The sequence below is a fragment of the Eptatretus burgeri genome, chromosome 7, assembly GCF_056783735.1.
Source record: "Eptatretus burgeri isolate ZD-2024b chromosome 7, Ebu_testis_v1, whole genome shotgun sequence".
Classification (NCBI taxonomy): domain Eukaryota; kingdom Metazoa; phylum Chordata; class Myxini; order Myxiniformes; family Myxinidae; genus Eptatretus; species Eptatretus burgeri.
This window is the reverse complement of record NC_140967.1, coordinates 62,102,822-62,174,910: the sequence shown is the minus strand read 5'-3', so window position 1 is coordinate 62,174,910 and position 72,089 is coordinate 62,102,822. Positions and strand designations below refer to the sequence as shown.

General features: G+C 43.7%; 2 protein-coding genes across 8 annotated transcripts; both read right to left on the bottom strand.

Annotated features, from left to right (window-relative positions):
- Window positions 1-30,313: 30,313 nt before the first annotated feature.
- Window positions 30,314-58,201, bottom strand: LOC147023390 (protein Cripto-like). Of its 5 annotated transcripts, none has more exons than XM_085888762.1 (6): window positions 57,379-57,589; window positions 50,904-50,944; window positions 46,135-46,218; window positions 41,148-41,253; window positions 33,113-33,222; window positions 30,314-32,577 (listed from the first exon to the last, which is right to left on the bottom strand). In XM_085888762.1, exons 1-6 carry the CDS (start codon window positions 57,414-57,416, stop codon window positions 32,456-32,458), a joined length of 501 nt encoding a protein of 166 aa, XP_085744888.1. In that variant the 5' UTR covers window positions 57,417-57,589; the 3' UTR covers window positions 30,314-32,455. The 5 variants fall into 5 exon arrangements, with proteins under 5 accessions (XP_085744888.1, XP_085744889.1, XP_085744892.1 ...); XM_085888763.1 differs by lacking the exon at window positions 57,379-57,589 and adding an exon at window positions 56,980-57,183; XM_085888766.1 differs by lacking the exon at window positions 33,113-33,222 and having other exon boundaries at window positions 57,379-58,201.
- A 144-nt stretch (window positions 58,202-58,345) lies between these two features.
- TOE1 (target of EGR1, exonuclease) lies at window positions 58,346-71,617 on the bottom strand. Of its 3 annotated transcripts, XM_085888759.1 has the most exons (8): window positions 71,255-71,615; window positions 70,345-70,385; window positions 68,105-68,201; window positions 67,782-67,943; window positions 64,892-65,029; window positions 64,315-64,430; window positions 63,941-64,142; window positions 58,346-59,629 (listed from the first exon to the last, which is right to left on the bottom strand). In XM_085888759.1, the coding sequence occupies exons 1-8, from the start codon at window positions 71,363-71,365 to the stop codon at window positions 58,808-58,810; spliced, it is 1,689 nt and encodes a 562-aa protein (XP_085744885.1). In that variant the 5' UTR covers window positions 71,366-71,615; the 3' UTR covers window positions 58,346-58,807. The 3 variants fall into 3 exon arrangements, with proteins under 3 accessions (XP_085744885.1, XP_085744886.1, XP_085744887.1); XM_085888760.1 differs by lacking the exon at window positions 71,255-71,615 and having other exon boundaries at window positions 70,345-70,421; XM_085888761.1 differs by lacking the exons at window positions 63,941-64,142; window positions 64,315-64,430 and having other exon boundaries at window positions 71,255-71,617.
- Window positions 71,618-72,089: the final 472 nt, after the last annotated feature.

Genomic DNA, 72,089 nt, shown 5'->3' with positions numbered 1-72,089 from the left:
TTCAACTACCACCAATGATGCCAATGGCTCAATGCTCAAAAAGTCGTCTGTTCTGTCTTCCATCTGCATAATAGCAAGGCAAGGAGACAGCTCTGAAAATCAAGCTTAACAATATCCCACTGCCCTTCATCCATTCACCTTCCTACCTTGGCGTGCAACTTGATCGGCTTCGACATTCAGGCAGTATGCAGAAAAGTAGCGGTAACAGTAGATCCAAAAGTCGACTTGATCCACAGGCTATGATTGGGGAGGTAAACTCTCTACCCTCCTCAACACCCACATTAGAGTATGCTCCTACAAAATACTGTGATTCTGCCTGAAGCAGAAACAATAATTCAACAGATGAGTGGGATTTGAACTCAGGACCCTAGGATCCAAAGCCCACTACCTTAACCATTAAACCAACACCAGGCATAAATATCACAGTATTTAGAAATACATGTGGATCAGCAGAAAAACAAAACAAGTTAATGTCATCTTTTTGATTCAGAAACTTGTTGCACAAGTTTAGAGTTATATGCGAGTATGTTTGCAAAATGTAGAGCATGGTGCTCTTTTGAGGTGTTCTAAATATTGTGGTCATAACCAAGGAGGGTTATTTACATCCACATATCCCCAACAGCTAAATTGTATCAACTTTATTTTTTTTTTTTTTTTTTTTTTTTTTTTTTTTTTGTATACCTTGGTCGAGGCTCGTATGAGAGCTAACACACAACTCACAGCAAGGAGGCATGAGACAAGAGGGGCGGGAGTGGAAGGGACAAAACATTGGGGAACAGAGACAGGTGAACTGTTGAAGGGAGAGGGATGGGGATGGGACGGGGAACATGGCGAGGGGAAGATGGACATTAAAGGGACTTTCAGGAAGGAAAGCAGGAGAATTGAAGGAAGTGGGCTTGGGTGGATTATCGGGGGTAGAAAAGATCGAGGATTTGGATGGGGGAAGATAAGAGGTGGTGGTGAACAGCTGTTTTGAAAGCCTGGAGGGAAGATGTGGTTGGGACAAATTTTTCCAAGGTCATCTTGGAAATGTGGTTGGGACAAATCACAGAGAGAGCAGGGGGGGCAAGGCTGGAGAGGAGTCGGTAGAAGACAGAAAGACCACCGACCAACCTGCGGTGATTGAGTGAGAGGCCCAAAGACTCAGCTTCATTGCGGGAGATGCCAATGATCTTAAAAGCCCTGGTTTCGACAGCGTGAAGTCGAGAAAGGTGGGAGGCAGGAGCACCAGCCCAGAGGGGAGAGCAGTACTCCATCAGGCTACGGACAAAAGCTTTGTAAGTGGTCAGGAGCTCAAGAGGGCCGAGGAAGGACTTTGCACGACGGAGGATTCCCAGTCGGCGACTGGCTTTTGAGGCAAGGTTGGAAATGTGACTTTCCCAGGAAAGGTCATGGCAGATAGTGAGACCCAGAAGCTTGAAAGAAAAGACTTCTTCCAGAGGATTGTTGAGAAAGTGGATGGGGGTTTTGTAAACGGTCCTTTCAAGAAGAGACATAGTGAGAGTGTGAGATTTGTCTGGATTGAAAGACATGTTCCACGTGTTGGACCAGTTTGTGATTTTATCCAGATCTGCAGTGAGCGAAGAAGCTGCTGCTTGCCGGTCTGAGGGATGACAGATGGTACGGCAGAGGGTGGAGTCATCGGCAAAGAGAAATAGAGGATTTTCCAGAGAGTCCGAGAGATCATTGATGAAAACCAGAAAAAGAACAGGGCCCAGAACGCTACCTTGAGGAACTCCAGCCTGCACAGGAAGAGGGGATGAAAGAACTCCATTTAGGGCCACACGTTGACTGCGACAGGAGAGGAAGTCTGCGAGCCATGAGTGGAGATGGCCTTGAATACCATGGGAAGAGAGTTTGGTGAGTAGGGCAGGGTGCCAGACTGTGTCAAAAGCACGTGATATGTCCAGGGATACGGCTCGGATTTCCTGTCTGGCATTGAGGACCTCCATCCATTGATGGGAGAGCAGTAGCAGCATATCTAGGGTAGAGTGACCTGGTCTGAAACCAAATTGATGATTGGAAATCAAGCCATTGGAGAAGAGGAAGGATTTCATGTCTGAAGCGATGATGGATTCCATAACCTTGCTGATGATTGGGAGAAGGCTGATTGGTCTATAGTTACAGGGATCTGTTTTTGCACCTTTTTATGCAGGGCAGTGATGTTAGCAGATTTCCAAGCAGATGGCAGATGACCTTGGGAAAATGAGAGGGTGAATAGAACAGAGAGAGGGTGAGCAAGAGCAGAAGAGCAGGCTTTGAGGACACGTGGGCTGATGCCGTCTGGACCGGTTGCAGAATCTGACTCGAGGTTTGAAAGCAAGCTCTCCACCTTGTCAGGAGAAAAGGATACAGAGTCCAGGGAAAGTTGGGTGCGACTGGGTAAAGTGGGTAGAGATAGTGATGGGTTTGGGACACAAGATTTAGCTGCAAACACCGAGTTTAGACATTCAGCTTTATCACGTGTGGAATCAGCAGTGCGGCCATTTGAGGTAAGGGAGGGGATGGAGGGGGAACATACACCAGAAACAGATTTGATTAAACGCCACCAGGATTTTGAGGAGGGAGAGAGAGGTTTGAGAGTTCAGACTTGAGATGAGAAAGATGTTGTTTTCTGGCTCTCCTGAGGGTAGCTACACACTTGTTCCGAGCTTTGTGGAAAGAACTGAGATTGCCCTCAGTTGGGTTTGCTTTCCATGAGGCAAAGGCAAGTTGTTTCAGGACAACTGCCTCGCCACAAGCTTCAGTAAACCAAGGGCGGGAGGAAGGGTAAGACAACTGAACACGAGAGGGGATAAATCTGTGCATGAGGGAGAGCAAGTTTCTTTGAAAGAATTCCCAGGATGAGTTGATGTTTGAGAAAGTAGTGATAGGAGACCAGTCTGTAAGTTTGATGGCTGCTCGGAGACCCTGCCAGTCGGCTTGAGTGAAATGCCAGACTCGACGGCGGTGAGGTGGTTCTCTGATAACAGCCAGAGAGATGTCCACTTTAACAAGGACGTGGTCAGAAGAACCAATTGGAGCGAAGGAAGAGCAGCAGATATTGTCAGGGAAATTTGTCAAAATCAGATCCAGAAGAGATGGAGTACCATTGGTTGAGATCCGGGTCGGGAAGTTGACTGATTGAGTCAGTCCCAATGAGTCACAGAAAGCTTTTGCTGATGTCCCATGGCAGGTGAGAGAGGTACCCACACCTAGCCAACTGGCGTGATGACAATTGAAGTCGCCACATAAGAGGAAGAGAGAGTTTGGATGAGAAGATAGAAGATGGTCCATGTTTTCGGAGAGTGAGGTGTAGATGGAGTCATCACTGTTCGGTGGACGGTACAGTACACATATAAACATGAGGTGGGAGTGGAGGGGAAGCCGAAGCCAGAGGTATTCCTGGGGGTGTGGGGGAGTGAGAGCAGTGCAGGGAGAGTGAGGAATAGAGTCTTTGATGAAGAGAGCAACACCTCCACCAGGACGAGGCTCAGGTCTGTCATACCGTAAGAGGGAGTAACCAGGGAGAGATACTTGGGAGTCAGACACGCCTTGGGAGAGGAAAGTTTCTGTTAGGCAGATAATGTCTGGTTTGTCAGTGGCAACCTGCATGGAAAGATCTGAAAGGTTTGAGCGAAGGCCCCGGATATTTGAGGTCCACACTTTTAATGAAGAGGTAGGGGAGGAGGCTTTGGGTGCAGGAGGTGGAGGGGCGGGGGAGGGTAGGACGAGGACGAGGGGAGAGGTAAGGAGGGTTGCTGAAGGAGTGTGGGGTATTGCAGAATAGCGAGGGGAGGGGGCCGAATGAGGAGGAGAAAAGGCTCTGTGGTGCTGGGAGAGAGGGGGACAAGAGACAAGGAAGATGGCAGTTGAGTATTTGAGGAGGTGGAGTGAAGAGATGGAGGTGAGAGGGCAGTGGAGGGAGGCAGGTTGGTGGATGAGAGGGGGGCAACTTAGAGAAGGAAGAGAGTGAGGGGGATGAAAGGTGGGAGAAAGGTGAGGGGGAATTTTTGAAAGAGGTGAGAGGGAGGCTTGGAGGGAGAAGAGTGGGATGGTTGCTTTGAGAGTGAGAGTGAGGGGTGAGGGGGTGAGTTGGCACTGAAGTTGGAAAAAAGAATGGTTGATGGAAAGCGAGCATCCATGGCAAACTGTGGTTTTTAAAAGTTTTAGGTCAGAGATGCGATTTAACACAATTCTTGATGGATGCAATGAAGGCGAATTCAGAGCATGGAGAGATGAAGCGCTGTAATAGTTGGATTTTTTTAGGCAAGGAATGAAGGAGAGGTCGAAATGAAAGCAGTCTGTTGAAATAGCAGAAGAGTAGTGCATTGTGAAACAGTAAAGAGTACCACATGTGTGAGAGAGGAAGATGAAGCATCATAAGATCGTTTTTGTTGTTAATATTAATGTATGAGAGAGTTCAACAGATTAGGTCATGGAAATGTAAAAAAAAAAAAAAAAGAAATCGAGGAAGACGAGGAGGAAGTTAAGAGGAAGAAGAAGTAGCAGAATCGGGAGAAGGTGAGCGTGTTGTTGTTGTTGTTGGGTATATTTTTTTTTTTTTTTATTTTTTTTTTTTTTTGAGATAAGAAAGAGATTAGTTGGGAGAATGGGGGATGTTTGGAAAGTGGGGAGGATGAAAATTGAAGGTAATGGGGAGGATAGAAATTGAAGGTAATGGGGAGAAAAAACAAACAAACAAAAAAAAAAAACGATCGAACACCAAGTGGAACCGGTAGGCCTCAAGCCTAGGACTAGGCCTCAAACACCAGGTAAGAACGTCGACATAAATACTCACAAAATAGCACGATTTTTGAAACAAAACCGAACTAGGAACACACATTAACATGTAGGTGAGAAAATTAAACAGTTAAAACGGGACAAATAACAACCGGAACTTAACTTTGAGAATGTCAGCAGGGAGCCCCGAAGGAGACCTCTTGCCGCTCAAAACCGGAACCGGAAGTTTTTGATGTTTAACAATGTTTATTCAATGTTTAACCTCATTCCTCAAGGACCAAACTTTAACAGGACTGCATTCATCTCCATCCCTGCAATTCGCTCTTCCATGTGACCATATCTTGTATAGAAACCGGTTTTATTTTAAAATCGCAGTGACATCATCAGCAAAATGGACTTGTGACCCCTGGATTGCATATCAAAGTTTGCAACTATTTGCAGACACGGGAGGGACTGTGTCCTTTGCACACCCCATTACTTTAATCTCCCAATGTACTCACCTTCTTCTTACGATTAACTCATGTACTGGTACTTAAATTAGCTGTTTGTCAATCTTTGTTAACTGTTAACCTACATACTGACTCCATTTCATCTTGAGGCAGGGAATTGAGCTGGGGCACTGGTATTCTTTTTGAGATGTACAGTACGTGACGTCAAACAACCGAGCTGGAGATGTTCAATGGAATTAGTCCCCATCGGAAGGAAGGCCTGCTCCCTGAACGCAGTACCAAACCATGCAGGCAATGAAGCAGGGTGGCATGTTTTACTTGGAATCGAGTCCACAAAGAAAGACATGCTGGACCAGAGAGCACAGAGGCGAGGACGTTTAACAAGTGCACCATCTTGCAGTTCGTTGTAAGCCATTCTGCACAAGATTCATTTGGCATTAACATGATTCCACCCGATGGTGATTGCTCTTGGGGTGCAGTATTAGATACAGCATTGAATCCAATGAAAGCAAGACCCGGAGTGGGTGAAGGTGACTTTCCGTCGGGCTTTTGCTAACAAATAACATTTGCTGTCACAGCTTTTCTTTCCACATTTTGTTGGCAAGCTTGCACCTGGAAAAACATGAGTACACCTTGCTGAGGATTGGAAGTAACTGATTTTACTGAGATATCACCCCCAACCCGTTCCCTCCTCTGCCTTCCTCCTATCTCCTGCCCACCCTTCTCTCTCACTGCACCCACACCCTACTACCTACCTATCTTTCTGCCAACATCCTCCCCTCTCTCAATGTAGTCCCAACCCACAGTGCAAACTGTAAATAATCATTGATGGGCCCTTAGTGAAGGCAAATTTATTTTTCCTTTCACAGTTACAAAAGGCTGTGGCCAAGGGACAAGAAAGGCCTGGAATGATTTAAAATGTCAATGCAATGAACACATTTTTGGAAGATATGTCGAAGGTATTCATCGATGAACAACTTACTACATCAAAAGAGGTATTGCTGTCCTTTAAGATCAAGAAAGTTTTGACAACTGATTTGCTTATCATCCGCCTCGTAATGTACTTGGTTTGTGTAAAAGAACACTGGTGTCAAAGAATGACTTTGGTCCGACACGCATCACGTGTATGTATAAACTTCTCTCTGAGCCCTAGCTCGTGGAGAAGGGACAAACGAACTGAAACAGAGTAAGCCTGAAGTGGTTTTCAAAGATCTTCATCAAAATGAAAGTTGGAAGAGAGTTCTTTGCCTGCTATGATAAGGACACAAACATAACCTGCACCCTCGCAAATGCGGTAGTGGGTCACATCAGGAGTCACACCACAACCTTTGGAGCGAATAAAGGTTTACAGATTACTCTGTAAACAGTGAGCAAACCCCTAACATTACCTGTTTTGTTTGTAAAGTTATGGAAAAGTTAGGGTAACTATTCTAAGCCTAACTTCACCCTAACCTTGAAGCCTAACCCTAACTTACATCCTCCTTGTTATGCACATAGTTTCTTTGCTAACAAGTAATTTTGACATCCAAACGAAGAAACATGTGATGTACAGATTATTTTCTGATGAAAAAAATATTAACAGTAGTTTCATTTGATGTATGTGTGGTCCCTTCTACTTTCTACTTGACGTGTGGTTTCCTTAATCGTGATTTTTTTTTTTAACCTTTCCCTTTTGTCATATTGAAATTGATGGACCTCTTCCACTCCTATCCAGAATTACTACGACATTTTCTTTTTAAAGTCCCCAATTACCCACCTTCATGTGTGATCAGTCCAGGAAACTTTTTGAAAGTCTTTCACGAACCGGCGAGCAAGGCCTCACGTTCGACCGAGTGTGGCAGAAATTTGCCATTTCTTTCAACCTGCCAGCATTTTGTCGCTTACTCTTCGCTAAAGGATACCGTGGACTATTTAGCATCAACCAACTCATGCTAGCAAATGGAAAACTGAGCTTCACGTGATGTCCACCCGACGGTTGGTGCTCTTCGTGCCTGTGAAGTACCAGTCTGACAGTTTACAGTTGGGTCAGAAATTAAAACCAAAACAGACACCTCAAAGGTAAGTAGGCTGGCTACCGAGGCACCGTCCTCAGCATTTTTCTACATCACCAGAAACATGACCCAATTAACACATGGGCCACACCTGTGTGGAAGCCATCATTTTCATTATACTTGGTGTGCCTCATTTACCCAGGTGTTTCCAGTTTTTTTGTCAACTACCTGCATGTATGCATGCATAAAACCATCGAAAACAAATGTAAAATGTTGAAACATCCCACAATGAACAATCAGTCTTATTGTGGTTCAAAACTTCAGAGAAAACAATGACGTGAAAACTTAAGTTGTGATTAAAACTTTCTCGAAGTATATCAACCTTGTTTGACACAACCAAAGAAAACTGCCTTCCTCACAGATAATTAAAGATCACAAAGTTTCATCTGAAAGTGACATCACAAAGCAGAGAAAAGCAAAGTCACGACAACAACAAATACCTGTTAAACCAGAAGCGGTTGTGAATGACAAGCTACAGTCGTATGAGTAAGATCAAATCAGCTTAAACTGTAATGATTTTTTTTTTGTGGCCCATGTCACTTTTAGCATTTATCTTATTACTACAGAAAGTACATGTCACTTTGCTGATGGATTTAATCAAAAGAAAAATGTATTACACAAACATTCTACTCTTTTCCCACTATAACTTGCCTGAGTTCATCTTCCATCTGCTTGGAAGTCAGCTCACATCACCTTCATCAACCATCCTTGCTGCTTATACTGTATATGGCAGGAGCAAAAATCACTTCTACTTCATTGCGAAGCTCGGTGTTGGGTGCTTTGGTTTGAACCTCCGCTTAAAATGAGTGAAATGAAACATTTTGAAAATTTCGAATTATTCTCACTCAGATTTCAACATCACCATAATGCATATTGTTTTAAGTTGTTTAAACTATCTTTATACAAGAAGATGATTTGAAATACCAGATACTACTGGGTGGCACAAAACATTAGACATTTACATAGAGAGAATTGGGGTCTTCCCCCCACCCTGAACCACCTTCTCCAGATATACTACCCTGACAGAAACCATATTTGGGGTACGATTAGGCAACATGCAAAATTTACTTGGATTTGGTTCAGTGGTTTTATTTAGTTTTTGAAGCATACATAAACGAACAAACACGAATTGAGCTTTCTGTGTTAGATATTTCAACACAACCACTACATAGCAGAAACTGAACGATTTGCTGCAACAAAGCACAAAATAATAATAATAAGTTCCCTTCCAAGGAACTATGAAGCAGGAGGCCATTTGGTCCATCAAAGCCTGCACTCTTATTACCAAGCCGTGGTTGTTTGTCCATGCTCTATCTTTTTTTTTAAATGCTAAGCGTCAAGGAAGGAAACAGCACGCACGTTTTAAAAGTCTTTGATGAGACTCAGCTAGGGTTATAACCATCCACCTCCCAGACTCAGAATGGGCATTCTAACTGTTATTTGTGTGAAGCTTTGAAAATGTCAAAATATAGACGTTATTTGTGGGATATTTGTTTGAGGAGTTAAAGATTCGATTCCCATGGCTGCTTACCCTCACCCATTTGCACTTCATGAGGAGAGAGAGAAATAGAGGGAGAGAATTCCTTACACTTATGACGACATGATCCAAAGCCATCCAGATCATCAGCTGCATTTGACCCCTCAATCACAGAACCTCTTTGAACAATGGGTCTCAACATTAGTTTTGTCTGAAGATTATCTAAAGAGAGAGAGAGAGAGTGCAAGAGAGAAAAGAGAGATAAATAGCAGAGAAAACATTAGATACTTCTAACTCGAATCATGATCTACAAAACGATTTTCAAAGGGCACGTGACCCTGTGATGCGTGTGCTGTCCCTCGGATGGACCTGTTGAACGCAAAATCGAATTGGTTCATCTTTGTATTGCAGTCCAAATTGGTGCCAAGTTTGGTTGAAATCCCTTCTGTGGTTCACAATTAAGGTATTGTGGTAACAAAGATTTTTAAATTCAAGGTCACATGACAAGAGACATTTTGTGCAAAAAAAAAAAAATCGAATCAGTTCATCTTTGCATCATGGTACATACCTGTGCCAAGTTTGGTCAAAATACCTTCAGCAGTTCACAAATTATCACGAATATCTGCTAAACATGCATGCACGAACGCACGCACAGCTAAACAAGCCAAAAACATGATGCCACTGGCACTTTTGGCTGTAGAGGCATAAAAAATAAAACGGAAATTCTTATAAGTATCCCATCTTTTACCAAACGAAGAACACTTTTGACATTTGTCAATAAAGTCGTGTAATCTCCCATATCTGTTATAGAAAAGATATTAAAGTTGAATACGAGAGATAAGGTTAATAAAACATTGCAAAAAGATCCACCCCCAACTCTCTCCCTTCTTTCTCTTTGTTTTATAAACTAAATACACCCACTTCCTTCGGGAGCAGCCTGCAGGAGTGGGGTGGCGGTTGGGGGGGGGGATTAGGGGAGGTGAAGCAAATATATTTTGTGCCGTGGCTAATAATCCCCCCTGTCTGCAGCAGGGGTCTGAAAACCACTTGCACTGAGGCACATGTGCAGGCGAAAATGGTAAGTCATCTTTGATGTTTTTTTGTGCCCATGACCTGGCTCCAACTAACACATATGCAAAATTTGGTGGAGGTCAGCCCAGCCCTGTTTTTTTTTTTTCTAGGATTTTCAGATGTACACACATCAAGAGAATTACCTTATTTGTAATCGTACGTTGCCAATAAAGCATCGGTGAGCAAACGGTTGGCAAGGGCAAACAGTTTATAGTTCAGAGGCTCGAGGAAAACCGTCATCATGAAATTTGGAAATTATCTGTATTTATTTTGTTATGTCTGAACCTAAAAGAACCGACAACGGTTTGGCCAATCCCCACCAAATTTTCCATACATCCTCAGTATACTCAATGTCAGATCTGAGGCCACAATAATTTCCACTCACCCTCCCTTCCCTTTTGATTTTCACCTGTACACATGTAATCGTGGCCCTGCTGGAAGGAAAGGGTATAGACACAATATTTCACTCCAGGAGGGCAAAAGGTACAGATCTCCAAGTAAGATTCCAAAATACTTCAGGAAAAATATCCTGGATGGTCAAAACTGCAATATTTAAAATGTTTCTGCAACTAAAGACATCACCTTTTAATACCTCCAGAATGCTGGAAAGAAGTTGACTAATAATGTAAATCGACCTAAAATCATGAGTCGTCCAGATCTCTTGATCTGGCTTTACCTCCTTCCCTGGAATGTCAAGCAAATGACGTACTAATCGCATGCCTGACCCCACCAAAAAACTAAACAAAGACCCTAGAGGAAGTTTGAAGAAAAGGAATAGTAAAAGAGGCATTCAGCCAGCACCTTGACCAAATTCCTGCCCCAACTGACTGCTGGGAAGGCAATGGCAAACCACACGGTATAATACTTGCCAAGGGACTGCTTCAGCAGCACTAATGCTTTGCATTGTATGAAGGTATTGCCAGGGTAGAAGCATTCCACTGACCCAAGGAAAGATGTAAGGTCGGAACATGGGATGTTAGAACAATAAGAAAAGCAGGAAGAATTGCGCAGACTCTCAAAGAGATGGGAACCTCTGATTTGAATATATTTGGAGTGAGTGAAATCCGATGGCAAAACTTTGGGCAAATGAAGATTGGAGATGGGGAAGACAATTTTATATTAATGCAGAGAACATGTTTTGCACAGCGAAAACCAGTAAGGCTGTTGCTAAAAAAAGGAGTGCAGAAGTCATTGATGGAGTGGCAACCAATAAGGGAACGGATTATAAAAGTAAGGTTCTACTGAAAAACACTATATGCTAGCAGGATGGACTTGGCTGGAGAGGTATGCACACATGTCTCTAAGCTGTATAGCTCATGTTTGAATCCTGGCCCAGCTATAAACTGTCATCCCGGTGTTTCACATGCAGGGTGATTCATCAATGTGTGTGCTGTCCCTCAGATGGATGTTAAATTGGGCATCCATTCTGCCTGCATGAGTTGGCAGATGTTAAATATTCCACGTTGTCCTTCGTGAAGAGTAGGCGAGCTCTCGCCAGCACCATGGCCAACTTCTAAATGCCTGCCCTAACCTACAGAATGCATTGCATCAGTGGCACAGCCACGCCATCAGCCAATGATGCTACCCTACAGCCTTGTACTGCATACGAAAGAACAAGAAGAAGACTCAAAACACTCCAAATTGACAATCATCCAATGCTACATGCCAACAAACGATACCAGCAAAGAAGACAAAGACACTTTCTAAGATATTACACAATGCTGCAGAGGAAACATCGCACCATGATGTACTCTATGCAATGGTAGATTTTAATGCAAAAGCAGGAGAGAACAATACTGAACGTGAATGCACAATAGGACAACATGGAATTGGTCGACAAAATTAAAATGGAAGAAGGTTCGTGGAATTCTGCAAAACGAATGGGCTTTGTAAAGGAAGAAGGCGGTTTCCACAAAAAAAAAATCCACAAAACAACATGGACATCACAAGATGGAAGAACTAAGAACAGACAGGACATTTCATGATAAGAGGAGAGTGAATAATGTGTCCAATTGACGTGAGGGTTGAGCGACCACCATTTTCTCGTTGCATATCTGGAACTCAAACGAAAGAAGGCAGGAGCACCTGCAGAAAGGGGAAGGAGATTTGATCTTGATATATTCAAGGATATATAAATATGGGACCAACACAATGTTTGCATGCAAAACAAATTTGCAGTTCTAGAGAAAAGCAATGGGATCGACTTTGAAGTCTTTGAAGAATGAAGCTCGTCAGAAAATAAATAAATGATCTATCCTGAAACTGCTCAAAAAGTTATTGTAAACACAGAATGTAAGAATGAAAAAAGGATCTCAACTCAAACGTGGAAACATATAGAGGAACAGAAGACTGAAAACTAGAAATATGCAAAGCACAGGTCCAGAAAGAGGAATTGCAAAAAAGAAAAAGGACACTGATAACTCAGCCAAGCTGAACGGTTCACGATTTGTATCCCCCTGACAGGCCGGATATGTATCCAGGTCTGACCCAAAATCGAATTGAGCAGAGCAAAATCGAATTACTCAACAGACAAACAGACAGAGACAAACAAATAGACAGACAGGGGTGAAAACATAACCTCCATCCACCTTTGGTGGTGGAGGTAACAAAGCGGTAAAGAGGCCTGTGAGGAAGGACAAGCGAAATTACACTGAGGAATTAGCAGAAAAGGCACAAACAACATCTAGGTGAATAGATATGGCAACGGTTTATGAAAGAACCAGACAATGGAGGAAAGATTGAAAAATGGGAGAGAAAACACTAAAATATTTAAACAATGGTCGAGGCCCTCAATATCAGACATGAGATCAGGGCCGTCTCTCTGGACATATCTTGAGCTTTCGATACAGTCTGGCATCCTGCCTTGCTCTCCAAAATGTCTGCCTATAGAAACCAAGGCCAACTCCGCTCTTGGATCACTGACTTCCTCCACTCTCATAGCCAACATCATGTGGCTCTCAGCAGAACTCTTTCATATTCTCTCCCTGTCAAAGCTGGAGTACCCCAAGACAATGTTCTCAGCCCCATCTTATTCCTAATCTTCATCAATGATCTCACTGTCTCTGGAAAATACTTTTTATCTCTTTGCTGATGACTCCACTCTCTGCCGTGATGTCCCTCCTCCTTCTGACAGACAGGCAGCAACCTCTTCCCTCTCGTCAGACCTTCACAAAATCACAAACTGGTCAAACACTCGGAATATGTTTTTCAATCCTGAGAAATCCCGACACAATCTCTCGCTCTCTCTCCGAAAGGACCACACTGCAAATCCTTCACTCAAGTTTCTCAACAACCCACTCGAAGAGGTTCAGTCACTCAAACTCTTGGGTCTCACTCTCAGCTGTGATCTCTCTTGGGCAAGCCACCTCAAAATTGTATTCCAAAGAGAGATGCCAACTGGGCATCCTCTGTCATGCAAAGCCCTTCCTTGGCACAACTGAGCTCTTGTCCACCTATGAGTCTTTCATCCGCAGCTCGATGGAGTACTGCTCTTCCCTCTGGGATGGCTTGTCCCCCCGCCCCCTCACATCTTGCTCAGCTTGACGCTGTGGAAACAAAGGCTTTCAATATCATTGAAAGAAGCTGAGTCCATTGGCCGATCACTTTGCCATCGCCGACAGGTCAAGTCAGGTATGGGAGCATGCACTGGAGCAGGGCATCACGACATCCACTTTCCGCCGGTCCTCCAGGGCCCCCATCTGGCCATCCCCCAGCAGATGCCTGGCCCATCCCCATCTCCTTAAGATGCTGATCAATCTGCTGCAACCACGAGGTGCATGGTCGGCCCATTGGCCTCCTCCACTCACGAGGCTCCCTCGCTGAGGGAATCTAGTGAGCAAGATCAGCATCAATAAAATGAGACACATGTCCATACAGCCACAGCTGATGCTCTCAGACTATGCAGGTAACAAATCTCATTTCAGTCTCTCTCAGCAACCATTCGTTGGACGCAAACTCCGACCAGTGATAGCCAATAATTCTCCAAAGAGACCTGGTACCAAAGGAATTAAGTCTTCACCTCAGATCCCTGGTCAGAGTCCAGTCTCATGTCCATAGAGCAAGACTGAAAACACCAATGACCTGAAGACTCAGACTTTCGTCCTCCTGCACAGGAACTGACAGCGCCACACCCCATGATCTAGTGAATCCATGACTCCCCAGGCCCGACCAAGACATCTATTGACCTCTGGCTCAAAGCCAGTAGAGAAATGGATATCACTGCCAAGGTAAGCGAATCTCTCCATGACCACAACATCCTCACCACAAACAGGTACAGACAAGATAGCAGCATCCAAGATGTCATTGAAAGCCAGGATCTTAGTTTTGACCCAGAAAACCCATAATCCCAGTGGCTCCAACTCCTCATTCAGCACCCCGAGGGCCCCCAAAAGGATATCCAGAGTCTCCGCAAAGATGACTGCATCATCTGCAAAATCAAGGTCAGTGATCTTGACATTCCCAAATGATGCACCATAGATTGATCTCTCCAACATCCTCCCCAGAATCCAGTCCATACAAGTGCTGAAATGTGTGGTGGCCAGTACACACCCCTAACAAATCCAGTAATAACTGCAAATATGTCAGAGATGGTACCACCACATCTCACAGCACTCTCAGTGCCAGAATGTAGTTCAGACATCAGATTTATCAGTTTTGGTGGAACCCCACGAAGACCAAGAATCTTCCAGAGGGCATCCCAATTCACTGACTTGAACGCTTTACAGAGATCAACATCGGCTGCAAGCAGCCCCTGCCGAAACTCTCGTCTGCGTTGGGTGAGGACACGAAGAGCAAGGATACGGTCAATCGTTGACCTCTTTGGTGTAAAGCCTGAGTGCTCTGGATGCTGGTGCTCAAGCAGATGGTGGCGAACCCGCCCAATAATTATCCAAGAAAAGACCTTGCCTGGCACTGAGAGGAGAGTCACCCCTCAGTCGTTGTTGCAGTCCAGGCAATCACCCTTCCCTTTCCTGAAAGGGACAACAAGGCCCCTCTTCCAGTCAGTTGGGATGATGCCTGTGTTCCAGGCAGAGCACAGAACTGCATGCAACGACTCGAGTACAGCATTTCCACCAGCCGTGAGAAGTTTGGCATGGATGCCACAGAACCCAGGAGCTTTACCCCATTTCAACCGGTTCACCGCAGCCCGTGTTTCCACAAAAGAAGGTGGATCACAGTTGATTGGAGGGTCAGCAATCGGAATATTAACACCCCTAACATCCAAATCAACAGTTGGTGGATCTGCCGGGTACAGCCGCTTATAGTAACCAGCCCATCGGGCCTTCACTTCAGACTCCTTTGTCAAGAGCCCACCAAAAATGAGCACGTGGAGATTGATTGGGCATGAACTGAAACATCACAATTACATTCGCCGACAGATCGGTGATCTCTATGTCTTCTGCCGCCTCATTTCTGGACTCGGGCCCTTTGCCCTCTCCGTGCTTTGTCCCCCTCCCCCCTCCCCCCTCCCCAGGTATCTGCAGGACACATGCGGCCCATCAGCAACCACCTCCTCGTGAAACTGCCTACATCCAGAATCACTGCTCACCTCCACTCATTTATTCCTCTTTTTTTCCTGCCTGTGTAACCATGCACCCTAATCTTTTCAATCTCATTCTTTCCTCCAGGTCTTTGTGACAGCTGTTCCCCACCATCTCGTCACCCCCCATCCAAAATCATGATCTTTTCTACACCCGTTAATCCACCCCCCATCCCTCCCAAAAAATTTGCATATGTATCCATATTGTCCACGCTTTGCGTTGCGTTCTCCCTTACCCACCCCCCCCCCCCCGTTGTTTCCTGCATCCCTTATTTGCCCTTTTCCATCTACTTTCTCCATCTACCCTGCCGTTGGTATTTCCCCTTTCTTCTGCTGTTGCCTTTGTTATGTTGTGTCCTGATTTGTTCTGTGTCATAGCTCTTCCATGAGCCTAGCCCTTGACCATGTAAAAAAAATAAAAAAAGGAAGCGTTCACATCAGAGAAAGAATGTATGGCAAGGTCGGTTGAATGCTTTCAGTTTCCTTGGTCATTTTGTGCAAGATAATACTAAATATGATGCAAAAGCTGTGGTTGGAGTATTAAGGAAAGAGCAGGTTTGGATTTCGAAGAAACAGAGGGTGTCGTGAACAACTTGCACTCCATAAGAACAATAGTAGAACAATGCAATGAATGGGATTCACGTCGAGTGATGACTTCCATCGACTTTGACAAAAGCATTTTACAGTGTGAACAGGGATGCAATGTGGAATACATATTATTAGAAGAATATAGAACACCTGGAAAGTTCATCAGAATGATCAAGAATATATCCAGTGGAAGTCGCCAGAATTTGAAGTCACAACAGGAGTCAGACAGGGATGCATGCCTTCTCCACCACTGTTTCTACATGCATTGGACTGGGTATTAAGGAGGACGACAGAATATGCCAGATTTGGAATCTAGACTGGACTCAAGGTGACCATCCAGTGTAGATGCTCTCAACCTCACAGATGACATCTGTATGCTATATGACAGCAATAAAATTGTGCAAGAGAAAGTGAACAAGCTCCAGGAGATAGGATTATGACTGCAAGTACGAATGAAAATCAATGAGACAACATGCATCAGAAAACTAGAGAGTTCATAGAACACCTTACCCCATGCAGTATTGAGAAAAATGTCATGATAAGAGTCTTTAAAGCTCTTGCTTTGCATTTCCAAGCACGATCTATGTTTGTTTTGTTCGTGAACCTTGCATAGCAGGCGTTATGGTGGCTTTCCGAAGCTGATTCAAGCGGAACTATCCATAGCTGATGATGATCCACTGAAATGCGTTTCTCATCGCCATCAAGCTTTATCCATGCATTTGTGCAATTACAAACATTATGCCAACTCTTCTTGGAGAAAATGATGATTTTGGAACAGTCTTTGAGAAAAAGATGCACCAAACAAACAGCACAAGGCACCGCCGTATTTGTCTGGATGCAAACTGTCAAACAGATACTCTGCCCTTTGGGCATAAGATGGAATTAATATCTGGTCCAAGTACTGTGAAATGGAAGGGTTTTGAAAGTGCCAAAAAATGATTTGTGTTCTTCGGTGTTCAAGTATATAATCCAATTGAAATATAATAAAGATTTTAAAGGTTGTATAAAAAACTTTTTTCGGAAGTTTATCGCCATTGATGCCGCGTCTTTTACACCACCTTATCTAACACGTTACATTAGTTATCTGTGCCTGTTGTTTGTGTCCTTTATGACATCCTTAAAAACAGTGAGTTTCCTGTTTAGAATGATTTTCCATTTTGTTTGACTGCCATTTTGTTTGATTTTGTTTGTTTGACATTTTTTGATTTTTTTTTGTTTTTTTCCAAAAGCATTTTTGGTTTTGACATTTTGGCAGACAGACTAAAATAATTAATAGCATTAATCCTCACTGCGCTGCACAATTGGGTCAAATTCAAAGCCAAAGTACTGTTAAACTGCAGCTTTGTGTTCCGGTGTTCCGATTTGTGTTCAAAATATAACATTAAATTTCAATTAAGGTTGTTCCTCGATCATAAACTGATGTTTGCAGACAGACAGACAGACAGACAGGCCGACAAAGTGAACCAATTGCTTTTCACTTCACGTGCATGGGTAACTTTTCCACTATGTGCAGTGACTTGGCCAAACGAGATGTTGACAAGCTTACATATTTAGGTTCTATGGTCACCGAAACAGAAGAGGAGTCTGAAGATGTTCTCCATAGAATATTGAAAGTAAGAATTGCATTTATGAGGACGAGAGAAATTAGGGGTGTTCCATTACCAATCAGCTTGCTCTCGCTTGCCAAGCCTTGTCAACCGTTTATTTGGAGTGCTTGCTTGAGTGCTTAAGCCACTTGGCTAGCTCTCCAAGCTGATTGCTAATGGAATGCACCACTGGAAATCAACCGTGAGATTGAGGTTCCAGATTTTTGACAGTAATGTAAAATCTGTTTTACTACGTATTTGTCTGTGAAGCATGGAAAGTCACCAAAGTCATTGTACAGAAACGATAATCCTTTATTTATAGATGTTACAAAAATATTTTGTTAATTCTTCTGGGCAGATAGAGTGCCCAGGTCGAAAAACCAGTTAAAACCAGTACACATTTTCAACTGGTCTCTATTGGTTCTAATTGGTCTTTAACTGGTCTCTATTGGTTTCAACTGGTACCAGTTAAATTCAGTCAGAATTCCAATTTCCCAGTTGAAAAAACCAGTATCTCATATTTGTACCAGTCTTACTGGTTCCAGTTGATACCAGTTGCAATGTACTGGTCTCCCAGTTGATACCAGTTACAATGTACTGGTCCCAGTTGATACCAGTTAGTTAAATACAATTGTATTTCAACTGGTAATATATCACTCTATTCCAATTTCCATATTAAAACCAGTAAGAAACCAACTGGCTTTACTGGTACCAGTTGGCTACTGGTTTTCAACTGGTACCAGTTGACCAGTAAGCTACTGGTCTTTACTGGTTTTTTGACCTGGGTGAGCAAGAAGGAGGTAGAAAGAAGGACTGTAAAGACAAACATTATGGAGGAAATTAAAATGAGGAAGTGGAGATGGATTGCGCAGGTACTGCAACATCACAAATAGTCGAAATAGAAAGATACACTGGAAATCTGAAGGTCAAAGGAAAGTTTGACGACCTAATGAGACCTCATAGCGTATGGTGGAAATTGAGCTGAAGGAACTGGAAACCACCAGGACAGCGATGAATCAGTAGGCCAAAGACAGACGAAAGGGGTGTGAGTTCCTCAAGAGACTCCATATGCCACCAGGCATAACAGGATCGAAAGCAACGAAGCAAGCAACAATTGATTCAACCCATCTATAGAAATTTGTCAACTGAGAAGATGTGTGTGCATCAAAACACTGGAAGATGAGAAACATGTGTATGGTTTTTTGGGAGAAAATGGATAAGCATTCTTTTTCCCCATCATGAATGTTGATGGAGCAAGACTGAAAGGTGATTGTGATGGATTGATGCAGTTGTGATGGGCCAAGTTACCTTTACCTGCATGATATATTTATTGTGAAACGAAGTAGGTTTTCCTCCTCAGTGACCTTATGTAGAGTTTAATGTAAATGTGGAAATTTTTTTCAAGGATAGTTTTAACTACCAGATTGGTTTGAGAACAAATCATACAATAACTGTGGCAAGTTTTAAAAGTATGGCCTTGGTAATTCCAGACCGATCACAACAAGATCATCTGGGCATCTCGTTTTACGATGTAATTTTAGGTTGGCTGGGATGTCTTCAGTTTCACTTCTGGCTTCAACACTCCAGTATTCAAATACGAATAACGCAGAGAAAACAAAATAGTTTCACATCACCAATGCCATACAATTAACTATCAAACCAATAATAGTATTCCAGGATAGAAATTCTAGAGACATGGCTTTGAAGCAACTTTGAAGTTGTTTTTGGAAGATTTCAGTTGACATGTCAATCTGAAAGTGAGCTTTGAAACTTAAGCTGGTTCCACAAACGTGTTCAATCTGGACAAAAGCAAGTACTGTCCTTGTAAGTTCAATAACATGTTTGTTTGGTTATTTTCCAACATAGGCCACTCTCTGTGTACTTTAGGTGCTGGGAAGGCCGAATACATGGAAGGTCAGGTCATCTGGGTTACTTACCACTCAGGAAAGCAAAGCAAAGACTGACCTTGAGACTTGAACTAGAAGGTAAAACGCTTATAAGGGTCGTAGAAAAAAATGTGACACTTTGGAGGGTGGGTGACTATTTCCCAGAACGTCACAGTCACATGACGTCATCAAGCAATAGTGTCCAATATGGAACTCCCATTTACACTTTGAAAGACCGAGAAGCATTCTGGGAGAATATCTAAGAATGAACTCGATCTTTATCCCAATATTCCATATTGTTTGCAATATTTGCAGTCAAAAATGTCGTTGCATATTTGCAAAAAATTTAAAAAACGACCATATTTGCAGTCGTTCAGAACATATATATGAGGCGCCACGAGGAGGAGTGATGTAAGGGACACATTGGCCATTTTGGAGTTAATGCCATATAGCACTATTTTAACCCTTACCCTATCATCCGAGCCTATCATCATCAGATCATTAAAAAGATCGCGAGGAGGATACATCACTCCTCCTCGCGGGGCCTCATATTGGATTCGCTAGATATCCCTTATTGTCGGGTTTATGTGTGTGTGTGTGTGTGTGTGTGTGTGTGTGTGTGTGTGTGTGTGTGTGTGTGTGTGTGTGTGTGTGTGTGTGTGTGTGTGTGTGTGTGTGTGTGTGTGTGTGTGTGTGTGTGTGTGTGTGTGTGTGTGTGTGTGCGCGTGCAAGGCGAGGCTCCACAGCACAAACCAGCAAACCGATTTCGATGAAACTTGGCGATCAGGTGCCATATGCGCTGGGAGTGTGCGCGTTTGAGTTTTGTTGCTAAGCAACGAGCCGTTGTTGTGCAGCGACCGAAAAACCGCACGTTCACTATTTTCAATACTAGTCCTAAAGTTTTGAATGTGGAGAAACGAGACTTCGGAATTAAACACTTCGAGATATTTAGAAAATTTTACTCGAGCCGATTTTTGATTTAGGTTTTATTTTTCAAATGGTCGTCCTTCAAAAATCGGGTGTATATTTACCGTCATTTAATGTGTGTATACAGTGTTTGTAAGGAGCTACACCGTCGTTCCACCTTCGATCTCCTCGATCCAAACGTTATTGACCAAAGTGAAAAGGATCCAAAATAAATGGAATCACCGGCATTTCTGTCTTTGTGGATTTCTCATAATATGGTATGTACTGTACTGAAATGGGAGATGCTTAGCAGGCAGACACGAAGCGGAGGAACAGTCGAGCCGGGCTGTGTTGCACGAGTGCGAGCGCGAGCGTACTGTGCCCGCGGCTCCCCTTTATTCCGTACTCGGTACACTCACGAGCCGGGCGACTCCAGCATTACTACGACGCCTCAGGCGGCGTGCACACCTCATATCCCTTGCCGACCCCCACGGCCACCTCCCATCATTACGCCCACCATGCAACATCACCATGCCCTTCCCCATAGGCCCGCAGACTCCACCACACTCCTCCCCCCTAAAACTATGATTATTAACTGATTACCATTATAAGAAGCATGCAGAACACGAAGGACTTCGTATAATAATCATGGAAATAAAATGAAAATAGCAAAGTATAATAGCACACCACATCATATAATGTGTCGATGCGAGCGAGTGGGGCAGCAAAGGTCAGGTCTGACCGCGTTACCGATATGAAGCAGCAAAATGAGAAGCACAGCAGCATTACGCAGCAAAAACGCCCCCAGGCGGCCCATGCTGACATGACCCTGGCCAAGGTCGTAACGACCTCTCGAGCCAACCTCCTCCGGCCCCATCAAACGCCTCCGGCCCACTCCCCCCAGGCAGACCCGACGTAGATAAACATCCCGAGGCCGGCAGCCCGCTATCTGGAAGTCGTGGCGCCAGCCTTAGACCTTGGCCGGGGGCACTGAACAGCGCCGCTGGCTGCATGCATTTAATGCGCCAAAACAACTCACGTACCACAACCAGTTGAGACGCCAACGCCCGTCCAAACGGCCTTGAGCGAACACAGCGAGTTGCGCTCGCAATCAGAGGTGGGGGTAACGCCGACCAGGGCACCAGACTTGGTTCCGAGTCGATCTCCGAGACCCACACGGCCGCTAGACGGGAGAAACTCCACCTAAACCACACTGCAATCATAGGCTCGTTATAAATCATTACGAATAATATTCGAAGCATCGCAAATTCATTTTTCCGTACAGCGCGCTTTTTTGATAAAATCCCAGCACACGACAAAGCAATTACCTGCGGCCCGGGACAGTGGACGGCCAACTCAACCTTTTTATTCGCCACCACCGCTCCTGAAACCCCCACATCACATTGATCATAATACAACTCCCATTGACTGATCTCCGCCACATCCACTTTTACCCGAGAACTGCTGGCATTTATTTCAACAACATTAAACTGCATCACTAGAGAAAGGAAAAGCACATATGCCATGAACAACAACCCACAACCCGCATCACAAGTCCGCTTCTTGGTTGTCGACTCGATGTTGTGACTCGCGACTCCCTCCAACGCCACGGGCCCACCATCACCTGTCGAAGCTGCCTGCACCACACCGACGCGCATTGCCTCACGAACCCTGCCACAGCGCGGGAACTCATCGCGAGCGAAGCGCGGGAACTCATCGCGAGAGCTGATACGGCTCTCGCCACCCGCCAGAGCCTCGCCCTCGGTACTCGACGAAGGCCTCGAAGAGAGTACTGGCACATCTGGAGGTACGAACCGGAGACCCAGTCCGAGGTGCGCCAGCCAGTCTCGACCCAACAGGGGGGGCCCCTCCCCTCGTACAACGAACACCGAGAGCTGGGCGCGTCGATCTCGGTAGCGCACTGAGACGTCGGCCCTCGCAAGCGGTGCAATCGCCTCACTGGTGTACGTGTATAACGACAAGGCCGTCTTGACCAGGCGAATACCGCAAAGACCACGAGCCGCCCGCTCATCCATGACCGACACTGCCGCCCCGGTATCCACGCAAAACACAGTCGGTTGGCCATTCACTTCGACCTCAACCGTGAAAGGCGTCGTCATCTCCGAACCAACGGAAAACAGACTCAGCCGTGGTTGCATCTCCCGCTCTGGCTCGCCGGCATTGTCAGGCCCCGGTTGCAGGCCGATCTCCAGGTCACTGGGGTCCTCTCGCACCTCGTCATCCAAGACCCCAACGGAGGCCCCCGCCATCTGACACACACGCTTCAAATGTCCCACCTTGTGACAATGCAAACACACGGTGTTCTTATACGGGCACATTTGTCGCAGGTGCGGACCCCCACACCCCCAGCAGCCGCGGAAAGTCCCTTCGCTCCAGGTGCGACCGTGCTGCGGTGCCCCCTCGCTCCAGGCGCGACCGTGCTGCGGTGCCCCCTCGCTCCCGGTGCGACTGTGCTGCGGTGCCCCTTCGCTCCCGGTGCGACCGTGCTGCGGTGCCCCTCGTCCCGCACCGCCAGGCGCGCGTGCGACCTGCGGCACTTGAGCCACCGCTCGGACTCCGGGCTGCGTGACTCGCGGCACTTGTGCGGTTACCGCGTGGACTTCGGGATTAGCCGCCATACTCCAGCTGGAGCTACTCATTACGTCCTGGCCAGCAATGGCACGGACATCCGTGAGCGTCTGCTCGACAGACGAAGCAGTCACGACCGCCGAGTCGAATGTGATGTCGGTTAATCGCAGGATAGCCGCTACCATCTTCGCGTCTCGCAGACCAGAAATAAAACGATCTCTGAGCCTTGTCGGACGCTCCTCTGCCGTGAATTTGCAAGGCACAGCCGAATGCTTCACTCGTGCCACGAAGTCCGCAACGCGCTCCTCGCCACCCTTAGCGAGATGATCGAACTGGAACCGCGCGAGATGTAACGACTTCTCCGGCGCCAAGTGGGTCTTCATTTTCGCCACGATGTCCTGAAAGGATAGCACATCATCACTGGGTCTATTTGGAGCCACCAAATCACTCAGCAGGCGGTAGTGCTCCGTTGATAGCGAGGCGAGCAAGATCGCCTTGCGTTTCTCTTCATCCTCTACATCATTCGCCCGAAAGTAGCAACCTAACTGTTCAGAAAACAACTCGAACTCATCTCCCCCGAACACGGGTACACGTCCGTGTGCCGTGCCGCGACCTTCCGCCATGCTCCGTGAGACCCTTGGCTCCGTAGCTTGGAACCGCCCTTACACACGCCGATCCGCAGATCCTCGTTCGCCAACTGTACTGTACTGAAATGGGAGATGCTTAGCAGGCAGACACGAAGCGGAGGAACAGTCGAGCCAGGCTGTGTTGCACGAGTGCGAGCGCGGGCGTACTGTGCCCGCGGCTCCCCTTTATTCCGTACTCGGTACACTCACGAGCCGGCCGACTCCAGCATTACTACGACGCCTCAGGCGGCGCGCACACCTCATATCCCTTGCCGACCCCCACGGCCACCTCCCATCATCACGCCCACCATGCAACATCACCATGCCCTTCCCCATAGGCCCGCAGACTCCACCACATGGTATAAATCAAGTTACGTGGAATTTGAAAAAACATCTTTAAAAAAAAAATTCTACACCCCCTTTATGTTATCGTCCGCTACACCGCCAGGTTCATGAAAAACAACTGACCATGAAGTCTTCTCGCGCTCCCCACGGTCTGGTTCGTATTTCCCTGAACATCTGTTGTTCTGTTTTCTTTCTTTTTCTCTCTCTCTTCACGTTACGTTTTGTTTCGTGTTCTTCTGACGTCCTCTCTGTTTTGCCGTCATCTGAGGTAATGTCAACAAAAAGAATGACATTTTATTTTTTACTTAATTCGTCCCTAATTTACTTGAGCCGATTTTTGATTTAGGTTTTATTTTTCAGATGGTAGTCCTTCTAAAATAGGGTGTCTATTTACCGTCATTTTTTATGAGGAGTGCCAGTTGGCAAAACACGCAATAGGAAAAATCTTGCCAGGCAGAGGAACAATTGTATGTGAACCAATACGTCTTGGCAATGAATCTTCGTCGGTGGATCGGTCAGAATGAAAAGCATCGTATCCAGCGCTTCGATCCTAGCGGATCCCTCGTCGCCTATCGGCTTGTGGTTATGTTTGTGGGGTAGATGGAGGAATCGAGGAACTTCTTGGTAAAGGTAGGATTGTGTGGGGTGGCATGATCTGTGGACGAGCAGGAGACATCTTGATGTAACTTAGGTCGGGAAAACTGTCAGCTTAAGTTGTTCCGTGTCACCGCATGGGGGGGGGGAGGGGGTGCTATGTTAATTAGGTATGGGGTAACGCCAATTTCTCAGAGTATGTGATTACCCCTTGTGACCTTTTCCTACGTTTTTGCATTTACAAAAGCAGAAATAAAAGAACCACACTTTCAACAACAACAATAACAACAGCACCGAACATATCTGAGGAGGCAAGAAACCTTGCCTTCTGGGCCTCAGGCCAACAAGCCATGCCTGAGGCGTATGATTGGTCGGTGGATGTGAGAAGGTGCGGAGAGTGTGGAGGCGGCGGTCGGAACAGATAGGACCTCTGTGGCTCTCCTCTCGGCACAACAAAATAGCACAGCGATTTTCGTGTCCGTGCTGTGCGAATTTGCCCACTTGCTGGAGTAAGACACGAGCCATTACTGTTTGGCTGAGTCACAAAGTTGTATGTTTCTGAGGAGAGGAGAAGAGAAGAAGAGCGTGCCTCATGGCCTTATCTCGGGGCCTCAGAAATCACCCTGTCATATGGTCAAGGAGAAAGGCGGTGACCATTTGCGGTGAGCGGACCTCATTCAAGAGAAGAAACTGTACAAATGTTTGTAGGCCCTTAACTTCATGAGAGTTCATCTGATGTTTGTAGACAGACAGAGATTCATCGAGAGCTTCATGAAATGTGCTTCCATGGTCGAGCAGCCGCACACAAGCCAAAGATCACGATGTGCAATGCCAAGTATCAGCTGGTATGGTGTAAAGCTCACCGTCATTGGACTCTATAGCAGTGGAAACGCGTTCTATGGAATGACGAATCACGCTTCACAATCTAGCAGTCCGACGGACGAATCTGAGTTTGGCAGATGCCAGGAGAATGCTACCTGCCCTCGTGCATCGTACCAACTGTAAAGTTTGTTGGAGGAGGAATAATGGTCTGGGGCTGTTTTTCATGGTTCTGGTTAGACCCGTTGGTACCAGTGAAGGGAAATGTTAACGCGACAGCATATAATGACATTCTAGATGATTCTGTGCTTCCAACTTTGTAGCAACAGTTTGGGGAAGGCACTTTCCTATTTCAGCCTGGCAATATCCCCATGCACAAAGCGAGGTCCATACAGAAATGGTTTGTCGAGATCGGTGTGGAAGAATTTGACTGGCCTGCACAAAGCTCTGACCTCCACACCATCGAACACCTTTGGGATGAATTGAAATGCCAACTAAGAGTCAGACCTAATCACCCAACATCAGTGCCCGACCTCACTCGCGCTCTTGTGACTTAATGGAAGCAATTCCCTACAGCAATGTTCCAACATCTAGTGGAAAGCCTTCCCAGAAGAGTGGTGGCTGTTATCTCAGCAAAGGCGGGGGGGGGACCAACTCCATATTAATGCCCATGATTTTTGAATGAGATGTTGGACAAGCAGTTGTCCACATACTTTTGGCCATGTAGTGTATATGCAATGTATAGCCTTCTTTTTTAGATCCTCGTGGAGGATCTCCAAGTCTTACTCACGTTGTTGTTCTTCATCTTCTTCTTGTGGACTTGTTTGTTTCACAGCCTACAGTTTTCATCGAAACTTCCTGAAACTTGGCACATATATGTAAAAAAATACCCTGCACAGGCAGTAACCATCTGCGATTTTGAAAATTCCTCCTAGAAAAAAAGTTATGTCAAATATTTCCGCGAATGGAAATCGCCTAAAAAATTATCTCCGAAACAAGGCAAGCTTTTAAAATTCTGTCTGTGGGAATCGAACAGGGCATTAGCAGAGATGAATTACCGCACATATGATACATCACAATGACGTCATATCAATTTTTATGATGTCGTTCTTATTTTTTGACTTTTTGTTTCACAACCCAGAGTTTTCATTGGATCTTCGTGAAACTTGCCATGTATATGCAGAAATCCCACGCGCAGGCAGTAACCATCTCCGATTTTGGAAATTCTTCCTAGAAAAAAAGTTGACGTCATAATATCGCCGCTAATGGAAATCACTTATACCATTATCTCTGAAACGAGGCAAGGTGTTTGAATTTTGTTTGCGGGAATCAAGCCGGGCACTAGCACAGATAATTTATCACAAACCTGATACATCACAATGATGTCATATTTGTTTTTATGACGTCATCATTAAGAGGACGAGGATCTTAGCTCATTTGAGCTTGTTTTTAGCACAGTGTTGTGATTGATCATAACCATACCTGATTCTGTAGTGCTTTTCTTTTGACATCTGTAACTGTATTTGGAATTTGTTTTGAACTTTTAATCATTTGGTTAAATTGTAAATGAGTAGAGGTGAAGAAACACTCATAATATTTGATGTAAGTAGTGATGTACACACATAGAGGGATGATGAGGAGGTACATCGCTCTGATCGAGAACCCAAACCCACTGATGACTATACTGAATGGAAGTTAGTTCAACGTAAACATAATTTGAAATCTGCCATTACAAACTGGTGCAAGAGGGCAAGAAGCATGGAAAGAATGTTGTCAGATTGAAGTGATTTGGACATTGTTAAACAAAAACGAGATGTTCTCGAGAGATATATGGATGACGTTTCAAAGGCACATTATCTACTTGATCAGTTAATGCCATCCAGAAGCATGGATTCAGATACTTACTTGTACTATCAATCGGTGGAACTGGATAGTTACTATCTGTCCAAATCTATTACAGATCATAGACACAACAGTGTGTGTGTGTGTGTGTGTGTGTGTGTGTGTGTGTGTGTGTGTGTGTGTGTGTGTGTGTGTGTGTGTGTGTGTGTGTGTGTGTGTGTGTGTGTGTGTGTGTGTGTGTGTGTGTGTGTGTGTGTGTGTGAGAGAGACCACTGTTTCTCGACAACCACTGGTCCGATCTAATTGAAACTTGCCAGGTATATTGCTGGGTTCCTGAGGATGTGCCTTTTCAAGGTTTGATATTAATCGGACAAGTGCTTCCCAAGTTATGGCCATTTATTTACCAACCAATGACAGGACACGTTGCTGCGTGGGCGTGGTCGATGGGGGAAGGGAACCTCGGCCGCGGTCCCCATTACGGGCTACAACGTACGGACTTCCCGAGAGTGATGACTTCAGGTATTCTAATAATTTCTCGATTTCTTATGCGCATTTATAGATAAACACAATGCCCCAAGTTATGATCGTTTTCATATTAGACGGTGCATAAATTTCGGTAACATCAGAGTGAGCTGGTATGCTCCGAAGCAGGGGGTAATTTTTTTTTCTCTTCTCTTCTCTTTGTGTTTTTCCTTGCGATGACATTGTGAAAAGGCAAAATACGTTGACACTAATTGAATAATTGGCCATTAAAACTAAATTGCGAATAATCATGACTGCGATATGCGAACTTCCGGGCTACGCACGTACGGGCACGCGAGAGCGATGGAACGGCCTGTATGGTTGTTGTTTCTTGGTCGCGGTTTGAATTTTTTATTGTTACCTTCGCATTCTGTGAAAGGTTATGTTTTGGTCGCTGTGTATTTATTTATTTGTGAATATGTGTGTTTGTTTGTTATTCGCATCACTCAGAAAGTATTAAACTGAATTGCATGAAATTTGGTGGGATGATTCGTGAGTATCCGAGGACGATTTGATTAGATTTTGGGAGCAATCGGGTCAAAGGTCAAGGTCATGAAAAGGTCAAAAACACACTTTTGAGCATAACTTCCTTCATAATACAGCTATCGACATGCAACCACCGCCATATTGTTCCATGACGAGATACCTTTCGGATATGTAGTGTCGGATTTGACGTGACGTCATCGGAAGTGCGTCTAAATGACGTCACAAGATGACATAAATTTTCAATTTTCGATCTCATCAGTTTTGATCATACCGTTTTGTAGGACTTACCTTAAGGACGTCACACACCAAATTTGACTTTGATCAGACTGACCGTTATGACGTCATTGACGTTTGAATATGACGTTTTTCAATTGTGGCTAAAATGTCCTGATATTTTACATTCAAATATCTATATAATTTAGAAAGCAAAGTCTCCCAAATCCAGGCATTAGGATCAGTACCAAAATATCTGTTTATTAATGTACAGGTTTTGCCAATTAACTCTGTAATCAAGGTCACACTCAAGATCAAAATATACTTGTAGGCATAGCTTCAGATCTAATAGAGCTATTGACATGAAACCAATGTTACAACGTTCAGTGAACTACGAGCTTTCAGAATGGTAGTCCCCGATTGGACGTGACGTCCCTGGAAGTGCGTCAAAATGACGTCAAAAGATGACGGCATTTTTCAACTTTTTAATTTTTCAGTGTTTATCATTCCATTTTGTTGGACTGCCTTCAAGGAGGTTACACACCAAATTTGACGTCAATCGGACAGACGGTTGTGACATCATGGACGTTTTAAAATGACGTTTTTCAAATGTGCCCGGAAAAAAGTTGCCGCGGTGAAGGTATGCGCTCTACCGAGTGCCCGTTCTAGTTATTTTTTTTTAACGGGCACGTACTAGTTATACTTAAAGTATACTGTCCCTGTTAGAAATTAGAGAAGCTGATTTAAGGAGGTACAGCATGTAATGTCAGTCATGACATTTGTCGGTAAGTAAAGATTTACAATACCATTAATGTTCTGGGCGGAGCTCTGAGCGAAGGTTCTGGGTGCAGCTCAGAAGGGATGTTTGAAACCTGGTGTTGGCTTTGTGGTTGGGATGATGGCTTGGGATCCTAGGGTCCTGAGTTCAAGCCCCGCACCGTTGAATTCACACCAGAGGGTTGACTCAGCCTGTCATCATTCCGAAGTCGGCAAAATGAGTACCAGTGCAGCAGCCAAAAGGCTGCCCACGAAGGGAAGGGGTATCGACAGATTGATTAAATCTGGTATTGGTGTGGTGCAGGCAGGATCGGTCGAATGTCCTCCTCCTGTGCAAAATTTCCTTCTGAATCCTTGTAAACAGATGCAGTTGCTTTCTGGGATGCCAAAAGCTTAGGCTCTCTGTGATCACTCTGCGAAACTTACATCGTGTTGTTGAGCTTATACTGTGTTGCGAGGTTCAAATCGAGCCACGAGGCCATTGGTGTGACCAGGCCCATTCCACGTTTTATCTACATACAAGCACAACTCGTTAAGGAGGATTAAAGTGGTCAGTATATCTCTCTATGTCGCTAACTGAAGGACTTCATGTCGTAAGAAAGATTGGAATGTATTTTGTACGCGTGTTCATGTTAACACATTGCACGTCACGTACATTCATGCCTTTTGCATAACGTATTTCGACATCATTTGAGATCTGTTTCAAGTTCGTTTGATTTATTGTATTTGATTTATAGTGGAACTGTCATGTGTTTCTGAGTTATTGTTGTCACAAAACAACATCATTCCTTTTTAGTTTCACAGAGCTTTACGGAACTTTTCGGAGCTTTTAGGAGCTTTCACAGAACTTTCACGGAGCTTTTAGAAGCGATTAAAGAACTTTCTCGAAGCTTCTTTGGGAATGAATAAACAGCCGAATGCTTCTGTATGAACACAACTCCTTGTGCCTATATCTGCATACGACATCCAATGAACTTATGCTACGACAAGCACAAAACCCTAATGGCAGATAAGCGCTTGCTGCTGTTAGAGATTCATTCTTCCTCCTTTTGTAACAGACTGCATGCTTATATTCATGGGAAGTTGAAAAGTGGAGTGGGAGGGCAACATGGTATTAGCACCTCCACCCCACCTACAACTTCTGAATTGGGGGAGCACTAGCTCCTCTCCACCCAACCCCCACCCCAAGCTTCCGATACCATTGTTAAGAAGTCACAGCTGCATGTTTATTTTTACAGATGTCAGTATATTTTTACTCGAATTATGAGGACATTAGTACACCATGGACAAATCCAACCAGGACAGGGAATTTCAAACTTGCATCCCAGCATCATCAGCAGTCTTCAGTAGGAACACCAGACAAACAGGTTAACCTCGTCAGGAGGGATGAGCCAAATACAATTCTCAGCATAATGAGCATGAAAGATCATTCTGTTTCGGCAGGCTGTCTCTATGTTGTTAATCCTGCAGATGTAAAGTTCCTTCAACAGCCAACATAGTGTCAGTTAATCAAATAATAAACTCGACACAACAAAAATCTCAAAAATGAAAAAAAAAATCTATTACTGTTGATACAAAGTGGCTTACGTAAATGCAACCACAAATTAACCACAAATTAACCACAAATCGAGCACAATGTTTTGCTTATTTTAAAATGCTGTATACATACTTTACAAATTTTTGCAAAGGGAGGGGGTAGATAGTTATACTTGCTTGAGGATAGCCGGCTTTTTGACAAATTCATCATCAAGCAGTTTGAACAAAAGCTTTTCCAATTTTTTTTAGGAAAAATATGGACGTGGAAAAACACTCCATTCAGTCGAGTTCAATCAAAATTGGAATGAAACACTAATATTGGAATAGAACGGCTGTGAATGAAACAGACAATGTTTAAATGAGATAAACAAATGATATTGGGCACAGACATGAAAATACCTGGACCAGATGACCCGAAAAGGGTCAAATTCAAATTCAGTGGTAATATCAAATTCAGTGCCATAATGGTTAGAGCACCTGTTCTGAGTCTGGGAAGTTGCCCATTCGACTCTGATGCTGTTCGAGTCATTCCAAGTACTTTTTTTAAAATGGTACCCAAGTACTTTTTTTCCTCGCTTGACATTCTGCATTTAAAAGATAGCGCACAAATGAACCCCACAGATTGGAATCCATGGGGAGGAAGAAATTCCTCTTTAATTTTACTGGCAAGTGCGGAGAGAAAAGTCAGGTCGTAAAGATGGCATCGCTGGTACCCAGAGCGCTATGGGATGTGACGTCACTTCCCTCAAGCTCAGTTGTCTCATGTATGTTCCATAATGAACCGATATTCATTAAGAGGAATGACTCCTTGGGTAAATCTATTCACCTTAACGAGACTCTACCAAACATTTATTTTGTTGAACATGAAGCACCTACCATCACTTTGCGAAGCAAGGTGCATTCCTGAAATGCTACCTAATTATAATCTACTCTTTATTTTACCATCCTCACAACCCTCCCTGCACAATATTGAAAGAAAACTTAAAGAAAATGTTAAAATTCTTGAATAGTCCTTTTTCTGTAAAATGTGAAAGCACCCATTAGGTGAAAAAATAGTGATAAATAACAATAAAAGTAAATAGAAAGCAAGCAGGAATGCATGCTATTAGACTTGGTGGGTCTGAGTTTACATCCCAGGCCAATGTTGCTGTTAGCCTCCCTTGTGCGTGTCTCGTTCCTTCATTTTGAAAACGTCCTCTTTGATAGCATCTCACCAGAAAACCAGGTGTGGCAGCTGGATATAAACCTGCCCACATAATCTATGAAGACTTCAAATGTACAAATTTAAGAAAACCTCACATGGAGGTTACATCTCGAGAGGAAAAATGAAAGGTCATGTCGGGAACGACAAGGTTATAAATGTGAAGAATGCATCGAATGATGCGTAACCTGCATCAAGTAGTTTGTCCGGGCACTTCTTTTAAACAGAGGGCAGGTTTGAATCCCACATCTTGAAGAGAAATCTTGGTCATTCAGGTAATTGTATGAACTCCTGAATGAGCCAGAACCACTGCAAATGTAAGGTTTGTGGACAGGCCATTACAAGGATATAATCGCTCAAATACAGTCATCTACACATGTAACTGACGGCACTGTCTCTCGAGAATGTGGATCAGTGTTTGTGTACAAATAGACACCAAAGTTTATGTTGGCAGTTACAATATTACTCAACATGAAGACGTCACAAAACTTAAAGGAAGTTTACAGCACGTTCCAATTATGTTCTTTACTTCCTCCAACAATCATTGCATGCTTCCTTTCGTGGATTCAAAAATGCTCAACGACGCTGCAGTCCATTCTTCGCTCTTCCCAGAAGAATTTGATCAGGAAATTAGACCATGGAGGCCAAGAGAATGCAAACTAGCATCACCAGCACCATAGTCATGATGATGGACGGAGACCACCTTTGTGACGACGACCACGACAATTGCAGAACTCGTCTTGCTGGAGGATCTACAGACACAGTGGGTAAATGCAAGCACCAACAAATAATACTGCAGTCATTAATTGGGGGTTGTGATAAGACTCAAACAACTTAACTCGAGTTCAGATTTAAACTGATAAAGTTACAAAAAAAATCTAGCTCAATTTTGAGTGGGTGGGTGGAGGGTGTGGGAGGATTTCAACTTGTCAACATGTAAATTAATGGACATTCTAAAACTGAGTCACTGGTCAACAAAGTTCGTGGATAGAATGTGTGCTTTAATGTTGTTCCATAATCATCCTTTTCTTCCTTCCCTTTAACTCCCAGCTTCTCCCAACTGAGTGCAATGCCTCAAGATGGTGTTATGCTGCTATCAGGCTACAATGGTGTTACGCTACTTTGAATGCCCTATCGGCACATTTGTTTCCCAGGGGAAAATGCTGCGGTTAGAACTATAGTACATGAGAGTTGTATTCTCATATACTACAGTAGTCTGCAGAGAATCACTACAGGAAAGGAATGCTATCTTTGCCCGAGTCGTGCTGTAAATGCTGCATGTCTCACCGCACTCGAGCTCTAGTTGTGAGATGCAGCGTATTTCTCCGTAAACACAGCGGCAGAATGAACACCCTCGCCACAGCCAGGAACCGTGAGGAACCTGACCCTCACAGGCCCTATAATGGCATTCACAATAATTGTAGATCAAAATTCGATGATTAGGCTGTAAGCAATGAACAGACAGTCAAAGTACGTATCGATGAACCATAAAGGTGCTATTTTGAACCTCGTGCCATTAAGTGGAACAGCAGTGATATGGATTACTCCTCTTTAAAAGTAAATGTGGAACTTCCCACTCAACAGTTAGGTGTTCCTGATTTGGTTTTGTTTCTAAAGGTCTTGTGTAGGACGAGGGGAGTGCTTAGACTACAAAACAAACAAGAGTGAAGTCAATCGCATGCCATTGCAATCCCCATGTTTCCCACCTAAAGCAAAACTGAAAGATGGTAAAAGGTTACACCAGGAATGACTCGATTTCAATTTTTGAGTTAAAAATAAATCTTCTGTTTTGACTCCTGTGACTCAAAGTCCCTAACCCCTGGGGTTCAAATCCAAAATAAATCGCTACATGTTTTATGCGACTCCATTCATTTCACATACAAAGTTTTCATTTTATAAATGTTTTTAAAATGTGCCAGTAATTGCATTTTGGGGGGTTTAACCTTTTTGACCAACCCCAGAACCCCAGGGGGCATGGCCAAAAATTGACAATGCTCTCGCACCTTCTTGCCATGCGATGATCATAACTACCAAGTTTGGTGAATTTCTGCGCAACAGTTTCGGAGGATAAAGCATGTTGGACAGATAGACAAACAGACAGACAGACAGACACAGAGACAGACGGAAACAGACAGATGGAGTTGATTACAAAATCCACCCGTTTTTCGGTATTTTTTTTTTAAGCGTGGGGATTAAAAAAAAAAACATATGTTGTATGTGGCCACCCTATAATGACCATTTGACCATTTCATAAGGTTCCATAATTAACAAGTCAGAATTTTTTCTATATAAAAATGAACATGTAGGGGATGAAATGCCCCAAAAACAACCAAACAAGGTAGGAATGAATGACATGGAAGGAATTACACCACAATACAACACCACAATCCTGTTATGAATTGCCATCACAACATCTTTTGACATTTTTGTTATAGATCGCAATAGTAAAAATTGCACGAAGATGCCAATGTTAAAGAGTATTTGTAGTGGGGATTGGTATAATTGTGTATTTTTGTTGTGGGATTGAGATGGAAAAATGTCAAAAGATGTCGTCTATCTTTTCTATCTTTTTATATTATAAAAGGTATTAGCTTTTAAATGCTTATCACTTCACTCTATAGTTGTTTTAAGTTTATCGTTTTGTACACATCTGAATGGACGACTATTTTTTTTTTCCCCATGCCATCCCAACATGCGGAGTACTATCATGCTCCATGATAATGAAACAGTAAAACCTGCATACACTAATCTTACAAGGCTCTAAAACTACGACAAGACAATTATTTAAAAGTGTCTACGCTTTGAATGAGTTGACCACTGTCTTTCAAAAATGTTGCTTGGAGACATTGAAATGAACCAAATATGCATCGAATTCAAACATTTCTCTTCAAACGCAGAACCTGTCAGCACCACTGCTTTTGGTGTTAAAATTCAATCATCTTTATGACCAATTAGTTTATTACCCTCGCCAGAGGAGAGAGTATTGCATCTGGATCTGTTTGTTTGTCTGTTTGTTTGGCTGCACAGAACGTGAATATATGTATCAATTATATGCAATACTACTAGAACAACCCGTGTTGATGGAAGGACACACACAGACACGCCGAGACTGAGCTCCTTTTATATTATATTGCATTGAAATTATAATGGTAATGATAGTGATACCGATAATGACAAGGTTTATAATGATGATGATACTGTTACTGCTGTGGAAATTCGCAATACACCATAAAGGGTCCTTAGATCAGTTATGACGCTAAGTTCATGTGTAGTTAGTCCACACCCGTTGTTTCGGGGGAGTATGTGTGATTCATCCGGGCTGCGACGCTTTGAGTTAGCCATTTTTCTTTCTCTATCGTTATTTTGGATCCAACCACCTCAAACCAACCAACGACAACGGCAAAAAAGAAACCTGCGCTAGTGCACGGGTTTGCGCACCCCTCTGCGGTGCCACGGCTGGCACGAGAAGGGGGGCAGGGCAGCTCCCTCCCCATTGGTGGAGGCCCGGCGTGAGGTGGTCGGAGTGGGGGCACGCCCCCCTTCGAGAGCCTTCTGGAAACGCCTCGAAGGGAGGTGGGAGCCGCGAACGGGGAGGAGCCCCTCGTGGCGAAGGGCGGAGCTCCGCCTTACAAAAGGCAAATGGACGCGAGGCTCACGCTCTTTGATCGTGGCTCATGTTGGCTGTAGCTCTCTCCGAAAAAGGCACCAGCTCTCTCTCCAAAAAGGCTCGGTCTCTCTCCTTGGGTCTCGCTCTCCAAAGCACTCCCTTCCTCCTCTCTCGTTCCCGCGCTCGTGGCCCAGCGCGGCCTGTTGGTGAAGACGTGGACCGGAGGCGCCGCAGTGCGGCCTGTGGTGGACCTGCGCGTCCGGACGAGGGGTGCCGGAGAGGGTTCGCCGGCCACAGGGGAGGCCGGAACCAGGCGCGACCGCGCTGACGGTCGTAGGAGAGGAGAACTCGACGGTCCATGTGGGAAGTCACTTCTTTTCTTTTCTTTTCTTTTCGGGCTTTTGTATGTGTGTTTGTGGCACCAGTCCGACAAGTAAAATCTGTATAAGTGACTGTGCTGTAAATAATTGCCTTTTATTCGGTCGTAGTGCTTTCCTTTGTTCCTATTTGCCTGCTTTTGTTCCTATTTGCCTGCTTGCATGTGTGAAATAAAGTGCTTGCTTGTTGAACTGTTCCCCTGTTTCGCTTCATCCTTTCCTTTGTTGAATCTCTATCTTGCATCACGTAAGGGATTGATAGTGGGTTTAAAACATCTGGTAACCAATCTGAACCGTCAAGGTCGACGATAACTCCGCTCGGTTATCCCTGTAGCACAGAACGAGCCGCTTAAGCGGTTCGTGTCCGGAGTCGACCTGTGGCGTGGTACAACCCCTCGGTAGGTTACCCATGCGAGTACTTAGGTATATCGACTTTCAACGATTCACCCTATTTCGCGCGGGTAGAATGCGGACTGGGTTGTGGTGAGGTTAAACCCCCACCCGTGACTCGCTCCTTGGCGATAGTTCCAAGAGGGTCACGACTGAATTGTCCGTTCCGGTGGGCGACGCGTCGCGATTCGAGTTACGTGGCCGATCGCACGCTGGGCGGGCGAAATTCGTAACGATACTTAATGATAATAATGGTGCAAGAGTATGTCTATTAATTATGTACTAATGGAACGTACTGTACATTAATTACATACTAATGCAATGTGAGTGGGTCGATTAATTACGTACTAATGGAACGTGAGTACTATGTCTATTAATTACATTTCATTGGAATGTGAATATATCTATTAATTACATAACTATTGAAATGTGAGGACTACATCTATTAATTACATTTCATTGGAAAGTGAGTATGTCTTAATTAAGCCCCTGTCACACTTTGACGATTTAGCCAGCGTATGGCAACGTATCAAAATTTATCTAAAACGCTGGCGTACGCTGAACTATTTTTATTTTTTTTCAGTTTTGGGCGTATAATAGTGTATTCATAACGAGTTGGACGTATGCATAATGTATTAGTAACATACACAGAACGTTTCGATAACTTATAGATAACTTATACCAACGAATGCTTAGCGTGTTGTTGGCGTTCACAACTTATGCATAGCGCGCGGAAGCGTATCGCTGACAATCACGTGGCGTAGCCTATTAAAAGGCTGCCGCTCAACGATTCAAATCATAACCGCACTAGACATCGAAGTGTCAACATCACCGTCATGCCGAAGAAAACTTCGACGAACTCCTCATTACGGAGTTCCACCATGAGCTGGTCATACATGCCAAACTGCCATCGCCTCCCAATCCATGGTCTCACCCAGTTTCTTCTCCTCCGTTCACCTCTTGTTCTCCTGGCTCTATTGGCATGCAACTGGTACAGTGTCAAATCGATGAGGTCATGTTGATGATGGAGGACAGCTAGTAGGTATTCTCATCTCAGCCTTGCCGGATCCTCCATCTCTCGGATGACATGGACATCTGCTCACCATGGAGTCTGGAACACTGACGGGTTCCTCCTGTGAACCACATTTTTCTATACCAATTCCCCTAAACGCTGCCAATACGGTAACTGTAAGTTAGAAACACGTTCAGTAAGTTCTGTGGCCGTCCGGAAGACGTCAAATATGTCTACATACGTCAATATGCATTGGAGATATGTTACACATAGGTTCAAAGCACGTTATTCATAGGTTATAAATAAGTTTCGGGCACGCTAAACATTACCTCGACGTATTTCGACTTATGAGTAACTTACAAGTAACGTGTCAACGATCGCATAACGTGCCTACAACTTATGGCCAGCGTATGCGGAACGTGTGAGTCAGACGCCGAACACGTCGGAAAATTTTGAGCATGTACAAAATTTGTCGATGAGCTTGGCGTACTACGACGTATGCCAGCGTGCTTCAGCGTGCTCTTAACGTATACAAAACTTACCCATAACGTATTCGACGTGTGCCAGCATATTCGCCAAATTTTTCATACGTCGGCATACGCTGGCTAAAACGTCAAGGTGTGACAGCGGCTTTACATACTATTGAAATGCGAGTCTGTCTATTAATTACATAACTATTGAAATGTGAGTGCTACATCTATTAATTACATTTCATTGGAAAGTGAGTGTCTTAATTACATACTATTGAAATGTGAGTCCATCTATTAATTACGTATTGTTTGAACATGAGTTGGATTGTGAGTAAGACTATTAATTACGTATTATTGTACCATTGACTACATCTATTAATTACATACTATTAGAACATCTTTTAGACCCTTTATATCCTTTTTCGACTTTTTAAGACCCTTTAGACCCCTTTATACCGTTCAGACTCTTTTGGGATTAGACCCTTCAATACCCTTTTGACCCTTTATAGCATTCAAACCCTTAAGACCCCTTAGATCCTGATACCCTTTAGATTCCTTTGACCTCTTTATTCCCCTTTATACCCATCAGACTTTTATAAGACCCTTTAACCCCTTCAGACAGTTTAGGCCCCTTTTTGGCTTTTTAAGACCCTTTAGACCGTTCAGCCCTTTAGACACCTCAGATAGTTTAGACCCTTTCGGCCCCTTAGACCATTTAGACACTTAAAGGGGAACCCAAATGCTCAGACCACCTTGACACTAATCTATCCCTTCATACCCTACAAAATAGATACGATATGGCTTTTTCCGATTTCTGTATTATAAAGAAGGTAGATTTGCGATTAAAAGTCGAAATCTTCATCTTGAGATTAGCTGTGACGTCGCACCCGGAAGAAGACCACCATATCCGTACTGTGTACGGGTTACATTGTGGTAGGTTCAACTCAAACGGTGAATACTTTTAGATTTTCCACAAATATGCCGAGTCGATGCGTCCTTGATACTTGTACAGTAAAACAAACCGAGATGGTTTCATGCTACACCAATGGCCAAAAGACTCGAAGTTTGCCAGAAATTGGATGAGGTTTCTCCAAAATACCTGAGTGTGCATCGGGCCTCCAAAACATTCGCTTTTGTGCTTGAAACATGTTACAGAGCATGTCATGAAACAACAGAGATGGCTAGATCTTGTGGTTATCTGCCATGATTGAGAGAGGATGCCATCCCCACAATTAAGTGGAAGAAACAGCTGTCGTTCAAAACTGTAACACCATCTCTACCCAACTACCAGAACATGTACACAGACAATTTCAAGGGTGAATCAAACACCTGTTGACATTGTCCGGCAGTTATGACAAGAGCACCGAAAATAATAATCCATTATCAACACAAATTTATACAAATCAAATGAACCACCGTCTATTTGAAGTGGAGAGAAAGTATGTATGTATGTATGTATGTATGTATGTATATCACATGTTACAGAGCACATTATGAAACATGTATCATATACTCCTCCGAGAGCATTTCACCTAGGATGCTAAAACTTTCAGGTCCCATCCTCAACCATCCCACCACAATTCCCCATCAACCCAACAATATCCACCACCACCACCATCCATCCATCCATCCATCGGGACCATACTCTGTGCAGAGCGTTGGGGCTGCCTAAGCAGTCTCCTTGGCTATTGGGCACAATCCTGGATGGGACACCACTCCGACACAGGATACGAGCAAGCTGGTACTCATTTTGCCGACCTCGGAAGGATAACAGGCTGAGTTAACCCCACCTGGTATTAATTAACCAAGGGGGGTTTGAAATCTAGATCCTGGGATCCCAAGCCCACCACACAAACCATTAAGCCAACACCAGGCATAATCAGAAATCAACCATACTTAATACGCCAAAAGTAGGTTCAAACATATCATTCAAAGATTTCAACAAATCTATAAAACATCCGTTTGTGATTCTGCTGATTTTGAAAGTATCCTAGAAAAGATAGATACTGCTTCTCCAAATCCAGATCAATCACACACAAATAAATATCAAAAACATACTCCTTGTGGTTTTTGTTATTATATCAAATCATCTGCTGGTGATGATTACAAGATAGAACTTTACAGAGGAGAAGATGCCCCTCGTGAGTTTGTAAAACGACTGGAAAGAGACTATTCTAATCTCATGGGGAAAACCTATAAGACAATGTCCTTAACGAAAGAAGAGAAAAGAAAATTTAGGAAAAACAATATCTGTCATATTTGTGAGACGAAAATAAGTGAAGGTTTAAAGGTAAGAGACCCACACCCCCTTTCAACCATCGTACCACTACCCCCTCCACTGAGGCGGGACATCGATATCTCAGGGACACGGCATTGGGACACGGCATGGACACAAATGGCATCCGGGGAAAGTATGAAACAGGATGATCCCGTAACATACAAGACACCTGATCAACCTGCGACAGTGGGACAAAGCATTCATTGCCCATTTTGTCCAAAGTGTCCGAGTGTGCCCATTTTGTCTGTGCTGTCAAGCGATAATGAGTATTTCTGCTTGAGTAATATATAAACTGATTTATCAATTAATACAAAATTCCTTCCTTATAAAGAAAGACTATTGAAGTTGATTGAAGAAAGACTATTGAATTGACTATTGAAGAAAAAGAAAAAACCTACCAAGCTGTAGTTAACATGCGATCAGCGTTTTGATAGTTTTAACATCTTCACGAACACTTCCACTTTCTCCCTCTGAGTCGCTAGCACAAGGCTCAAAATGATTCGGCTCCACAATTCCCCCCCCCCCCCGAAAGCGTTTCCATCACTAATTTTGTCTCCCGTAGCTTCTTCAAAATACCACTGATCACTTTCAACATTCTGAGAACCTTCAGTTACTAATAACGATGGAATCAGTATCAGAATCCGAGCTCGACATGCACGGTTTCTCCATGTAAAGCCGCTGTTCGGATCAAGCTGAGCTCGTCGTGTGATGTCACTGGCGAAATTGGAAATCACCACTCTAGGGCTTCTTTCGACACTTTGTGATTGTCAAAAAAAAAAATATTCAAAAAAATGTACCCTTCAATGATTATTGACTTCACAATGACTGTGAATGATTTTTCAATGGTTTTCAGAGAGAAAGAAAAAAAATTGCATTTGGGGTCCCCTGACCATTACCCTTTCCAGACCTTTGCCCTTTAGAGAATTTAGACCTTTAATATGCAATCATTGACCTTTCATTTAGTAAATCCTTCCATTATTTGGCACAAAAAAACAAGTCCTGGCGAGTGTCTGCAATCTCTAATTGCTCTTTCTCGTGTTGTTTTTTTTCCGGTGATGATGATGCAAATCACCTAAGAGGAGCCATATAGAAGATGGAAATGGAACACTACTGTCATTGTGATGATAATCTGGACGTTGAAGATAAAGTAGGCGATAAAAGATTAATGCAGGGCGACCAGAAGCATACCTGGCTGGTGGGTATTCACAGTAACGTCCCTTGTAATGAGGTCGACAGGCGCAGAAGCTTCCCAAGATGCATGTTCCTCCATTGAAACAGCAGATATTGTTGGACTCTGTTGGTGATAGAAATTCAAATGCCGATGAAATTGAAACACCGATGCAGGTATCAACTTCCTTGCCGATGGCAGGTTTTCCAGGTGCAAAGAGAGAGCTCCGGCTTGGAGTTAAAAAAATGTTCCGCAACTGCTTTCACCAACCAATTAATTAAATCGCCAAATCTGTGTTATTTAATCGCCAATCACAAAAAGATATAAAGCATATAAAACCTTTTTTCCCCCAAAAATATATAACTACAAGAAACATTCAAGATATTCATAAGCAGGATAACCAAATCACTGAAGTTGTGTTTATGTCAAGACAAAAAAACACCCAAAGCTTAGTAAATGGTGAGTGTAGCTGGTAGTGTATGGCTGGAAAGTCAACCAAACACCTCAAGTAAGGTCCAACATTAACCTTCCAGACACAGAGGTTGCCATATCCAGTTTTGATTGCCCCGATAGCTGGAAATTTCTCGAAAATGGAATGTTTATTTCCTGTTTTGGGTAGAGTAAGAACATCTTTTTGTGTGCGAGTCTGAGTTCGGTAGAAAGCCCTTATTCACCGACTTTCCCAGTTCACAAAAGTATTTTGTGTTTATTTATTGTTATTATTTTGTATGCAGCCTGTGGCTAATCCTTACTAGAAGTATTGGACCGGTGTTTTGTGTTTTTGTGTGTTTGTTTGTCGCACTATTACTCTTACAGGTCTGGCCTGATTACATCCAGACTTGCTACATAGGATCCGCATGACCCCAATTAATGTATAGGGGTGTTTTAATCTTTGCCGTTGGTCTTAGGGGGAGGGGGACACAAATTCTCTATGTAAATATGTATCATGTCGCGCTGCCTCCAGGTGGGGGTCTCCAGGTATTACAAGTCTCCACCATTTATAGTACAATATTCCTGTCCCCACGCTTTCCAGTGCAGTGAGGTGTTTTGAATTATTAGCAGTCGGTGTGTTTTTTTTTCTTCATACACGTAACCTGAGGTTTTTTATTTTTGCCTCAACACAGCTGTCATTTGCGTATACACCGCCCAAATAAAGGTAAGCGTCAGAATAACATGTTGCTTGTTTGGAAAAAGATTGCCTGTAGAGCAGGTACTCTACTGGTAATTTATAACCTGTGATTAGTTTTGAGGTAGTGAGAGTAATCCGGATGATAGCTCAGGGTCATGACATTCACTCCACAAAACGTGCCACGAACCACACATCCATTCAGTAACATCTCAATAGCATACATCAAACACGTTTAGCACAGTAGAGCCAAGCTACCAGCACTACCAGCATTGTTGTCGCCACACCACCAAGCCACCAGCACTACCAGCATTGTTGTCGCCATGCCACCAAGCCACTAGCACAACCAGCATTATTGGCGCCACGCCGCCAAGCCACCAGCACTACCAGCATTGTTGTCACCAGACCACCAAGCCACCAGCACTACCAGCATTGTTATCGCCATGCCACCAAGCCACCAGCACTACCAGCATTGTTGTCGCCACACCATCAGTGCTGCCGGAGTTGTACCAGCAGCCCCGCCCGCCCCACCCATCGCATCCCTGGATCGATCACGATGACTGGATCGCAACATGCCAACCAATCAACGTGGCTGGATCATGAAAAGCAGATGTGCAAGGCGACAGAAGCGAGGGTGATAAGATCCCTGGCGAAGCAGTTCAGAGCAGAGATGAGAGCAGTTCTGTGGAGGGGAGAAAAGAGCTCGAGTGGAGTTGGTTTTAGATATCAGTTGATTCGAGAGCAGCTTCGAAGTAAACTACGCCAAGTGCCGTGCCTGGGGAACGCAACGGGATGAGCACTGAGAGCACAGCAGGATGGGTGCAGAGCACCAGGTGAACAGAGCACAGAGATGCGGGCTCCTAAGTGTGGTCACCACTTCCCCATGGACAGTACCTCCTATACACTTTGTAGAACCAATCACAAACTGTCGAGAATAAAAAGGGTCAACAATGATTCTTCAAAGAACTGACTTCTCTCCCTACATGTGTGGGGACACTGTATGTGTTTTATAAGTCATCAGCATTTTTTCACTGTTGTACAATGGAAACTGGAACAGGTAATCTGTTTTTGCGACCAGCTAAAGGATTGCTTGTGGAATGTCACCCAGCTTGGCCTCCCAGCCCTTAGGGCAAAAAACATGCGAGTGGCGATCACTGAGCATGGGAAGACGTCAAACTGGTAGATGAGCTGGGAAAAGGGGTGACCCTTTACTTTCATAATCACCACGGGAGCTCAAAATAGTAAATGGGTGTACCACAAGATTAATCTTGCTTGACATTTGCACGCAAGCAGTCACACAGGGGTCAGAGTAAAACTGTATATAAACAAGAGCTGAAGCTGAGCTTTTCAGAGTTGGTCTATGCAGACTACTTGTGTTCCTAGCCACTCTCCATATGCGTATATGTTTTGATGTGAATTAAACTCTTCTCCACCTAAGATCGGTGTGGACAGAAATTGATCTCAATCAGTGTGGACAACACGCGATCTCAACACATGTCTTACACATGCATCCTACACTCTTGTACCTTCCAGCACGCACACCTCATTGACTCGACCTGGGTTTGTGGATTGTCATCCAAGTCCACAAGAGTTATTTTCAGAACTCGCATTACACGCACCCACATACACCGCACCTCTCACCTGCACTTCTCACTCACCCACACCACACACCATGTTCGTTACCGCATGAGCCTTCTGGCTAACGTACGGGTGAGGTCGGCGTCGACACCATACCCCACCTACTTTTGCTTCTCCCTCAATCAACCTTTCTTCTATCCATCTCTAGAAATGTTTGAAGTACCTGTGTGTGTAGATTCATGCTAAGATGATTGACTAAGGGGCTTACATGTTAGGGGTAAGATCTTTCTTTGTGACACTGTTTTTGCTTTGTAAATACCTGCTTTTGTCAAATCTTTTAGAAACTGTGTCCAACCTGCCCAATCGTCTTTTCCTCCAGTGGTTATACAGAATGTGTAAATAGTGCATGGGAGTTCTGTCCTACAGTTTCCTCATGGTTAGTATTACCTAACATCCCACTGACGATATCACTCGGCTGGTCTGATTGACATGAGTGGGGCTTTAAGAGTGCGGGGGGGTTAATTTGCCGGGAAGGTAACACAGCATTTGGAAGTGAGGACCCCACCTAAAGTAATCATCTTAGATGACGTCTGTGGTTGCTCAGCAACCCGTAGGTCGCAGAGTTATCTTCAGCTCGCCGACTTCAGGGTCCTCGGTTGGGAAGCGGCCAGAGAAGCCCCCCCCCCCCTCATGACCCATACAGAACCTGTAACAATATAATGTGTGTATGTATGTATGTATGTATATGTGTATATATATATATATATATATATATATATATATATATATATATATATATATCATAAGATGACTAGGATATTAAAGAAAAGGAACTGCAGTCATTTACACAACCGATATCAATGAAAGCAGAATTCTAACCTGGATTTCAGTTACAATTGTGAAGGACCCCAGTTCTTGTAGGAAATGGTAGTGAACATTTAATGAGTGTTTCATTTCGACAAGGGTTAAGGACCGGCATTATTACCAACTGTCTTTAATAGTTGCAAATTGTATACGTGGAAATGAAAGCTGTAATTTCATAATTGTAAACGAAAAGGACCTTCCTGAGATCGCAGATTGAAGCTTGTTCGTAAATCACATATGCAGATTGCATGGAAAAGGAAACAGAAGAGGAAAATGAGTGGGTAATTTAGTGGTTACGTTCCAGGTATGATTTACCCGAGAGGACTATTTCCAGATATTTTTATGAAAATGAGGGATTTGGGGAGGGGGCTTGTGGCCCCTTTCTGGGGGAGATATGGCCATGAAGAGCACAACTTAAGTAGAGGGCATGGTCCCGATGCCTCGTGGCAAGTTTAAAAGCCTGGTGTTGGCTTAGTGGTTTGGGGTGGCTGGCTTGGGATTTAAAGGGTCCTGAGTTTGAGCCTCGTTGGCTGCTCAATTAACACCAGGTGGATTGACTCAGCCTGTCATCCTTCTAAGGTCGGCAAAATGAGTACCAGTGTACTGGTTTAGGGGCACAGCATCATCGGCATAGTCGTGCCTCAACAAAATGTTAGCTACCCGACAGCCAAGCTGCCATATGCAAGAAGAAGAAGTGGCGAGTTTGGTCTGGATCTGTCTGGTGGTTTCTGAGAAGAATTTTTTTAAAATAAAATACCAATATTTGTGGCAAAACTACCCTATCACCCCCTTTTTACCTCCACATGCGGATGGGGAGCACAATCCCATGAGTCCATGCTGTCCTGATGCATCGTACCAAATTTGTTCCATATCGGTCAGGTAGTTTGGGAGATGTTTTAGTCCAATGTAAAAAAATATATATTTAATTTTTTTTTTTTAAACCCTTTCACCCCCTTTATATGTTGCGCATTTGGATTGGGGGCACAACCCCATGAGACCTTGCTGTGCTGATGAATCATGCCAAATTTGGTCCACATCAGTCGAGTAGTTTGTGAGATGTTTTACTGAAATGGTAATGGAAGTACTACAGACAGCCAGACACCGAGACCCACTCTATGAGCTTATTTCGGAGAAATAACCGAAAAATGAAAAAGAAAGCCTACATGGTTTGTAAACAGGAATTTAAACACCCAGGAAATGTCCTGGCCTTTTGATTGAATCTCAAAACACGTGCAGGAAAAGGGAGCACGGTCCTTCGTCGACAACAGTGGCTCCAAACCTATTTTCATCATGTTTCCCTTCCTCTCTGCCTCGCAACACGTAAAATAATAAATAGCTCCCAACAGATGAAATAATACTACATTAGCAAAAATATTTTTCAATGAAACTTCACAAAGCGCATCGTATTCTTAAAGAAAACTATTCCGTGGGAGAATTACCATGGGATGTATTTTGCGGTCTTCGCTGGAAAGCAGACATCGATGCTGTCTGAGAGCTCCCGATGGGAATACCAGTTCGCATGGCTGCAGGGATAGACAAAGAAATGTAATTAAAATAACACCTCATCAAAGTGTTTTACCATTTATTTCGTGAGATTCCTCGAATGGGAAATCTCACGATGTGACTCGGTTGTCTGTCCGTACAAGTCGAAAAACACTGAGTCACAGGAAGCTGAAATTTTGGATAGCACTTTGACCTAAGTCGAGCAATAACTGATTAGCTTTTGGTGATATTTGACTATTGCTTAACTGAAGCTCTCTAGTTCGAGTACAGGTTTTCAACAATAACTCAGGAACGATGAGGAGGAAGAGGAAAGTGATATTTTGCACGCTGCTTCAGCATGACCTATAGATGAGCTTATTAAATGTTTGTGCATGTTCACAATGATACGGTGAAGGTCCCAGACTCAGGTACAGAGGATTCTCACTAGTTGGTCTCCAACCAACCTTTCATTTAAACATTTACTCCTTCTGTTACTTTTAGCACAAAACAAAGAGCAAGGTCGGTTGCAGAATTCCAAAATCCCACACTGCAGGCTGTGGCTGTATCCCGCGAAGGCTGCACCTTGCAGGTGAGATAAACCACAGAAAGCATTCGACATTCGACCCCAAAATAAAGCATCTTTCAACCACAGCAGATCAACCACGCAAAAATCTCCATTTGCTCATCTGTTCCCACCTTCCCACAGCATGTGAGAATGTCGAAGGATCTACAAATAACGTACGATGGGACATATTCACATCCAGAATAATAAAAACTTGTAAAATTACTCACTTCTCAGAGAGTCGATGTTAATTAATGGCCAAGACTCAAGACTCCAATAAACCGAGCTACGTTAATTCATGTCTCTGACCAATGTCCTTTTGCTGGTTGTGATTTATGTGCAAGCTCCCCCATGAGCCTTGAATCACTGCAAAAGAAAAATAGATTTTAAAAAATACCTTTATATTGTTACGAATTCGCGCCCGCCCGGCGTGCGATCGGCCACGTAACTCAAATCGCGACACGTCGCCCACCGGAACGGACAATTCAGTCGTGACCCTCTTGGAACTACCGCCAAGGAGCTAGCCACGGGTGGGGGTTTAACCTCACAACAACCCAGTCCGCATTCTACCCGCGCGAAATAGGGTGAATCGCCGAATGTCGATATACCTTAGTACCTGCGCGAGTAGCGTACTGAGGAGTTGTACCACGCCGCAGGTCGACTCCAGACACGAACCGCTTAAGTGGCTCGTTCCGTGCTGCAGGGATAACCGAGCGGAGTTATCGTCGACCTCGATGGTTCAGATTGTTTACTGGGTGTTTTAAACCCACTATCAATCCCTTATGTGATGCAAGATGGAACTTTCAAACAAGGGAAAAGACGAAGCGAAACGGGAAAACAGTTCAACAAGCAAGCACTTTATTTACACACACAGACAAGCACGTATATACAGCCATACAGTCATGCAACGAAAGCAAGAACTACAACCGAATATGACTTACTCAGGCACACTTACACAGTTCTACTTGTCGGATGGCGCCACACACACACATTTACACCAAAGCAAAGAAAAGAAAAGTAGTTACTTCCCTGCGCGCGTCGAGTCCTCCTCCCACGACCTCAGCTCCCAGATCCTCCGGCGTGGTCGGTGAGCTCGTGCTTCGCGCCGGCACGTGTTGGCCGCTCGACGCCACGGACAGGGTTTCCGGCGCTATCTCAGCGCGGATAAAGGGGGGGGGGGACCGTTGATGCTCGGGGTCGGGAGAGGGGAATGGCAGACGCTCCGTCCCACCAGCGGGCTCTCGGGACCGCACCGACAGAAGACCAGACCAGACCAGACCACCAGGCAAGACGAGCCAAGACGAACGACGAGACCAGCTCCAGGACAAAGAGAAGAGACGAACGGCGAGACCAGCTCCAGGACGAAGAGAAGAGACAAACGGCGAGACCAGCTCCAGGACGAAGAGAAGAGGGCATGCCCCGCCCGTGTCCGTCCTTTATGGAGCGGGGCTCCACCCTTCGCAGCGTGGGGCTCCACCCGTCGCTCCACCCCGTTTTTGGCTCCGCCTCTCCTCTAGCCCTTTCGAGAAGCTCCTCGAAAAGGGGCGTTTCCTCCTCACAGCCGCCTCACACCCCGTATCCACCAATCGCCAGCAAGCTCTCGCAGCCTCTCCCGTCAGCCCCCGGCGCCGCAAAAAAGGCAGGAAAACTCGCGCGCCGTTGTAGGTCTTTCACGGGGCCTTCATTTGAAGTCTTCGGATGGTCCAAAATAACGATAGAACAGAAAAACGGCTAACTCAAAGAATCGCAGCCCGATAAATCACATATATTCCCTCTATACAACGGGTTTGGGCTAACTACACATGAACTTACCGATATATCTCACCTGAGGACTCTTTATGGTGTAATGCGAATTTCCACAACCATAACAATATATAATGAATCATTGTTGCATTTCCTATATTTCATTTTTATTGTGACACTTTGAACAATTACTGACAATATGGAAAAGCAAACCCCATCTTACACGAGTGATCAGCAACTTTCAACACCAATAAAAGTAAAAATAAAAAATATATAACAATAAGAGTTCCCAAACAAGGAATCTCAACGCAGGACGTGGCCATTAAGCCCATCAAGCCTGCACTAAGGTTGGTTGTCCATACTCTATCCTGGATAAGTGCTGAGCATAAAGCAAGGACGCAGCACGTACCATTTTTAAGTCTTAGGCATGACTCGGCCAGCATTCGAACTGCCGACCAACCAGATTCAGAATGGACGCTCCAACCATTACTCCACTGAGTTTGCTTCAATTGACAAGTTTGCTGGGAGTTCAAACATTGAAAACTGCATCCTGAGTTCATGCCCAACTCCATCACGAGCAATTATGGCCTTTACCAGCTCGCCTCGAGAGTCTAGAGGTTCACCGGACGAAGTTGCCACAGGCAGGCAATTGCTAGGGCGCGGCTGCTGTTTCCGCCAGAAAGTTTTATCACTAACCCATTAGAGGATTTCATCCACCAGGCCAAAGTAGAGCAACCCTGTTATAATACATTTTGGAACAAAAGCCATCAATTGGTAATAATAGTGCAGGTTTTGATGGGCCTAATGGCCTCCTGCATCGAAGTTCCTTGCAAGGGAACTTATATTATCTTATATTATTATTATTATTATTATTATTATTATTATTATAATAATAAACCTGTTATTTAAAAAATGTAACTGAACACGTTCCACAATCATGACCAAAATGTGCTTGATGAAGGAACGATGACACTGTTGCTGTCGAAACTCAGAACTCTCAGCTGTAACAATGTACAGACTCGACAGAAGCTCGAAAAAGGACGATTCCAATGTGGGAAGTTACGGATTACAAGCTTTGGGTTACTCATCAGAACTGTGCAGCCAGAAATTACTGATAATAATTTAAGGTTCTTAAGAAGTAATAAAAATCAAAAACAATAACCGAGGCTCGAACATTTATCTCACATAACATTAATTTTCCAGAAACTTTTATTGGATTATTGAGGCCAAATAAAACAAATGTACTTTACATGCACGACTGAACCCGTAAAATGAGCTGGCATGTTCTTAAAGTCAGACACACATTTTGAAACCTGTTTACAAAATAAATAATTATTGACCAAGTATTACAAATCAATGGAATTGATAGGGGGGATAACAAATCACACAGGTTGTGTTCTTGCATTTTGGTGAAGACATTCAGAAATGACAAGAAGACAATCTTGCATTCAGGGATCTAAAGCTCTCAGCATTTTTGGCATCTCCCGCAACAAGTCTGAAGCACAAGCCCCTCTGTTTTTTTTAACCACCTCTCCTCCGGTCTCGCTCCCTCTGCTCGCTCAACCCCTGACCTTCCCCATTTCCTTCGGGACACGTGTTCTTCCAGTAATCCCCTTCTCCTTAAACTCCATAAATCCAGGCTTTCCACCCACCTGAACTCTTTTTCTCCCATTTGGAGAACTGCCTTCCAGAGATAGTTCAAGCCCCCTCTTTCCTCCAAAGATTCATGCACGTGGAATGCCGCCATCTCATGTCTTCTCCCAATTTATACATGCCCTACCCTCACTCAACCCTCTTACTTGTTGGTTACTGTATTTCCTCCCACCTCCTTTCTCCTCCTTTGTTGTTTGCTCATTTCCTTGCTTGTGTATCCAGCTGTGATTCCACGTTGCCTTTTTACCCTTTCTCAACTTGCTCTTACACGAGCCTCCATTTTGAACACTTAAAAAGACATCGGTCAAAGCTTTGAATACCCTCTTTTCCTTAAATATCAACTGTAGATGCCAAGGAATATACACACAAGGAACTTTGGTTCAGTAGGAGGCCATTTGACCCACCATGCTTGTGCTGCACCAACCACAGAAACCATCAACAAAAAATGATGAAAATTTAAACCTATGTACAGCACAACCCCCCCCCCACCCCCCCAATGTACAACCCCCCTCCGCTGCCATTACCTTTCTGGGGAGACCATTCCATGCATTGACCAGACTTCTGCCTTTCTAACATCCTAACTCTTCTCTTCTTTACTCTCAGGCTATGACCCCTGCTCCTAACACTGTCCACTCTGCTGAAAAAAAAAACTCCACTACACCTATTTGTCAACACCTTAATTACCTTCAACATCTCTATCAGACGCCCTCGTAATCGCCTCCTTTCCAATGTATAAAGATATAAAGATGATACAGTTCCAAATCATACCGTTTATGATGCCAACGCAGAAAACACTGAGTATCAGCTTCCTGGAAACAGACAGAAAAAGAACATGTTTATTTAAACCAATTGTCTCGACATTTCACTGACAAATGTTCACAGAGAAACTAGTACAGTCCGATTGTGTCATGCATCATTCAAAATAATCATTTTGGGATTAAAAAAAGAAAATTCTTATTTTATATCGTGGAATTGCGGGCGAACATGTCGACTGAATAACGAGTTATCATCCAAGTCGATGGAAAATAGTTATCACATTTCCTTAAAAGAAAACGTGAGGAAGACAAAAATGATAAAATTAGATATTTATACTTTTTAATTCCATACACGTTTACGTAGAATGTGGATTATGTGTTTGAGACAGCAAGCCCCAACTTTGGAAAATTATGTTACTTGCTCAAACTAAAATATTCACACATTTGGTAAATTTGAGCAGTACACTCATGTAACTTTCATAGCAACAGATTTATTATTTCATACACAGCCTATAGCTGCTTTGCTGCATTTTGCCAACCTTGGGAGGATGACAGGATAACCGAGCGAGGTAGACAACAGCTGCTTGATCTGAAGACCCTCCGATCATAAGCCAGCCACCTTAACCGTTCAGCTAACATCAAGCTTATTGTAATGGATAATGTGTCCTGTTATTAATTTGCTATAATTGGTGACTGCCTTTGACAGCAATACGAATTTTTATTTCGGACCCTGGCCATCAAAAAGCTGCATACTGTATAATTGAACAAACAGCTTCAAATGGAGCACCTCTTGGCCATTAGAGCATTCAAATTGCATCAGATGTGGCACTAAATGTGAATTGTTGCTCCCAGCTTGCCAGCCGATGACAGAAGACGCCATTTGCGTTTTTGCCCCCTTCATCCCGACCCCGTTTAGAATCCTGTGTGGGCACGGGCAACTTGCTCGTGTTTATAAAATAAATAGGGGCAATACCTCTGGGTGCTCACCTGGATAAGGAAACCAGAAAACCACTGGTAGGCATGGATGACCCACAAACTATGTAATGGAGAAAAAGTAAATACCTTTGGATTTTTTTTCTCATGTAGTGAACAAACAGTGGTACATGGGTAATGAAGGTTGTGGTGAAGTTTAATCAAAATTACACGTGTCGTTCTGGAGAATGAAGTAAATACCTATTTCGGGGAGGGGGAACCCCCCCCCAACCCCATAAATCCACTTAACCCCCTATTCGTTAAATAGCATGACCAAACTTTGATACATCGCGGATGATGAAGGTTGTGGTCACATTTCATCGGAATTGCATGTGTAGTTTATAAGAAGAAAGCAAATACCTATTTTGGGGGGCAACCCCCCACTGTCCCCGTAAATCCCCTTAAACCCCAATTTTTCAAATAGCATGACTAAACTTTGGTACATCGCGAGTGATGAAGGCTGTGGTCAAGTTTCATCGAAATTGTTTGTGTGGTTTCGGAGAAGAAAGCAAATATATATTTTGTGGGGTAACCCGCCGTAGACCCCGATTATTATTATTATTATTATTTTTTTTTTTTTTTTTGAAGTCGTGAACAAACTTTGGTACATCGCGGGTGATGAAGGTTGTGGTCATGTTTCATCGAAATTGCATGTGTGGTTTATAAGAAGAAAGCAAATACCTATTTTAGGGGGCAACTCCCGGTCTACCCCCTAAAGGTCCAATTGTTTTTTTTTAATGCCATGAACAAACTTTGGAACATACCAGGTGATGGAAGTTGTGGTCAAGTTTCATCGGAATCGTGTAGGACGGACGGACGGACGGACGGACATCCCATAAGCTCCCCAGAACAACGTTCCAGGTGAGCTAAAAATGATGATTAATAGTACATGAGCCCATCCAAAAATTGCTACCATGAGAGGGCACCAGACTTTGTTTGTTTTATCTCATGTATATGCCCATGGACATAACAAAACAGTATGATGGACTTCTCAGTGGAGTAGCTCAAGTTTTGTATGGGACTTTGAAGATATCATGACTTTATGGCGAAGCGGGTGCCAAATTGAGCCTCAAAAATTGCACATTCCATGAAATATGTTTTGAATAAAGACAAAAAACACTTGTTACCTTCGCAAACTTTGTTGCAAAGGTTATGTTTTGATCGCTGTGTATTTATTTATTTATTTGTGAATATGTGTGTTTGTTTGTTTGTTATTCGCATAACTCCAAAAGTATTGAACTGAATCGCAGCAAATTTGGTGGGATGATTGGTTATTATCCGAGGACCATTTGATTAGATTTTGGGAGCGATCGGGTCAAAGGTCAAGGTCAAGGTCATGAAAAGGTCAAAATCGTCTTTTTACCATAGCGTGGTCAATTTGTATCCAATTTGCATTCAACTAATGCCAAAATGTTCAGAATTCAATGCCCTATCTTGTGATATGTGACATGACACAATGACGTAATAACCATTATTAGCGGTTGGGAGTCAAATGTCAGGGGGGGGGTCACGGCATTGCAATGTGCGGTTTTAGTCATAACACGGTTAATTCTTATCCGATTTGCATGAAACCAACACCAAAATGTTGACTGTTCTGTTCCCCACATTCTAATACCAATTACAAAATTAAGAGTACAAAGGTCAAGGTCGAGGTCATGAAAAGGTCAAAATCGTCATTTTGCCATAGTGCGGTCGATTTTTATCCAATTTGCATGCAACCAATGCCAAAATGTTGTGAATTCAATGCCCAATCTTGTGATATACGATATGACACAATGACGTCACTACCTTTGTTAGCGGTTTGGGTCAAAGGTCAGGGGGGTCAATGACCTTTATTATCATAACGCGGTCAATTCTTATACAATTTGCATGCAAGTAGATTCAAAATGTTTAGAATTCAATTCCCTATCCTGTGATGTGTAATATTTGATTTCTTATAATGTGACCAGTTGTCATCAGATTGACTTGACACTGACACCCAAAAAGATCAGGGAGTTCATACAGAAATTGTACAATGTCCGTGAATCAGTGTCAAACAGCAGGAAATTTAATGTTTTTAAGCCATCATAACACATATGAGATGGCAGATGTGGTATGGGATTAAATACCCTCACAATCAACGGTTTCTGGGGGGTGGGGGGGGGAAAATGTAGCGTTGGCGAAGGTATGTGCTCTACTGAGTGCCCGCTGTAGTTTTATGAGTTGTTTTCTATTGTGTGCATGTGAACAAGGTATGTTTGGTTGACAAAAATTTTTTTCTCACAATTTGATAATTTAGAGCCTAAGTTGGGTCCTGAAGGCATTGGATAGGCATTGAGGTCTAAGGCAATTTGACAACAAAATTCTGGCCATAACATCATGAGAACTCGTGGCAGCAGAGGCCCACTATCATAAGACCTGTTACAGAAATTACACGAGGGATGAGAAACCCAAAGCTGTGACTGCAACTATGGCAAATTAAGATGTGGCCGACCAAGAAGCAGAACAAGAATCATACATCATGATGTTCAAGTACATAAGGGACACTATTTTCACTAATCCTCAGGCTGTTCGCCTGACTCATCTAACTGACAAACTTGTAGAATTCATGAGAACATATGGCTTCCAAGATGTGAAGAAACAGACCAAAAATCACATCCACCATAAGTTGGAGGCAGAATTTTGTCAGTCTCTCCACTTCATCACTGAGACAAATGGTAGGGTTCTTGTATATCCTGATAATCTATCACTTGCACAAGCCCTTACAGATAATGTTATGCTCAAGGATAAGGTCCAGGAACTAACGTCTACAAATGACATAAGACATGTCATCAACCAATCTGCAGTATACATCAGAGACCAATCAGCGCATTCAGTGGACGAGGAAAATTGGCTGCTCTGAAACTTCTGAAGGAGAATGTCCAGTTCCAAGAGGCATTCAGAAAACTAGGGCAAGATTGGACATTGTCTGCAGAATTACTGACAAATCCGGAGGTGTTCACTTGTCGTCTTTTTACATGGCTCAGACAGACGTCTCAGAAGTCAATGAAATGCGGTACCAATTATTCAGAATCAAGAACGGAAACGTAGACTCTTCACAGTTGCCTCCATGCAAGGATTGCCGGAAGATGCATGCTGTGAGGGCAAACTACCAAGCAGCCATTTGTCAGAGATCCCTGACCAGCAAGCCCAGCATACAAAATCCTATTGACAGTAATGGGTGGACCTTGGATGAAGTGGGACAGCTCGCAGTCAACTGGTGACTGGTCCCATAGTCCCCGATGTTGTCCTGGAGTTCCTGTCTTACAAGTGCAAGAGAAGCTGCCAGTTGCCATCTTGTCAGTGCATGGTGAATGGCTTGAAGTGCTCAGATGACTGCAGCATACAAACATGTGACAACATGAAGGATCATGAGGAAAATGATGACTTCACGGATTCTGACAGTTCAGAGAGTGATTATGAATGAACGAACAGATGTGAACTGTATATGTATTTGATGTTTAGTATTGTCTGATTCATGGATTTATACTGGAAGTATATGTTTTATTTTGATCATGTATTACATTGAACTACTATGTCTGGGAACTACTATGTAAGAGAAGTATATGTATCACAATGACTTTCCAACAAAATGTACTTGAAAGATATCATATCGTTTGTCACCATGTCAATTTAATGTTATTCTTGCTATAGTGATCTTTGGTTTACTGAAGGCAACTATAGGAAAGATTTAGCTCTGTAATTATCATATTTGTGTCCTGAATATAAATAAGTCATGTACATGAAGTATGTGAGGAAATGTGTGTGTGTGAAAACACAAGTATGAAACCTGTTGTGCTGTTTGCGTCAAGGCTTTGGGTCAATAATAGAATAATCAGTTAATTATTATGGTTCAAATCTCTGAGAAAACTTTCGAATGGAAATTAGTTTGAGGTCTAACATGTTTTGATCAGTGTACATTTTATAATGATGAACAATGAGTCTCAGAAACAATTTTAAGTGGTCTGATAAAGTTTGTACTTTTAAACATGTTCCTCTTAGTCTTTTTTTCTGGTTTTCTACCCCTCTCCCACATTTAGCTATACAGAAACTAAGCTACTCTCCAGAAATGTCCATGATGCTGCTTTGAGTTACAGATACATATAGGTAACAGAAAAGAACTAAAAAAAATCTGGTGCCCTCTCATGGTAGCAATTTCCAGAGTTGGCCATGGAACAGCTTAACAGCGATTTTAGAATTGATGTTGATTTTTTTTTTTTTTAATCTCTTTACCTGTCTCTGTCTCTCTCTCTCTCTCTCTCTGTCTCTCTCTCTCTCTGTCTCTCTCTCTCTCTCTCTGTCTCTCTCTCTCTCTCTCTCTGTCTCTCTCTCTCTCTCTCTCTCTCTCTCTCTCTCTCTCTCTCTCTCTCTCTCTCTCTCTCTCTCTCTCTCTGTCTCTCTCTCTCTCTCTCTCTCTCTCTCTCTCTCTCTCCAACCTCTCTCTCTCTCTCTCTCTCTCTCTCCAACCTCTCTCTCTCTCTCTCTCTCTCAACCTCTCTCTCTCTCTCTCTCTCTCTCTCTCTCTCTCTCTCTCTCTCTCTCTCTCTCTCTCTCTCTCTCTCTCTCTGTCTCTGTCTCTGTCTCTGTCTCTGTCTCTGTCTCTGTCTCTGTCTCTGTCTCTGTCTCTGTCTCTCTCTCTCTCTCTCTCTCTCTCTCTCTGAAACCCATAACATGACCACCCACCACTCTGCTTCGTCATCGCTCGACTAATCGGTGCAGAGCTTATCATCCGGTTCGTGTCGGGATCAGCGGAGAGAGTCACGCACACGACCACAGTGATCACACGTGTGACGCACAAGTACCACCATGACGTCACGCACAGGCACAGTACAGCAAGTCGAACGTGTTGTAAAGGTGACGTCAAATCGTCCTTGTGCCATCTCGTGGGAAAGTGATGACATCAAACCAGCGGAGTGTTTAGAATATCGTCCATTCGTTGAAAGTAATTAATGATGGGAAAACACAACACTGGAATGGATGTAATCTCTTCAATGACTTATTTTATTTTGAGTTTCTAATAATGGTCCCTTAATGAATATAAGGACCTTGAACGTAGTCGATCAAACCTTTCGACCAAAGTCTGCGCTGTTATTACCAACCTATGGTTGTTCGGCCGTGGTCTTTCCTCGCACCGAAGCAGCACACACCATTTTTAGTCTCTGGATATGACTCGGGCCGGATTCGCGAACTACCGCCCACCCAGACTCGGAGAGGATGCTCCAAACATTAAACCGTCGAGACCGGTTCGTGTTCCTGATCGAACTAAAACGCTTGATCTTGCCACAACACCCACACTACCGTCCTCACTTCGTGGTGGCAAGTTCGATCGACAAGCGACTGCAGAAGCTTCCAAACAAACGTTGTACCCACGGAGCCGTGGACGACCTTTGGCAATGATTGCTGTAATCGTGGTGAAACGGCCTTTGTAGGTTTGCTTGACGACTTTTTGAGGAGCGACGACAACTACGGGGAAGTGCGAGTGCACAAACCTCACTCACCGGCTTACATGTGGCACACCACCTCTGGGTCGCACCATCGCAACCACCAATGACCGTATAAACCGCTCAAATGACCCGGAAACAAATGGCCGAACCGGCCACTTTGGGTTCGTGACCCCGGTGACCTCAGTTACCACGGCCTAACGACAATGCCACGGATGTTTGTTGGTGTTGGGATTTCAAGGCACCATCCCGTACGAATGATGATAGAGCGAGGAATTGAATAAAATTACACGTGCAAGGGTGGGGAAGTTGGGGAGTGGGGTTCGGGTTAAAGGTCAAAGCAAAAACAAAACTTTTTTTTTTAATGAAGAAGGATCCAGCCGGTTAATCGTGAAGTTTAATTGTCACCACATTCCAGCAGCAACGAATAAGATTCCCTCCCTCCAACACCAAGAAGGGTGATAACGGGGATTAATTTTGGTCCTCCTTGCACAGGCAGGCACAAGGGTCTGCCAAGGCAGTTTTCATCAGCTTTGGTCACAATCCTGGACGGGTCTCCACTCCCCCATCATGAATGGCTCATTTGTCCCACAGCAGGCCGAATAAACCCACCTGGTGTTATTTTATAGCACAACAGGTGAACTCAAGACCTTAAACAAACCGCATTAACTGTTAAGACACAACCACCCCCAAACCAATATTCATTCAGTCTTATTTCAGTCGCTTCCCTTCTCTTCCCACCATCACCTGTTAATACAGCATACTCAGGGCATTAATAGACTGGCCTTACACACCTAACCTTGTCTCAGTTAATGTAGAATGAAGAACTGTTTTTGCTTTGCTGGTGAAGACGAGTATCGATATGCATAAGGAGACAGAACAATGGATGAAGTCAAAAGGCATCAATCGAGGTATGCTGTAGGAAGCAATGAGAGTTCTACGAAGGGTTAATGCCCAAAACGGCAGCTTCTCCTTGATTCCCCCAGAATCTAGTATAATGCAAAACATTCTCCATTTCATCATCTCTTGCCAAAACCAAACTTTATTCACAAAGCTGATTTTAAATGATCATCATGTAAAATAGACCCTGGAGAAGACATTTTGAATGACAGTCACTTTGAGGTTCAAAAATCCATTTCCTTCGTCAATAACTTTCGTTATGTGTCCATGATATACGAGATAAACTGCGGGATCCAGGTTGTCAGGGGAAAATGAAAAAAAAAAAGTTCTGTATTGTACATCGATGAAGAAAGACTTTCTCAATCATCCAACACTGTGTGTCACATGTCCAATCGAAGTTCCAAATAAGTTTAAACCCAAACACTGAAAACTACTCGAAGAGTCCCACTTCAAAACATTGCAGTTTTCAGACAAACAACCAACACAGACAAAGATGAAAGTTGTTGCAATAATGAACTTTAGTCAACACATCATGTTTTTGGAGAATTTTTACAAAGTTCACACACAAATATGTACAAGAATTTCATTAGGGCTTCACTGGCATTGAGCTTTCTGCTCGCTTTGCACTTGGTGCAAGCGGAAGGCCAATGGTGGCCATGCGAGCACGATGGCCCTTGGATGGCCGCTGGAAGGCACTGGCCTCAACCCTCAAGGAGCGCTGCCTTCCGCTGACGTACAGACGATTGTTAGCATCAGGCAACCACGGTGGTGTGGCAGAAGGGAGCGAACCATTTTGGGGAGTTGCTTCATCCAGGAGCTCAGTACCTCCTGGAGAAACTGGTGGTGTGGCAACAGCGTTCGATGTGGCACATTTCTCCTGTTTGTCAGAGGATTTACGGGAAATGGTCAGAGCGTAGGCAAACACAAACGCTGTCATGAAGGCATCAAAACCAGCACGATGGGTCCCTTCCGAACACACACCACTGTGAGTGTGCACACTCGGCATATCGCGATTCCCTTTACTAGTCTCATCGTTTTGCATTTTTGTCACATCAGCTTCTAATTTATCCACTTGAAAATCAAGATCACTCATATTGTCATCATTTCCTTTGCCACCTTCGTCTGGTTCCATTTTATCAACTTCTCCTTCCTGCTCAAGTTTCTCTGCACTCGATCCACTCTTATTCACAGGTACCTGAACCTCGGTTGGCCTGTTTTCCACACTTGCACCGAGCTCAGTTTCCTGCTTTCCCATTTTTGGAGTCACATGTGCCTGCCCTTCAGCACGGTGACGTTTCTTCCTCGTTTGGCGCTCCCGCCGGCCTTTCGCCTCGGCCTCGTCCCTGCTGATTGCACGGTCTGTGTCATGGGACAGCAGGCAGGATGACTCTGGACAGAAGCCGTAATTCTATGGATAATGGAAGCAGAGAAGCAATGGGCATTGTTATTTCACAGTATTGAAAAAAAATTTTTTTGACATTTTGGGGGAGGAAAAAAAAAACAATTGAAAAATAATTGAATATGGAGCACAATTGCCATCAAAAACCACAACAAGCTTTTCCAAAAAATAAATATCAATTAAAAAACAAATACAGAGGAAAACTAGAGGGGGAGCACTCGGTAGAGTGCAAAACCTCCGCCGCCAATACTGCTGGGTCACTCAAGTGAACCTTATATGTTATTCATTAAATATGACGTCAACAGTGCTGACAGTTATAGTTCTTTTCTCCAACATTTTTATTGGGGGGTGGGGGTTGGAAATCACTTAAAACATGTAGAAATGCAAAAAAAAAATTCAAATATTTTTCAAATAACCGAAATTCTTTTAAAAAAAAAGTTCCAAAATTTTCCAAGTTTTTTTTTTTCTCTAAATTTTTTTTTTTGGGGGGTTGGAAATCACTTAAAACATGTGGAAATGCAAAAACAAAAATTCAAATATTTTTTCAAAATGGCCGCCATAGCGGCCATATTGGACTTTGGACCAAGTCCAAAATCTAATGTCATGATCCTTAGACCATACCTAATCCCCCCAGCAAGTTTCGTCGAAATCCGTCAAGGAGTTTTTCCGTAATACTGTTCAATAATATAATTATAACAAATATAATTATATTCAATAATATAATTCAATAATATAACAAATATAATTATATTCAATAATATAATTATAAAAAACAAAGAATATAATAAAAACAAATAGACAGGGGTGATAACAGTAACCTCCGTCCATCTTCGATGGCGGAGGTTAAAAAGGAAGGCAAACCTCAGTACAGTGAATTTACTCGCAAACTTGCAATGCTCAGGTGTTTTGCGATCAACATAATGATCCATACACGAGAAGCCCACAGTAGCCACAGACAAATGAGAAAAAAAAAATCAAGATAACAATGAAACAGTATTCGAACCCGAGACCATCATTCAACGATACAAATATTGGTCCGAATTCAATAAACTCGAATTAGTAGGGTGCCATACCAAACCCATTGCACATTTTGTGATAAAACACAAAATTTGCCAAAAAGAAAGACGAATATTTCATGGATCACCATCTGGATATTGGGGCATTGCAGATTTGGCCCCTCACGACTGTGGCAGCCATCTTACAAAAAAAAAATAATAATAATAATAAATAAATAAATAAACAAGCCAGGAGTCGACAAGGGATTCGCTAGGATCGAAGCGCTGGATACGATGCTTTTCATTCTGACCGATCCACCGACGAAGATTCATTGCCAAGACGTATAGTTCACATACAATTGTTCCTCTGCCTGGCAAGATTTTTCCTTTTGCGTATTTTGCCAACTGGCACTTCTCATAAAAATGACGGTAAATAGACACCCTAGCTGTTTGAAGGACTACCATTTGAAAAATAATCGGTTTGCTGGTTTGTGCTGTGGAGCCTCGCATTGCACACACACACACACACACACACACACACACACACACACACACACACACACACACACACACACACACACACACACACACACACACACACACACACACACACACACACACACACACACACACACACACAAAACCCGATAAACTTCTGTCACTACTCGTTTGACCACACCTCCTGAGCCACACAATATTTTTCATAAGCCACGCCCACTTTCCTACGCCACTCCCTCATAAAAAAATGACAGTGACGAGACACCCGATTTTTGAAGGACTACCATTTGAAAAATAAAAGCAATCAAAAATCGGCTCGAGTAAAATTTTCTAAATATCTCGAAGTGTTTAATTCCGAAGTCTCGTTTCTCTACATTCAAAACTGAAGGACAAGTATTGAAAATACTGTACGCGGTTTTTCAGCTGCTGCACAGCAACGGGTGGTTGCAAGGCAACGAAATTCAAACGCACTCATTCCCAACAAGTACTGCACATGTTGGCAAAGTTTCATCAAAATAGGTTCGCTGGTTTGTGCTGTTGAGCCCCGCGTGCGTGCACACGCACGCACGCACGCACACACACACTAAGGGATATCTAGCATATATAACGAATCCAATAAAAAGAATTGCTGAACAAGTGATATTGCGACTACAAGGAACTGCTTAAATTCAGAAGTAGATTGTCTTTGTGGGGTAATTAGACAATGATAGGTCCTGGGAGATTATTATTAATCATTGCTAATCAGCCATTGCAAATATATATATATATATATATATATATATATATATATATATATATATATATATATATATATATATATATATATATATATATATATATATATATATATATAACCGTTTTTACAGCCATTTTTCCCTGCTGTGCAGGGGTTGGCTTTTTCTTGAGGCAATGTTTTATGGCCGGATGCCCTTCCTGACGCCAACCCTGGTCGCCTCTTACGACACACAGGGATATGGTACACCTATTCTAACCGGGGCATACACCGGGACCAGTACACTGGTACTCATTTCGCCGACCTCGGAAGGATGACAGGCTGAGTCAACCCCCTGGTGTTCATTCAGCAGCCAACGGGGCTTGAACTCAGGACCATGGGATCCCAAGCCACCACCCTAACCACTAAGCCAACACCAGGCTTCCATTGCACTATATATGGGGTTATAAAATAGATGTTTTGGTGACAGTGGTGCAGAAATGTCATTTTCTGTGATGAAATAACCTCGTTTTATTCATATATACCAAGACCACCAAGCCAGTCAGCTGACCTGTCCTGATTACCATGAAGAGCATAATCAGATGAGGTGTATGAAAATTATCAAAGCAAAGAAAAATGAAACTGTTTTGTGCTTACATTTCTATTAACCCATGTTTAAGTGAAGGCCTAAATCACGAGTGGAAACTCTAAATCTCGGTGGAGCTATCCATCATGTTCATTTTCCAGAAAAACAAAATTACTTTGGCATGGTTGGCACAGAACAAAAGTACAAAATCCTTAAAAGCATTCCATGGATCAGTCAAGCAATGTCACCATGGTGTTGAATATAGAGTGCAGTCCTCATCAGATATCACAGTTAATTCTGCTCAGAACCTCAGGCCTCACCATTGTCACAGTCATGGTTCTAATCATGTCTCACTGAAGGCCAAGATATCAATTCGGCAAACACCACACACACACACCTTTCTGCACTTGGAGTGCTTCACACAACCCTCTTTGCATTTGCATGACAAGTTCATAGCAGGTCTGGGCCGCATCAGGTAGTGTGGTCCTGTGCAGCTCGAACAGACAGTCACTGATCTTGGTCCACCCTCAGCTGGTCTGTGAAGTTATTGCAACCACTGGTGACCATTTCCTAAGATGGTTGCCACAGCCGTCAGAGGACAAATCTGTGATGCCCAATTATCCAGATTTGTTCTTAATATATTAGTCTATCTCTGTGCCAAATTTGGCGCTTTTATCACAAAATGCACAATTGTTGCGAATATTTCAGCTATGGGGCCCGACTAAACTTTGCTCAAATTGAAGCAGTGTGCAAACATTCACCCTCTTCCTCAACGTTTGAAGTTGGCATTGATAAAGCGCATATAAAACACCTCAGACCTTCAGTGTACAATTGTGAAATGGCACCAACAGGTAATTGCTTCTTCCTCGACTTGCATTGAAGGCATTTGTGACATTTCAGCTGTGTCTGACAAGATATTTTTCCCCTAGTTCTTTTGTTGACAGAAAGCTCAGAGAGTGTGGGCTGGCAGGTTAGCAGAGTTGTATGCACACTAACCTCTAAGCTGTCTAGTCTGAGTTTGACTCTCGACATAGCTGTAGACTGTCATTCTCGTGTTTCGCAGGCAGGGTGATTAATCAATGTGCGCCATCCCTCGGATGGATGTTAAACTGGCGTTCCGTCGGTCGTCATTAGTTGGTGGACATTAAAGATCCCATGGTGCCCTTTGTGAAAAGTAGGCAATCTTTCACAGGCACCGTGGCCAAGTTCCAAATTCCTGCTACACGTTACATTGGCACTGCATCAACGGCACAGCTGCACTCTCAGCAAATGATGCTACCCACAGTCATGTGTTACAGATGATAGAAGACCACCAAGATGGTGTGAAGCTTACATTTGAAGATGTCTCACCAATTAACCATGACACTCGCAATGAAGCTCTAGAACTGCAAATCGTTTTGTCACAGTCTATAGAAAAAGCAAAATAACAATGGCATCCTGTGCGCAACATTCTCTTGGCTGGGGAGAATAGATTGCAAAACGGTACAGAGCAATCATTGTAAAAACTCGTGCTCCACTCGATTCCTTACAGCAAATCGCTTGCAGAGTGCAGGGATCTCTGGTCCCTCTTGTTCTCCATTCAGGGGAGGTGGTGAGCAGAAGCGAAAGTCAATGTTTGATGAAAGTGCTTGGGGGAAGTTCCCAAACTCCACATCCAGCTTTTTGACACCTCGTTCATCATGCCTTGCAGTCTCATCAGCCATGGCGTTGCGACGAACATTGTCCCGCTTACTGAGTGGAGGCCGGAAGATGGTAGACGATGAGAGTGCAAGGACGGGTCGAAAAGATTCATCGGAGAATGAAATAAATTAATAAAGGGAGAACCCATCACAAAAAAAAAAACAAAGCAAATTGTATCACACTCATCAAATAAGAAAGTAATCCTCCAAATTACCAGCCTTACCATTTCCTGTAGGCATATGCTAAGTAGGTGGCAGACAGGCTGAGTGTCGTCTCTGCAATTAACTTTGTATCGTAGATACCAGCAGGAAAAAGACTAACGAGGTCACACATGAAGGCCTGAAAGGGCAGAATGAATAAGCAACAATCTTAGTGATACCACTGTATTTTCTGCACCCCAAGTGCTGAACACCTGCAAAGCACGATGGACTCGTGGTTGGTTTTATATCATCGCATTTCATGTGGCCAGCAGAGTGGTTTCTGGTGGTTGCTGCTGTTGTTGCAACCAGCAGCCACAGTCTGTAAACAAAACATTATTTTCTGGAAGTGCAGCTGTGCCGTTGATGCAGTGTCCGTGTTACGAGTAAGTCGGTCCTCATTTTGCCGACCTCGGACGGATGACAGGCTGAGCCAACCCACCTGGTATTATTTAACAACACAACATGGGTTCTAACTCAAGACCCTAAGATCTTAAGCCAGCCACCTTATCCGTCAAACCAACACCAGGCTTGGTGGTTGCAGTGAGAGGATGTTGCAAATACAGCTCAAGATTGTGCCATCATAGCAGATCATTTAGGTACCTGTAATGTGGGTGGCAGTGGTGCATGGAAGGCGTGGTACGCAAAAGCCAGGTCGATGAGGCCATTGTGAACAACAAGTGGCCGTCGGGCACGTACCAGCTCTACAAAGAGTGCACGTGCCGAAGGGCCTTCCTTTTCCTGGAGACAAAAATAAAGCATAAACATGAAATAGCAATATTGTGAGGGAGGTGAGGCATTATATATATATATATATATATATATATATATATATATATATATATATATATATATATATACATACACAGTGCTCCCTCACCTATCGCGGTTAATGCGTTCCAGACCCACCCGCGATACTTGAAAATCCGCGAAGTAGAAACCACATATTTATTTAATTATTTAAATATATTTAAACACATTTTAAACGTATTTTAAACCATTATACAGCATCCACACACTCTTATTAACCTTCCCAACACACATTTAATCAGTTATTAAATAAAAAATTAAAAAATTTTCATCGGAAATGCGACTTCATGGGGCTGCAAAGCCCAAGACCAAAAATAATTTTTAAAATACTATATTGTACTATAAAATATAACAAAACGTATTATGGGTACTGACCTATGAAGATATGACGATGATGATGATAGCTGTGCAGTACTGATGACGATGAAGATGATGAGATTAATGTAGTACTGCACAGCCACGAAGAGCATTAAATCTCTTCTACTGGGGGATTTGAAAACCCGCGATGTAGTTAAGCCGCGAAAAGTGAACCGTGATATAGCGAGGGAGCACTGTATCCTTAAATAGAGGAGATGGGTTTGTATAAAGGCCCAGAAGGAAGAATTAAAAATTGTAAATCCATCAATGGTATGCATATTCAATGCAACTAAAGTGAAAAACTCAGGTGAGTAAAAATTGTTATTTTTTTTTTAATTTCTGTTGGACTCAGATGATAAAGACTTGGCTTTGAAGGACAATGACATCACTTGTTGATTGAAGTTATTATTCGTGATTGTATGAAAGTTCTCATTAGCACTATTTAGGAGCAAGAAGAGCAAGTATGACATGGTTATTCTTGTTTGGATGGACAGGATTGATGAAGGCCCAGCAGACTGGATGGTAAGAAGCCACAAGGTTACACCCTCTGATAAAGTAAGGTCAACAAGACCAAGACTCTCAATGCAGGCTTTTGGGGTTCAACCCTCCCCTATTTAATGAGCTGAAAAAAAGAGGCAGAGACGATTGATGTGGCACCTTGTGACAGCACATGGATCATAGATCCTCTGTCGTACAAAGTCGTAGATCACCGACGGCGTCCTCCGTCATACAAAGTCCTTCCTTGACACACCTGAACTTTAATCTACCTGCACAGCTCTGCTGTTGGTGTCTGTATATTTTTCTTCCTCCTCCTCCTCTTTTTTTTGTCCTGTTGCGTCCTGATCCATTCAGTGTACCAGTATTACCTCTTCCACAAACCTCGACGATGTATACAAAATCAACACTGCTGATCTTCAATTCTATTACAAACTGGAACGGCACTCGGTAGAGTGCAAACTTCCACTAGGCTGAACAGCTTACGTTTTGCATCCCATTGATAGGACAGATCTGGATACAGACCTGAACCAAATGTATATATATGTATGTATGTGTATATATATATATATATATATATATATATATATATATATATATATATATATATATATATATATATATATATATATATATATATATATATGAGGCCCCGTGAGGAGTGATGTAAGCGACATATTTTAATGATATGATGATGATGGGCTCGGATGACAGGGTAAGGGTTAAAATAGTGCTAGATGGCATTAACTCCAAAATGGCCGACGTGTCCCTTACATCACTCCGCCTCGCGGAGCCTAATATCGTTTTTGGCCCTATCTCTCAATGATGAAGAATCACTTTTAAAAATAAATAATTCTCGTATGCAGATCCGGATCTTCACCAAAATCGAATCAATTAGTCCTGACTACACACCCAACCTATCCACCAAGTTTCGTCTGAATCTATCGACAACTTTGAGATATTGTCCAATATATCGGTTTCACACTCTCTCTCTCTCTCAATGGTAAAGAATCACTTAAGTAATTCTATGAGTCGGATCCAGATCTAGATTCGGATTTTCACCATAAATGAATCAATTCTTTTTGACACACCCAACCTGTCCACAAATTTTCATCCGAATCCGTGCACAACTTTTTGAGAAATCCTGCACAAAAACAAAGACAGGCAAACAGACAGACAGAAAGAAAGGGGTGAAAACAACCTCCTTAACCTTCAGCGACGGATGTAAATACCATGCTATATATCAATTTTGGTCCTCATTCTCAATGGTGAAGAATCATTTTAAAAATTAAATAATTCTTGTATCCAGATTCAGAATCCGATCTTCACCAAAATCGAAACAATTCGTCATGGTCACACACCCAACCTGTCCACCAAGTTTCATCCGAATCCGTCCACAACATTTTGAGATGTCATGCTATATATCATTTTTGGCCCGATCTCTCAATGGTGAAGAATCACTTTAAAAATTCTGCTATCCGGATTCGTATCGTCACCAAAATCGAATCAGTTCTTCCTTGTCACACACCCAAACTGCCCACCAAATTTCATCTGAATCCGTTCACAACTTTTTGAGATATCCTGCACACAAACAAACAGACAGAGAGGGGTAAAAACAACCTCCTTCACCTTCGGTGACGGAGGTAAAAATGTTCAAAGTCACACGTTTCCCCTTGAACAAAAAACTCCATGCATGTTGAAGGAGTTGTGAGTGGTTGGACGTGGTGGGTGGATATGCTGAGTGTGTGTCAAATGAAGGAACGAGCTCCACGTGGCAGGTCACACAAAACGAGGTTAGTGAGGAATGTAGCATTGAGATCGTCTCACGTACTGCTGCATGCAAAGAAGGTGGCTTATACGGGATCCCCCGACAGAACTGCTGGTTGAAGCTGAAGCCGTGTTGTGCGAGAAAGGTGGCAGCGCATGGGTCCAGCATGTAGGGCTCAGAGCAGAGGAGGGTTACGTCACACACAAGTACACGAAATGTGTTCTCCTGATAAAACATGTTGCAAACGACCAAACAGTCGAATTAGCAATGCGCTTACTGCTGGCTACAAATAAAAGCAATGGTCAAATCTCACAACAAATGGTTCGCACTTGCAATGATAAATGTCCCTGACATAAATCACCCATTGAACATGGAAGGGTACTCACTTCACTTGGAGATTGGCTGAAGCAAGTAAGGCCCAATGCTACAACAGAGCGAGTCTGAGCAGCATTCTTCAATGCAGTGTAACGCTCCTCGAGGCATCTGCAATGGGAAAAAAAACAAGTCAAGGTTCAAGGAATTAGAGTTACTGTCCGAGTTAATGAGTACATTCTACAACCATGTAGAATCAAAAAAAAACAATGAACTTGTCAGTTCGTGATGGAAAGCCAAAACAATAAAGTAGAAAAAAAAAATGAAGACTAAATTATTTCTTTTGTCCACAGAGTAGTCCACATCACTCCATGATGCCAGTGTCAGACAATACAATATGGCGGTGGCATCGGATGGATTGCACATTTCCTTGGAAAGGTTGTGCACATGTATCCAGCCATCGTTCTGACCGAGACAAAACAACCATGTCAGTGTCATATTTCACCATACCACGGCAACCTTCTGGTCATATACAATAAAGTGAGGGGCAATCTGAGATACGAGCACACTAACAAGGAAAATACCGAGGGAATGCCCTTTAGTCGATCAGTGGAATGCAGTTCCATGTTGGAAAAGCAACCCATCAATCTTTGACAGATGATGATCATACTTTACTGTTATTTTTTATTAACCCCCCCCCCCCGGCCAAGGCTCAGAGTGAAGCTTCAGAAGGTCAGGGTGCTCTTTAATATGGGCAGGGAGTATCCCAAAAGGAGTAGGGCAGAGCGCCCCCTCTGGTTCATTCCAGCTACTCAGGGGTATTGCTCCGAATTCTTTTTTTTTGATAGTCGAGAATATCTTCTCTTCTTCCAAATTGCTGTGAGATAGAAACCAGTACTAGTATGTGCTTCGCCACCTCAAACAACACGCCAAACTTGGCAATCCCATCTTCCTGTTTCAGCTGACCGAGGCAACACCAAGTCTTATCAACTCGCTTGTGGCTGTCAACCATACTGCGAGGCAGGAGCCAATAGGCTGTCGACTGGTCATAAAGCTGATCATTCTTGCCAACTAATTTAGCTTTAAACAAAGGGAACCTCCCGACAAAGTACGATACAGTTTCTGTGCTTTCAACGTAAAATGACTTCGGCATGCTGTAGTAGACAATCAGCAAGATAAAGACGTGACACTGCACAATCATGTGCTGCAGCAAAGAAGCTTCGACAAGCTTTAGCAATCACCACTTCCTCTCATTGCAAAATTTATGATTGCTGCTGTCTTTGTGGCAGCACATCCACATTTCTCGGCGATGGTACCATCTTGAAACATTTTCCTGAATGAATGTCTCAAGTGAGTTGCTGCTTCAGATGGCAGATTGTGTTACGATGTAATCTGTGAATAGCACCTCAGAATGAGTCGCATTGTCCTGCAAGGTATCTGCAGCAATGAATGAAATCATGGCCTGGCAATGCTTGATCGTCTATGACAGCTTTAAATGTTCATTGCCATTGAAGTGCCTTTCTACAACTCTTGCCTTGGTGCACCACTCCAAAGGTAGTGCTTCACACCGATAACGATCAAAACAGGAATTATAATGCAATCATTTATGAGCAAATCAAAAATGTAACATGGGACTATCATATAAAATAAAAAAAAAATAAAAAAAAATTAAACACATGAAAAGTACTTGGGCTTGCTGGAGTACAATTTTAAAGATGTAATGTCAGACTTGTGCAGAAAAATCCTAAATCAGCCCCAAACAAACGAGATATTTACCCATACAATGCCTTACTTTGCGATCATTGTTCACCGGTTGGATGCAAGGTTAAAATTTCGAACATTCTTGCTGGAGCATGATGAATGAATGAACTCTTCCACTTTTTCGGTGGAATCGCCAGAAAATTGGATCCTTCGTCACTCAAAATTGAAGCCATTATGATCGGAAAAACAGAATATAGAAGTCATGGAATAAGAAGCACAGTGTGGCTCGTAGTGTGGAATGACAGCTTGTGTTCACCGATGCAAGATTCCTAAAAACCTCATTCTGATTGGCTGTTCCACAATGCTTCTGAAATAATCATTTTGATTGGGTGTTGTCAACGGTGCAAAGCTTTTATTTGGAAATAAAAAACAACGTTTCTTTTCTTTTCTTTGCTTTCACAAATGAAAACGCAGGTTTATTACAGCCTTGGCGTGTTGGCAGAGTTGGAGATCAAAATATAAGCCAAACCCGCCAGACATAAGATACTTGGGACTAATGCAACAAAGCTGTTCAGGAGTGCAGCAGGGTCAGCCGCACAATTGAATGACTTACTGGGCCTGAAGTGCTTTACGAGGTCCAAGTCCACTCAGCTCCTGAAAAGAAAAACACCGCATATGTTCACTGGACAGCAGGATTCGTAAAAAACACACGAGTACCCTGAGAAGTATTCACCCATGTTCCGTCAAGAAAAAAAAATTCCACCTACCAAAGGTTCCATTAAGCAACCACTCGGCCCGCCCCCCCCGCCCGTGGCTTCCCTCGGGCCGCCCCCCCGCCCGTGGCTTCCCTCGGGCCGCCCCCCCCGCCCGTGGCTTCACTCGGGCCGCCCCCCGCCCGTGGCTTCACTCGGGCCGCCCCCGCCCGTGGCTTCACTCGGGCCGCCCGCGGCTTCCCTCGGCCCGCCCCGCCCGTGGCTTCCCTCGGGCCGCCCCCCGCCCGTGGCTTCACTCGGGCCGCCCCGCCCGTGGCTTCACTCGGGCCGCCCCCGCCCGTGGCTTCCCTCGGGCCGCCCCGCCAGTGGCTTCCTCGGGCCGCCTCCCCGCCCGTGGCTTCCCTCGGGCCGCCCCCCGCCCGTGGCTTCCCTCGGGCCGCCCCCGCCCGTGGCTTCCCTCGGGCCGCCCCCGCCCGTGGCTTCCCTCGGCTCGCCCCCCCCGTGGCTTCCCTCGGCTCGCCCCCCGTGGCTTCCCTCGGCTCGCCCCCCCGTGGCTTCCCTCGGCTCGCCCCCCGTGGCTTCCCTCGGCCCGCCCCACCGTGGCTTCCCTCGGCCCACCCCCGGCTTCCCTCGGCCCGCCCGCCCGTCCCCCCGCGGCTTCACCCATGTGACACTGTCACGGTTATCTCACTAAACCTGGCCCTCACCTCCCGCCAATGCTTCCCACCCGCAGTTTTCTCCGATTCGACCCACCGACCCTCACTCCCAGGTCCCTCACCTGATCCACTGACAAACCATTTTCTCACTCACTGTGTCAAGTGCCACGAAAGTCGCTTGTTGCAGCGCCAGACGAAGCGCCGGCCACGCGTCCCTCATATTTCCTGTGTGCACGTTCAGTACAGGCACACGAGTGTACGCCATTGTGACCAACGCCGCCGTCACAAACCGTATCGATCAACTCATGAACTTAATATCTGCGGTATTTTCAGGATCAACACCAGAGGTAATCCCAGTTGGCAGTGATGAGTATATTTTACAGTTCCAGACCGATGTTACACATGTTCTATAACTATCATTCGCTCGGAGAAAACCATAAATGATCCAATTGATTTTTTTTTTTTAAACAACAGCTGAAGGAACGCCAACAGAAAATGCCAAATGACGACGGAAAAGAATGAAGAATTTCATAATACATCTCTTTTAAAGGGAATATTATATGTGTATAATTTTTAAAGTCATAATCAGATAAATTAGAAACTAAACAAATTTGTTTAAAACACGGAATGCGTCGACCAAGGCTAAAAAGGTGAGAGGGAAGATTCTTTCTACCAAGCTGAATGATACACCTCCAGGAATATGGCGCGACACACCGAAATCCCCAAAATGGAACAATTAAATAGTTTTAATTGGCCGGCGATTCACATCGTTTAGAAATTCTATAAATACATATATATTTGTACACTATATATATATATATATATACATATACAATTATACACACATATATATATATATATATATATATATATATATATATATGTATATATATATATGTACAGTATATATACAGTATATATAAATATACAATTATACATATATATATATATATATACATATATATGTACAGTATATATACATATACAAT

Coding starts and splice junctions, on each gene's coding strand:
- LOC147023390 (XM_085888762.1), bottom strand. CDS start 57,416: ATGGTGCGACCCAGAGGTGGTGTGCCACATGTAAGCCG. Junction 46,219..50,903: donor CTGCGTTGGCATCATAAACG/GTATGATTTGGA, acceptor CTATCCCTGCAG/CCATGCGAACTGGTATTCCC. Junction 33,223..41,147: donor TGTGAATACCCACCAGCCAG/GTATGCTTCTGG, acceptor ATGCCATTATAG/GGCCTGTGAGGGTCAGGTTC.
- TOE1 (XM_085888759.1), bottom strand. CDS start 71,365: ATGGCGTACACTCGTGTGCCTGTACTGAACGTGCACACAGGAAATATG. Junction 65,030..67,781: donor CACCTTCTTTGCATGCAGCA/GTACGTGAGACG, acceptor TTTTGTCTCCAG/GAAAAGGAAGGCCCTTCGGC. Junction 59,630..63,940: donor CACTCTGCAAGCGATTTGCT/GTAAGGAATCGA, acceptor CATTATCCATAG/AATTACGGCTTCTGTCCAGA.